Raw genomic sequence first — 54,932 nt, 5'->3', positions numbered from 1 at the left:
GTTGTGGTTTCAATGGTCAGAATGGCATCACAACCTTCTTTGTGATTGGGAAGGTAAACTTGTATGAATAGAAAATCTGATGAATTTATCCATTACAGGTGAAGTGATAAAATGAAAATATAAATAATTTAACAATCAGATAAATATTTTGAAGAAGTTTGTATTAGAGTATCAGTTAGAGCCCTGTAACCATCATTTTCATAGACCAATACAAAAAAACCATAACCCTGCAAAACTGAAGAGCCTAGATTTCTTTAGAAATTACATATCCATTAAACTGTATTCTCATTACATCTGCAGTGATGTAGAAAAATAAATCTAAGTAAATGCCTTCATAATCATAACCATGTATTGAGTATTGCCAACATATGGCAGCACAACTATGTATGTAGTTATGAGAAATTATTTTTATTTTTTTACTTTTACTTTACTTAAACATTAAACTATTTCACCTCATTACCAATTGAATTTCTTGACATGTTCATCATAATCTTTATCAAGGATACTCATATGATAAATACAGAAAATAGACTAAGTAATGTAGAAATCTACTTTCACACAGTTTGCTGAATCCACTTATTTTGATGCTCAAATAATTTTTTTGTTCTATGAACTATTTTATTTTATTATTATATATTTTGTTAATACATGCTTTATTAGTGCACTAGAATTTCCCAGGTAAATCCTGTATTGCAAAAGAAAAGAATTTATTTATCTAGATCTAAATTGGTCTCCAGAGGCACCAAAAGTGAGGCTATAACTTCTATGCTTGCAAGGGTGGCATTGAGAGGCACGCCAGAGCTTAGAAGCTGTGTGATTTCATTTTTAACTTGTAAGAATATACAACCCCATGATAGGATTATTGATCTTATTTTCATGTTTATCTCTGGACATTTTAGATGAAATAACTGGAAAACTTCTAAATTACTGCATACAGACCATAGGAGGCATTGTTTTTAGAAAACCAATTTTCTTGCTATCAAGCATTATAGACAAGGTATATTTAAAAGCTTACTCAACTTTTTTTGTGTGTGCAAATTTCAAAAGTTTAAAGAAAAAGTTGAACTCAAAAAAAGCAGCTTCAGGTATTTTAAGTGGTTTCTTGAGCATATTAAATAGACATTTGTGTTTATCTGCATCTCCCAAATGACCAGTGATGTGGAACATTTTTTCACATATTTACTTGCTGCTTTTTTACTTGCTTGTCTGAGAAATGTCTGTTCATTTCAGATGCCCATTATTTAATCAAGTCTTTATATTTGGGGGCTGATTGTTGTGAGTTCTTTATATATTCTAGAAAATTGGAACAGCTGGTATTTTTTTTCCCACATTGTAGGTTATCTCTTAGTTCTGTTGATGGTTTCTTTTGAAGTGCAGAATATTTTTAATAAGATGAGATCCCAGTTGTCGATTCTTTCTGCTACTCATTGGTCATTTGAGAGATGCAGATGAAAACAATACTGAGATTCCACCTCACCCCACAAAGAATGGCTGCTATCAAGAAATCAACCAATAACAAATGTTGGCAGGGTTGTGGGGAGAAAGGGATCTTTCTCCATTATTGGTGGGAGTACAGACTGGTGCAACTACTACGGAAATCAATATGGAGATACCTCAAAGAGCTGGGACTAGAGATTCCATTTGACCCAGCCATCCCTCTGCTGGGCATCTTTCCAAAAGAATTAAAAGAATCATATCACAGATATATATGTGCAACTGTGTTTATAGCAGCACAGTTTATAGTAGCTAAAACTTGGAGACAGCCCATTTGCCCATCAGCTGGAGACTAGATAAAGAAGATGTGGTTTTTCTATAAAATGGAATACTACTAAGCCATAAATAAAGAGAAATTAGATTCATTCATAGGAAAATGGATACATTTTGAGGATATACTCCTAAATGCAATACATAAGTCACACATGTGTAAATATCGAATAGTTTCTCTGGTGTGAATAAACTATGATAGTACAGAAGAAAAAAATAAATTAGAGAAATAGACATTTGTGTATTTTGTCCAGATTTAGAGCTCCTCCACTTTGGCCATTTCTCTTGTTTCCCTAGGGCATCAGAACTGGAAGGGGCTCTCAGAGGATTGAAAGGAGGTGAAAAACTTTTATAAAGGAAATTGCTTTGTTTGGATAGAAAGAATAATGACCTCTTGAAGATGTCACATAGCAGGGTAAGTACCCATACTGAACAAAGAGATTATTTTAATTTCTAATCAATCATTTCCAGTTTTTGTGTGTGTGTGTGTGTGTGTGTCAAGTTACCCTTGAATGGCAACCAAGGACATTGTTGTTGAATGACAATTAGCAATTAAGTAAGATAAGAGTCTGAACTCAGCATCTAGGTGTTTTTAAAAGGGACAGTAGTCACAGCTTAAAGTGCTTAAATTTCTTTAGATAACATTTGATCCACAACAGTAACACAAATGAGAGGACAGAAACAAAAGATGAAAGTATGTCTAAAGAAACACTGCTCCCAGTTGCCCAGCAATGAGACAGACAAGAGACCTCTGGCTGGAAAAGTCCTAGTTTGTAACCTTGCTGCAGACACACCAGGCTATTTCATGGCTGCCTAAGTCCTCTTATTGGGATGAAGATTTGAATATCTCTTTGTTCCTTTTCTGGCTTTGGATGTTGATCCTCCACACTGACTTGTAGCTGTAGAATACATCACTTCTCTCCTAGTTTATCACCTCTCATTTTTTATCTTCAACCCTCACATGTTGAGTTTCAAGGAAGCCTCCCATGCTGATCAGCAGCAGAATGTTTTCACCTTCCCTGGTGAATTTTCCCTTTACAGAAGGGGCCACCCCATGTCACAGTGTGCAAGCTTGGTAGCATAGAAAATGCAAGATTACTCAGAGAAGAGACTTGGTCCAATCATTGAGAAGTACAGGGTTGCTACCTCTTCACCATAACAGAGCCTCAGGGAAACAGACATAAATAAAAACTCCCACATCTTATTTATAACTCAAGGGCATGAGAATAAAGATGAAGAATACTTACAAGATTTCTGTAGAAGTTTTGGTCATGGGACAGGGACAGAAAGGGGTGGCCAGCTACATTATGTATGTAATCGATCATAGCAAAATTATTGGACAGGGCTTATCAGAGGGCAGGGGGGTCAAAAAGTTAACAGCAAATAACTCTGAGAATAACCTATAATTGATTCTGCCCCTGCAGATCTGATCTAATCTTTAACCATGCATCCCAAGCTTCCTTAACCTTACATTCATATCAAGCACACCTCTGACCAGAGTTTTCCATAGAATTATATTCAGTTAGAATATTTACCAATAATAATTACAGATTTTACAAGGAAAATGCATATAAAAGCTATAAAACAAATTCAATTTGCATAACATTTGAACTTAATAAAACACTTTTTGTACTATAAATTTTTAGGCAAGATAATAAAAGAAAACACTTGTGTCAGAAATTAGCATTTAACAGTACTTCTTAGAGTTCTTTTCTAATAATATAAACCAAAATGATTTACATTTAGCCAGCAATTTCATCATTTTATGTTTATAATGGATATGATTTTTGTTAACACATTGTAAAAGCAAATAGCATTCTATTAGAGATCAATGAAATATCCAAAATTAACCTGTTCCTGAGATTTATGACTTTGGATTCTAATTATATAAAATATTATAAAGTACATTTTAATATTTAAGTTGCATTTGTCTTTGTTTTGTTTACAATACTTAGATGCTATCATCTTTCAAGTTCACAACATTGAAATGCAAAAGATTTAAATTTAGTCAAAAATTAATCTCTATTTTTCAATTAAGAACATATATTATCAAATGATAAATTTACTTTATTTTTTAATGTGTGAGTCAGCTTTCCATCACCATAACAAAATATCTGAGACTACATAGTGTTGTATAATGAGAAAAGGTTTATATAGTGGACCATGGTTTAGGGAGGTTCCTGTCTACAATGGGTTGGCTTCTTTGGTTAAGGCCTGTCCCAAGGCAGTGTGTGACCTATCAGGAGGCAAAAAAAAAAAAAAACAAAAACCCACTCAATTTCTGGCCAGGAAAGGAGAGACTGGAGAAGGGGCTGGGGTTCCACAGTCCCCTCCAAGTTCACCCTCCCTAAGACCCCTGACCTCCCAGTAGGCCACACATCTTAAAGGCTCCTCCACCCCAGGGACCAAGCCTCTGCCACCTGATTCTTTTCCAAATTGTACCAGTCAATATAGCTCTTTTGGTAATGAAAGAAAAAAAACATACATTTCAATTATTACTTTATGAAGGAATTCCATGAACACACTACTATAAAATAACAGCTTTTCTTTTAACTCAAATAAGATGTAAGTCCTGCCATATGGATCAAAATTTATTTATATAGGGCAATATTTTTCTGCTTAAATACTGAAAACAATTACAACACTACTAGAGGCCTCCATAGGCAAATGTGAATACTAAAGTCATAGACTTTTTATTCTTTTGGAACACTTGTAATCAACAACATTTGATGATTAATTGATGAAAGTACCTGTAAAAATAATATACCATATGAAATACAAAGACTTGCCAACAAGAATTATTGATTGCAGCAAAATAAGATATTTAACATGCATTTTTAAATGTTCAGGCATGAAAAAGTATTAATGTAAGACTACTGAGAAATTATTAATGAAAACTACTGAGAAATTATAAATACAGCCCAAACAAAAGGACTAGAAGTAGTAACTTCTGCTTAACTCTGTTCTTACATGTCTTCTCCCTCACTGAAAGGTGTTTCTTAACAGAAAAACTTGCTTGGGTGCTGCAGAAGTTTGGATTTTGTGCCCTTTTTCTTCATCTTCTTTTTTAAACTTTTCTTTAAGCAATGGCAGACTAGTCTCATAAAGGTAATCAATGATATCTGTAAAAGTCTTTTTCTGCCAAAAGGGAACACAGGCAGCTTTCAGCTTATAAAATTTAGTTTGCACATAAAATGGAGGTACATCACCCATGGTGCTAGCAAGAGCTTCCCAATCTATTTCATTAGTATCTTCCACATTTATTTCATACAGCCTGTCAAGGAGGTTGATTTTGGCCTGCGGAGCATTGATTCTACAGTACACAAAGCCACCGTCAGTCAACCTCTTGGTTAGACTTTCTGTCCACTTACTTTTGCAGTGCGTCCAACTTCTGGTCTCCACCTTCTCTACCACCTCGACCCACCATATGCCCTTGTAGAGAATTTGCTGAAAGATCGACAGGCTATTGTCAGGGTTTTCTTGGAGTTCAGAATCCGTTTCGTTTAACTCCTGCGAGGACATTTTCCTTAGAATCATTTCTTCGACAGCCTTGGAGAGTTTCTGGGTTTCTGCCTTACTCCAAACATTGATTTCTTCTGTTACGGATCTGGGAGAACATGAGGGCGACGGGGAGGCTGCTCCAGTCTGCCGTCACCCTGACTTTATCCAGTCATTCCCCTGGAGGGACTGGCATGCCTTCAGCTTCTCAGTATCCCCTTTGCTGTACCTCCCTTTGTAATTGCTGATGTCGAATATCTTTTTGGCACTTACAGTACAAGAGTTTCCAGGACCCTGCGATGCCTTTCCCACTGTGCAGCCTGAACGGGTGCTCCTAATTCCCACCCGTGATGTCAGTCTTCTCCTCGGGATATCTCTCTGTGTACAGCAGCCTGTACGCGTTCTCAGTTCCAGGGTCACGAATTCTTGCACATTTTCCTCTATCTTCTTAGTTTCCTTGGGAGAAACCTTCCCAAATCTAATAGCAACACCTTGCTCTTCGAATTCTTTAAACTGCTCCAGGTCATCGCAAGACATTCGCTTGATTGTCATGGCCTTTTCCTTGATGTCAGGAATGAACTCCTGGAGCTGCCTCTCCGGGGAAGGCAGATTCACATCTGAATGGTCTCACTCTCTCCAGTCTTCGGACGGACGCCAGTCTCACAGTTGGGCTAGCTTTCTTCTTCATGGGTAGGTTCTGACCTTTGCGCCTCTTCTGTGCACTTTGTTCCTGAAGAGGCCCGGGTTTGCTCCTCCTGGGCTGTCTCCTTCGCATTTTCTTCAATCAAGACACGACTGCCTGCTTCCGAGTCACAGAGTGCGTCCTCAGAGTTCTCACTGCGCTCTGAAAAGTCATCACCACACACCGAGGAGCTTTGGACAGACAAAGGCTTCCACTTAGAACTGTCCTTAATCGTTACCCTTTTGAGTACCTTGCTGCTTTCTTTAGCCCTGACTTTGCTGGCCACCTGCGATCCTTCAGGGAACGGGTTATGAGGACTCTCAGGCCTGGCCAAGGCCCCTGATTCCCGGGGACTGGACAGTTTTCGTCTCCTCCGCCTCCGCCGCCGCCACCTCCTCCTCCTCCTCCTCTTCGCTTTGTGTTTATGAGCAGATTGTGGTAGCTCTGTGATTTCACCTTCTTGGTCCACAGTCAGCAAGAATGGCTGCTGCTGTGAGTCTGCCTGGGGCTAGGGGACTCACATGTCGGTGTTCGTTCATAGCATCGGGGATGTGGCTTTCCTAGGACAGTTTTCATTCTTTCCCCCCCAACTTTGTTGTGCAGTTCTTCTGGCTCATTTCTATTCCAGGGGGCAATGGCACGCAGCTTGTCTGCTTTATGCTCATTCGTTGCCTTTCTTGCCTTGCTCACATCAACACAAACGATATCCACATCCTTCCGACAACTCTGCAGCATGTTCTCAATATTTTCTTTGTCCACAAAGACATACATAACACCTCCTTGTCTACCCTCAAAGCACCATTTCTTCTCTTTTAATGAGTAGAAGTGGCCTTTTCACTCTTATCTCAGTTTTCTGAGGCTGGAAAGCCTTCCTCTTCTTAGTTATTTGAGGGTGGTCGCTTGCCAGACAGGCTTCTCTGAATCTTTCATGGGCACGTTTCCGGGGCCTTTCCTTATATACAATGTACTTCTCCTTCTTGAAAACGGGAATGTGGATTTCAAATCAGCTTGACTCTCCTTCCATTTTATGTCTTCCATCAGTTTCTTTCTTTTGTGGTAAACACTCCTGCAAAGTATCCTTCTGGTTTTTCCATTCAGTACAACTCTGCAGTTGAGATGGGGTGGGCCTCTGAAGGCAGCTATCTTGCCTGGCTAGTCCCAAAGAGTCCCTCAGAATGCAGCCTCCTCCCAGGAGGGGACATGCGCATCTCTCCACTTGTTGGTAACATACTTCCACTCTGTTGTTTTCTGTTGCTTTTGTACATTGGGGGGGGGGGTCGAACAGAAGTATTTGGAAAGGGTTCAGCCATTTGTTTTCACCTCAGTTAATAGCACTGAACTGAACTCCAATAAGTATTTGAGAGTCTGATTTGAATTCATTTTTTCAGTGCGTTATTTTTATGGTACTTATATTTACCCAGTATAAATGCTTTAGAATTTGTTGCGATTTCATCTGTGATTTAGGCTGAGGCTAATTTTATAAAAAGTTTCATATGCTCTTTATTCCATGTAGATTTAGGAGACAATTTAAAGTGTTTGAATTCAATATATATCCAGCCTCACCATCATATTTTTTATTTCTTTAAGACAAAGTAAGTCTTTTGTCTTTTCTAATTTAACTTGTTTCACAATAATGCACATGGGATTAGAATATAGTCCAGTCTCTTTTGCTTCCAGTAACATCAAGCTCTCTGGGGAAGACATCAGTTTCACTGATATTTTGCTTGTTTGTTTGTTTTTGTTGTTGTTGTTGTTTATCATGGCCTACAAGTCTTTTTGGGCATAATAATTTTTATTATTCTATATGGTCATAATGTAAGTGTGAGCTCTTTCTTTTATCAGCCCCCATTTTTTGATGAATTTTAAGTAGACATATAAAGAAAAATCAATACCAATTCATCAAGAAATATGCACACAGTAGAACAGGAGGAAATATTTACCAACGTAGTCAATATGACACCAATATTAAAACCACAAAGAGGGAACACAAGATTCAAATACAGACTAAATATTAACAATTGTTTTCAGTATAGATTTAAAGACTCTTGAAAAATACTTGGGGAAGTATATCTAAGATTATACAAAAGTACTTAAGTATCATTTTCAGGTTGACCTTGTCCTTCAACTACCAGGTTGCTTTGATATCTGAATACTCAGTGAAAAATACACCACATCAATATAGCAAAATAAGTAAAATACCTGCATTATTACCTAAATATGTTTAGAAACAATTTGACAAAAGTCAACAGGCTTTTTGCTAAAAATAACCATATATTCTTCAAACAAATTCAAAATCATTAATAGGTATATAAACATCATAGTTTATTGAAAAATATTTTTTCAAAGTGACAAGCAGGGACAATGGGACAAGTAGATGCATTATTATTATTTTATTTGAAATGGTAGAAGAGTTTCTTGTCAAGGAAATTAGGCAAGAAACAAAATATTTGGAATAACACAGGACAAGAAGAAGCAAACTATTGACCAGTGATATATTTTATAAACAAAAATTTTTTAAATCAATGGAAATCTATTACAATGATACAGTAATTTTCAAAGCACATAACCATATAAAAATTAATGTATTTATATGAAGTTCAAAGAATAATATAAACTGAAATGTAGAAAATGTCACAGATTAATGCAAAATCATTTTCTATATTAAAGAAAATAATATACAAAGCAATTATGAAAATATCCATCATATTCCTGTACTGAGAACCAATATTATAGTCACCAATGGTCTTATTTTCAAATTTATGAACACATTAAACACTATATCAACATCTTGAATTTCTTGCCTAAATTGAAGAAATCATCCTAAAATTTCAGATATTTACAAGAAAAATGTAAACATCCAAGATTGTCTTAAAAAGAAACTCAAAGCTGGATGATTTATACTACTTGATTCAAATCCAACAAAAGACAACATTATTCTAGAAACCATGAAGTGGGCATATATATCTATGGAAAAGAGTTTAAAATCCAAAATACACACACACACACACACACACACACACACACACACACACAGAGAGATATATATATTTTTCTATAAAATGGAATACTACTCAGCCATAAATAATGAGAAATTAGATTCATTCATAGGAAAATGGATACATTTTGAGGATATACTCCTAAGTGAAATAAATAAGTCACACATGTGTAAATACCAAATGTAGTGCTTCATTTTATTTTCAAAAGGATGACAAACTTTAAAGGAAAAATCAATAACATATACACAAATGCTGCTTATAAAAGTAAATATTGACATCTAAAGGAATGAAATTAGATTCCTTATATCAAACTACATAATTTTTAAAATAAAAGAACAATGAATGTTAAGCTTTCAATAAAAATATGGTTTATTATCTATGATTTTGAATTTAGTAAAGGATGTGACACTAGAAACAAAACAACCAAATTTGACAAAATTAGACTTCATTAATATTAAATTTTTTCACATCAAAGATATTATAAAAACAGTGAAAATAATTTCAATAGGAAAATATATCTGCACACCATATATGTGAAGGATGCCATACTCACACACCAAATATCTGTAGGATGTCATATTTAAGAGGCAATCTTGGAAGCAGATAACAAATCTTCAGTAGAAAATAACCCTGCTGTTGCCATCCTCCTGAACTCCTTGATATCCACAACTCTGACAAATAAATTTCATCTTTAAAAATTAATGTTTATTTTCTTATAGTAACATAAGTTGACTAAGAGGTTGTCCTCCTTGTATGTGAAATTTGTAACTATGTTGAACTGCTAACTAAAATACTTGAAGTACAGCTTTCATACATGCATTTTTGGTTTTCTTCTCTCCTGATTATGCTTTGGAATAGCATTGTTGGGGACTTCTCTTCCCTTCTTCCTGTATTCCTATGGTTATGTCAAAATTAAGTGGACAAATTCTATTTACAGAGAAGGAAAAATAAGATATTTTGCATTTTGCACCAGGTATTTAAGGAAGGTTCAAATATTTTTTCACAGTGAAATTCTAGGGAAGTTATGATTTCAGTGGTTAAAATAAAGGTGTAACTTTCCTCTTTCATGAGAAGAGGAAAATTCATGAATATAAAAACAGATGAACTTATATTTTCCAAGTGAATTACTAAAATGAAAATATAAAATAAGTCACTAATCTTACAAATATTTTTGAAAAGCTTATACTACAGGATAGATAAGAACCCTGTGGTCATTGTTTTCACAAAGCAATAGAGGAAACCACAAACTTGCAAAACTGAAAAGCCTAAAAATATTTTTTAGAAATTGTATATCTATTTAACTATACTCGGTATACCTCGCTAATGAAAAAAATCAAGCATAATGTCTTGATAATTATAGCTTTGTACATTAAAGATTGTCAACATATTGTAGCACAATTATACATACAGTAATAAGCAATATTTTCTGATAATGTATTTTCCCTCATGTATAAATTACAACATTTAACAGTGTTTCCCAATTAATTTCCTTGCATTTTCCTCATAAATGTTATAATGAATACCCACTTGCTAAATTATAGAAAATAGACTGCATAGATATGAAAAGCCATAACTGTGGTTTTGGTAGGATCAACTTATTTTGAAACTCAACTCATTTTTCATGGGTTTTTGTTTTCTTAGTACATATTTGCAGTACATGAAGTTATATTCATCTGCATGAAGTTTCCATTCATCTTGGGAAACAGGTGCATGTACTTAAAACAGCTTCTTTCTTTCTTTTGTTTTAACCCTGAATGTGCCTGATCTCATATGTTAACATTTGTATTTGTTACCTTTGGGTTACTAGGGGAAAATAGATACAAGTGAGCACACATAATTTTAATTTTATGCTGATTTTAATTTGTGAGCATGTCAATATGGAATTAGCAATATAGTCAGTCTCTCAAGCTATTTCAATTTGCCTACATAAAATTTATATATCATACATGTAAATCACATCATGGGTACATATTTTTATACATATGTTATACACTGATATATCAAATCAATGGCTTTTTAGAGTTCTGTGGTTACATAAATTCTTCCCAAAAGTTATCTGGTATATTCATCCAAAACTGTTCCTTTATCGTGTATTTCTTTATTTTGTTTTCACTTAAAAGGAAGATTTATTGCATTATCTGAGACATGGGGAAATCAATGGTGTACCTCACTGAAATTTATTGGGAGTTGCTATTTCCGTGACTCATTTTTAACAAAATTTTGATATTGTTGGAGACTCCAGTGTATTCCTGAAAAACACTTTCCTAAGGTAACAGCATTCCTCTGTTTTCTTCTGTTTCCTTTGCATTTTCACTGGGAATGATTTTTCTTGTTTCTTCTAGAATTCTGATTTCAAGTGGGAAAGATGTAGAAAGTGAGGCAAAGGACATGCCAATTTGAAAGTCACATATTTTGATACCATCACACATCTGCCCTTATCACCATTAAATAATAAGGTAAAATATCTGAAATATTTTAAGAACAGTACCAATTAAGTTAAGTATTTCACTATTCAACACATAAGAAACTGTCAGCCAAAGACATTTAAAAGTGATTTGCATGAATCAAAATTATATTCTAAATATGCAAAGAAAGCATGTAAATTTTCTACACAAAATAATACTTTGCAGAATTCTTGGAAAGTGTAAACAAGTAATATTAGAATGTCAAAATATTCTAATAAAGAAGTTCACATTAGGATCTTATTTACAATTACACACCATAGTTTTTCACACCATAGAAACTATCCAGTATTTACACAGGTGACTTATTTATTTCACTTAAGATTATATCCTCAATATGCATCCATTTTCCTATGAATGAGTCTAATTTCTCATTCTTTATGGATGAGTAGTATTCCATTTTATAGAAAAACCACATCTTTATCCAGTTTCCAACTGATGGGCAAATGGGCTGTTTCCAAATTTTAGCTATTACAAACTGTGCAGCTATAAACATGGGTGAGCATATATCACTGTGATATGATTCTTTTAATTCTTTTGGAAAGATACCCAGAAAGATTCCTGTGTCAAATGGACCCTCTAATCCTAGGAAGAAAAGGGCTAAAATTGTGGGGGAAGTGGGAAGTGCAGGGGAAAGGAGATAAAGGAAAAGAAAAAATATGAGAAAATTAAAAAATGGAAATAAAGTTTTTGTAAATAGTCAAGGGAGGAGTCAGGGAAGGGAAGCAGGGGAATGGGGAAGAAATAAGAACCAAGACCTGTCATGTAAAGGTATAAAATCCCAATGATGAATGTAACTGTAATGTATACTTTAAAAGTACCAATAAACTAGATGAGAGAGAGAGAGAGAGAGAGAGAGAGAGAGAGAGAGAGAGAGAGAGTTCACAGTCCTTAAAGAAATTCTTGTGAGGGTCATAGAAGATGTATCAACCTGATTAATTATTCAGTGGTGTAAAAGCATCCTGCCAGACTACAGCAATTGTGATATTAAAGGCCAAAGCTCCCCAGCAGGCTCCTGGAGAGGGGTATGACTAGTCGATACAGTCTCTTGAAAGTGAGTTAATTAATTCCCCAATAAGAACAACACTCAGAGAGGCAGTCATCAGCATCAAGACAGCATCATAGAACAGCAGAGCTTGAGCTGCAGCTTCAGAGCTCTACAGATGCATGTCTTTATTCCTGCAACAAAACAGCTACCAGAAGCTTATAGTGTTCTCTAATTCGCAATAGTATAGTCTTATCTGCCTATTGAGACACAGTGAGTCTAAACTCCTGTTGCATGACCTTGTCTGTGTTGCACATGCATGGTTAAGAATGTCACATAGTTCTTAGATAACTGTGGTCCATTATGTGCATTTCCCTGAGAGTGGAGTCATGTTCTTAATTGTCCTCAGACATCCTCAGGTGCCCAGGCTTTGAGTATAGGCAGAAGTGTATCCAATGAGTGTCACTTAAAAATAAATAAGATGGGTGAAAATAATTCAAAAGAAAAATTCACAAAGACAGAAATAAATTTTGTAGTGAGTACCATTTCCCAATGCTGGATTTAGTTTTGAAGGAAGAAGTTGAGTAAACAACTAGATTACCCTCCAGAAGTGAAAAGGAGTTTGAAACAACTGGGGTGTTGAGGAGGAAAATGACTTAAACATAGGTTCAGTTTTACTTTATTACCAAAATTGTTTATTCAATTAACAGATATTTGATGAGTATAAGATTGAGAAAAGAGTGAGTTCTTGACAGGTTATAACAGTTTAGGCAACAAATGATTATAAACTAGAATATGTATAAAGATTACTATCTTGGTTACTTTTCTCATTGCTGAGACAAAATACACAATACTTAAAGGGAAAAGTTTTATCTCACACTTTGAAGATGTTTCAGTGCAAAACTGGCTGGCTCTAAGTCAGGGGAGCATGACAGATGTTCATGGAAGACGAGAAACTGTCTCTGGCAGACAGGCAGAAAGTAGCAGAAGGAACCTCAGAGTAACCCAGCCTGAGACACAGTGAGGAAATCCGCATCTAGGTGACACTGATGGGAGCTATTCAGAAAAGCATATATATTTATATGAACCCTGAGCAATAGAGTTGGAGCACTTCTAATTTCCTCTTTGATTTCTCTCTCTCTCTCTCTCTGTCTCTCTCTCTCTCTCTTTCAAAGAAACTTTAGGAAACAATGGTTCAGATTCTTTGATTATTGGTTTGATTATTTGCTTCGTGATGTGATAGGCATCAATCATAAGGGAAGGGTAAAGGGGTGATGGGAAGACAGGGGTATGGGGAAAAATAAGAATCAAAACCTATCATGTAAAGGTTCAAAATCCCAATGATAAACGTAACTGCATTGCTTGGTTTAAATGTACCAATAAACTTAACAGGAGGAAAATAAAATAAAGTTACTAACATTTAAAAAAATCATAACTTGGCTCTTTGGAGGAATGTTTTGCTAAGGACTGGAGACCCATCCTAGGAAAGCTTCTGGTCTTGGTTGTTTTTCTGGCCTTCACATAGTTAGGATTTAGTTCTTGCTCTGAGCCTAGGAACACTTTATTGTCATTATTCCACTGTTCTGCTCCTGAGAAATAATGTGATTTACCACAGCCATGTTTTAAAAAAGAAATTTCTCTTCTCTGTGGATGCTTGATTGCAGAATGGTGAAGATTCCTCTCCTTTCATGAAAAGGACTGAATTACTTTTTGCACAGATGAGTTCACTGATAAAAAAAAATCCTAGCAACTTTAAAAGCAGAGCTAAACAGAAACATGTGTTAAGGTGTAGCTATATCCTCAGTAGCCAGAGGACTGCCACTTTCTTGCAATGCTTTCTCTCTGAAACATCGTGTCAGTACAGCCACCATTCTTGGAGATATGATAACTGAGGTCCTGAAAAAGGAAAACCTACAGATAAGCATTGTCCAAGGGTCAGAGGATCATGAGGAAGGAAGCATCGTGTGCTAGGAGAGAATAACCTCATTTTATCCACTTGATTGCCCCAATGTCCACTGCCATTGGTAATGGGCAGGTTTGGAGACTGAATGAAGAAGATGTGTTTCATTTTTTTAATGGAGTACTACTCAGCCATAAAGAACTAGAAACTAGAGACATTTATAGCTAAATGGATACACATTGAGGCCATACACTGAAGTGAAATTAATAGGACACACATGTGTAATGACAAAGTAGTTTCTCTAGTATGAAAATCTAAAAGTGTAAATAAGGATCAAAATGTATAATTGATACTGGGTAATAGGAAGAAAAGTTCTAAAGGAGTAGGGGAAGTGGGAGAGGTAGAGGAAAGGTAAGAAGGGAAAAGAAAAAATATGAGAAAAGCAAAGAAAAAATGGAGACAAAGTCTTTGTAAATAGGGAAGGGTGGAGGGGGGAACAGGAGGCCAGGGGAATGGGGAAAAAATAGAATCAAGGTACATCATGTAAATGTATAAGATACCACTGATAAATATAACTGTATTTTATACCTAAAATGTACCAATAAACTTAAGAAAAAAAAACAAGACTTATAAACACCTCAGATTGGGCACAGAGAAAGAGGAATAAACAGGGACACTTTCTCTTTGTTTCTTTTCAAAATTAAAAGACACTGTCACACAGCAGAGTAATCTGTAGTTTTGGCAGGCTTTCTATCCTTACCATTTGGAATACATACTTAGCTCCAAAGCGTATCTTCCCAAAAGCTGGCCCAAGCAGCCCCCTGGAAATGGTTGAAATTACCTTTTACAATCTGTTCCCTTAAGGGGAACAGATCCATGTTTGTAACAAAACAATAATTTTGGCTATTGAGTGTGTCTATCACAACAACAAGGAGAAGCCTATATAACTGGCTATTCCAACCAGATAAATCATTAGTCTTAGATCCTTCTTAAAAACAGCCTTTGTTTTCACACATATAAAAAGGATTTTTTCCTTCTGACTCTTATTACAAGAGGTATGTGTTATCTGATGCTCTAAAGGAAAAGATCTGGTCAGTGTATTTACAGTTACAACCCTAAAAATTGTAAAAGGCTTGCTCTAATTCAATCATGTCAGTACATCTGAGAGTATACTCCAATTTAAAGTAATTGTTTTGTGTTTACATGTTTGTCCATTTGTCTGTTTAATGTGTATTAATAACTGGTTAAAGTATCTACACCTACTTTATTTAAGAGAGATATTTTTTGAGCTGAACATTTTTAGGTTATTTTTTATATTTCCATAGATATGCATTTGAATGGGTTTCCATGATAGACAACAAACTCATATAAAACATTACCAGATAAGTTGTATCTGGCTTGAGGCTTATATAAGAATAAACACCTTAACATTTGATTGCAAAAAGTTGCATGAGATTCAGGTTAATATGTATGTTTCTCTGTGTTAAATGTACATTATCCTCCAAAACTTGTACTATGCAATCTTACAGATAAATCCACACTCAAGACATTTTCTCTAATACTTGTGGTTCATATATCTTAATGGTCTAATGTAAATTATTTAATAAGAGTCAAGATGTCTTTAAAGTTGATAACAGATCTTCATCCAGGTACTCAAATAACCAAGATAATATCAACAATTGGTTTTCTTCCAGGATTTACCTCAGTGGTTCTGCTGCCTGCCTGGCAAGTGCAAGGTCCTGAATGCAGTGCCTATCATTGTCTCGGTATCATAACTTGAGAGGTTTTCTTGTTCAAAGATAATATATATAGCATTAAAAAATGTTAACTGCTATGGTGAGCCCTCTAGAGTAAATTTTGGCTATAATTAAAAGGTTAAAACTTCTAAGTCTATAACAGTGTGGTTGTCTAAAAATATTGAGATGCTCTTGGTTAAACTTACAAAACTAGATTTAAAAACAAAGATTCTATATTTCACTTAAATAGTATCATGTGTTCTTATTGTTAGGTTCTGGTTATTGAAAAGTGAGTTTTTATTATTAAAGAGTATTTAAATGTTAACCTGTGAAATGTTTTTAATAATCATTTTGTCATTCGTTAAATAAACAATTATCACGTTAGTTTATGATATAATCTATTTTGAACTTACACCTGTGCATATAAAAAAATTAAGTTATGCTATAGTAGTTAAATAAACAACTGTTACCTTAGTTTGTGATAAATTTATATTTTTGAAATTATATATGTATATGTATATATAAACAGGTATACTCTGGGTCTAAGTTTAAACAAGTTTATTGATTTAAGATTACATAAATTTAATACAAAGAAAGTGACTAATAGGCACTCTCATATACAACATAAGTTTGGAACATAAATGTATTAAATTATCAAAATCTGACATCTCTTTAAATTTTGTCTTGGCATTTAAACTTGATATGCTTTGATTGGCTTTGATTGAATAAGGATTTTTATTATTCAGTGCATGCAGTGCACTTCTACACTAGATAACAAGACTAATTGTGCTTGTCAACAAGATGTCCAAAACTTACAGAGAGGTAAAGGTGTACTTAATTTTTGTCAATATGTATATATCTTATAAAACCTATTAAAGGAGTGTAAAGATTGGGTAAGAGTAAAAAAGTACAGATTTCTATATAATTATGATACCAATTATTGCTAAAATTATAGAATATGAAATGATACATTGGCACTTTTCAAGTGTACAGAGGGTCACAGATACAAACCTGAAAAATGTCTTATCACACTGGTGTCAATCAAAGTTATTATTGCTTAAAAGCAGGCTCTGCATGAGGCTGATTTCCCCAATTCACCTTCCTATTCTAGTGCTCAGGAATTAATTGTATGTTGTTTAATCTTTTGGACAAAATTTCTTCATTTTTCTCTAGAGGCTGCCACAGTCCAAATGATCATGCAGGTAGAACCAACAATAAATGTGCCAGACTCCTTTCACCAGGATCCACTAGATTGAAATTACAAAGGAAGTGCTAAACCCAAAATTACTCTTATGCAAGGCCCATCAGATTAGCTTTCTGGAGAAAGCCCTTGACTGTAATATGCTCAACCCTTCTCTGTTAAAAGCAGCCAGAATGAAACTTGCCCATTCTAACTGCAGTTAGGAATATCACAATCAGGGGGCCATGTTATAGGTACCAAAATTATGAAAAACTCAGGGAAATGAAAGATAATAACAGCATAACTGTAGCTAGAGGCACATCTGAAGAAGACCAGGCCTTAATGCAGTGGCCAGGCCAAATGCCTCCTTCAAGGATAAGCAGTAACTTGGAATTCTACTCTGATTAGCACCATTGGACCAGGAGTCCAGACAAGCATTAGTTCCACAGGTGGGTGAACATTTGGACCCATCACTCCCCAAAACGTCTTTGTTCTTTCCATGTACCCTTGCTATATGACATGCTTTCCTACTGGATCAATAATAGATAAGCAGCTATATGTACTTTTAGTCCCATAGGTTGATTATAGTTTGCAGCATGTTGGACCCAAATTGTGATTTTGCTTTATAAATTACCCCTGACAAAGGTCTATAATCTTTCCTACACTGAACTTCCATTATTCCTTGGCATTTGTTCTTTGATTTCAAGGCAAATAAACTCAGTGGATCTGACATCTAGCAGGTTAGGAGTTATATCACATAGTCTTTAACGTCCTCAGGTTAATATCAAGAGCTGCAAAATATGGGGTATAAAATAAATCCCAATTTTCAGTTAAGAATATATTATTAAAAATAAAATGTACTTTGCTTTTGATTTGGGTGATTTTATACGTTAGAATTTAAATAACTCTCACCACACAGAGTCCAAGGAAGTCTGAGAAGTGGAGATGAGGAACCTGACTCATCTCATCCATGAGACAGGCTGTGGGTTCACTGATTTCAATCACAGAAAGATGAATTGTCAGTAAAATATGCATAGATATTTATTATGCAGAATTATAATAGTACACATTCAAGAAACAGAATGTCAGCCTTCAATAGACAGAGAAGTGTAGTATGGCCTAGACATAGGTGCACATGTAGGGTCATTGGGTGGAAATCTGTGGAACTTGCAGATCTGCGGGAAAAGGTGATTAAATTATAGAGGAAATGGACAACTCTTTGCAGGAAAAGGAAATGAACCATTGCTATCTGTAGCCATCACAGGTGATAGAGCTGTGTCCTATTCATAAAGGAGAGAGTTGGAACAGTGAATTATGCTGCCTATCTACTTCCAGAAGCCTCTGTGAGCCAAGCAACTGAGGGTAGACTATCCACCTGTATTACATGGTCAAGTGTGAATGCATGAAAAGCACCAGGATCATTAAAGGCAGCAAAAATATGGACAAAGAACTTAACTTTTTCCTGGGGGGTTCCATGTGCTGAGCCATGTGGGCTGGAGTTTTCTGATATTTTCCCAGAACTATAGGAGGAGAGTCAGCAGCGACAGTTGATGCTTGTCTTTCAGGGATAGGTGAGCTGAGATAGTGAGAAAGCTGGCCAGATACTTCACAAAATCACCCAGGTGGGCAGAGTTACCTGTAAAGGAAGAGTGTAGGTAGTAAAAGTTGGGGCATGGTTAAGGTTCATTTTTCTACTGCAGTGCAACATTGTGGTAACCATGGCAGATCACCAAAGGAGCTTCAAAGTCACAAGGTTACACATTTTCCATCAGCAAACATTTCACATCTTTGTGACCTAAAAGGGAACTGCTAGGGATTCTACGTATATTCCTCTTCGAAAGCCAACTCCCTATTTGATCTCAACTGATCTAAAAATGAGGAAAATAGATGCCATGTGCTTATTCTCATTTTTATATGGCCATTGTGAATATTTCTGCTCTTCAACATCCTGACACATCCTCACTTTACCTTAGCACTCTACCTCAAACATTTTAGGGAAATCACTGTTGATTTTCCTTGCTTTGATCCTGCTGATTTAAAGAAAAAGGCCAAAATACCGTGTTATAGTAATAAATTGCTTTAAATTTATGAGTTAGAATGCTATATATCTGAAAAAATATTACAAAACAATGAATAACACTTTAAATTACTAAATTTTACGTCATGAGTTTCAAGATTCCCTTTAAGCTGTGTAGCTACTATATCCTTAGATATGTGTCACGAGACAGTCACCTGACATTTGCCACTGTTCTTGCATTTTTTTTATGTTGCTTACATAATGCAGCTGCCTGAAACATACTGGTCATGGAGTCCAAGCCAGCTGAAATCACTTAACCTTAACAGAGAAATTAAATGCTCTTATAAAATCATATCATTATTTACATTTGCCTTTTCTATCTGCTATCAGTCCTCATGCTTTATCCATTTGACATATGTACTTTGGTCAGTCCAAGTTATCTTTTAACTTTTGGTTAACTTCCCACTGAATATAAGCATGAGCAATGAAAGAAGGTAGCACAATTTGAAAGGAAGTACTTCAGCTTACCAAGATGTCTATGAAATGGATCTCAGCTCTGCTGCTGCTGCAGTTGGATTGTTATTTCAGTTTTGGAAGCTGTGGAAAGGTGCTGGTGTGGCCGATGGAATACAGCCACTGGATGAATATGAAGAACATAGTAGAGGAACTTATCCAGAGGGCACATGAGGTGACAGTCCTGAGACCTTCAAGTTTCATTTTTGTTGATGTGAATTCATCATCTGGAATTAAATTTGAAACATTTATTACATCCACCAATGATGATCAACTGGAAGACATTTACATTGAAAGTGTCAATAAGTGGATGAGTGTTGGATCAATAGATACATGTTTGGCATATTTTCCAGTGTTGGAAGACACTATTAGGGACTATTCTGCTATTTGGGAGAATATTTGTAAAGATGTAGCTTCAAACAAGAAGCTTATGACAAAACTCCAAGAATCAAGATTTGATGTCCTTCTTGCGGATCCCATTGCTCCCTGTGGTGAGCTGGTGGCTGAGCTTCTAAAAATACCTTTTGTGTACAGTCTCCGCTTCTCTCCCGGCTTCCAAATGGAAAAACATGGAGGAGGGCTTATAGTTCCTCCTTCTTACGTACCTCTTACTCTATCAAGACTAAGTGGTCAAATGAATTTCATAGAAAGGGTAAAAAACATGATATGCCTGCTGTATTTTGACCTTTGGTTTGGAACATTTAATGAGAAAAACTGGAATGAACTTTACAGTGAAATTTTAGGTTAGTCATGATTTTATGTAGTGGAGTGAGGTCTTTATTATCTTGTGTCTTTGCAAGTGAGCTTGGATGAATATAAAATAAGAGAACTTTATTATATGTACATGATAAAATAAAAAGTAAAATTATTTTTCAATCTGACAAATATAGTAGAAATATTTACATTATATGATCACATTGCAGCCTTTTCCTGTAACTGTATAGATCACTCTAAGGAGGTCAGACAATTGCACAGTGAAACATTCAGGCTCTAACTTTGCAATTTCATATAAATTTGACCCTCTTTTCATTTTACAATAAAAGTCATTAGGCACCTACCTAATGTCTTTGTGAGTGAAGACAAGTAGATTGAAGAGTTATGTTTCTATTTTATTTTATTTGTTTTATTGAGTTTATTGGTACATTCTAGGTATACAATACAGAAGAGTTATGTTTCTAGCAAAAAAAAAAACTGATAGCATTGAGGAAATAGTTTTCTCATCATTAGATCAACTTCTTTATGTAAAGTGCTGTTTTCTTCTCTACTGCCTAAATAATACTTTCACTTTTGTGAAATACAGTTTTTTATCCCAGACTCAAAAATTGTAATTTGAATATTCTAATAATTCAGTATCCTGTGATTGGTCTTTACCAATCATCTATTTTAAACATTTAAAATATGTAGAAATATGAACATAGAGGTACTGATTTTTAATCATGTTTTTTATTTGCAAAAATAATGACCCACAGTCAAGTATAAGCACTAATATCTGTTCCTGTAATTTTTGCAAGTTTTATGAGATGTTTGCAAGTGCTTGTAAATAATGAATTCTTACTATTACACTCTTAATATGAACTCAAAATAATGGCAGGTAAAAGAGGTACAGCCATACGCTTACGGAAATCCAGTTGACTTGGATCAGTTATTAATTTGGTAAGTGCTAGAAACTATGGACTTCCTAAAAAATTTCTTCTATGATTACAGTGCAATTCACTGCTCCAGTGGTGCAGTCATTTAGTGTGTGGTACTTACAAGTCTATGGTATGATTATTTGACTAAGAAGCTAGAATATTTGTTTATATTTGTGCCTATTATTTTGGCAGCTTTGGAGAAAAAGTAATTCATGCTTAATTTTATAATATGTATTTTAATGACTATGATTGGGGATAAACTGAGGTAATATTATAGACAAAGTTTCTTTTCATTCTGTCTTCTGAGACATAATTGAACCATACATAAAATATAAAAAAATTATCATTCATCTATAAATATATTTTTGTCAATGAAATTTATACATTATTCCCACATTTAAAAAAATACACTGTAGATGCACTCAACAATTCTGTAATTCTCCGAACTTTTCTAATTTTTTCTCCTTCTCTACATAGGAAGACCCACAACATTACATGAAATAATGGGAAAGGCAGAAATGTGGCTCATTCGAAGCTACTGGGATTTGGAATTTCCTCGGCCCAGCTTACCAAATTTTGATTTTGTGGGAGGACTCCACTGCAAACCTGCCAAACCCCTGCCTAAGGTAAATACATTACTGTCTTTAGTTTTTCTTTTATTTTCTGTGAGGATGCTCTGCACTAGTCATTGAGAGTCTTAACTCACCATGCAAAAAGGTGTGGGGAAAAGGCAGAAGTGCTTTGGCAAGTAAAAACTCTTATTTCAGGTGTGCATGGTAGCATTCACCTGTAATCCTAGAGCTCCAGAGGCTAAGGCAAGGAACCAATACTTCAAGTAAGCCTGGGAAACATGGCAAACTGAAGGTCAACCTTGATTGCATAAGAAGACCCTGTTAAAAAAATTATTGTGGGACCAAGGACTCAGCTCAGTGGTGCCTCTGCCTGCCTTGAAAGTGCAAGGAGCTGAGTTTGATCCCTGATACCAACCAAACAAGCAAACAAACACAAATTATTGTACTTCTATTTCATTACAAGTATTTGCATTTTGTTACCATTACAAGAAGAACCTGAGATGCCTAGGAGGTAGAATCCATTAAATCATGGTCTTCATTATTTTATGTTATCATTTTTTCATTCATTTAAAATCTATGAAGTAACTAATGTCTATCATTAGTAAATGTTAGATAAGCATAGAAACAACATAGACATTATATTGCATTGCCCAGACACCATGTGTATTATTTGGAAAATCACAGTGTAATTAAATAATAAAAATGATCAGAAATATATTTTAAAAGTTAAGCATTATAATCCTAGAAAACTTTTAGTTGGGATTATAAACTATCCTATTTTAGTTGATAATATTACAAAATGAACAGGTGCAGGAATAGGCCCACTGATGAGGATTGGGAAAGATACAAAACAGAGAAGGTGCTAAAATAGCAAAAAACAATTTCCAAGAACTGCAAGCTTATTTTATCAGGATGTTAATTTTGCTAAATGGGGAATTTAGAACTGGATAACAAAGGCCAAAATATCTGTCAAGCCTGTAGGGTATCTCAAGAAAGTTCCCTCTTGTGATATAATCTTGGCATCAATGTTATCTGGTAGGAAAGCAGAGAAAAGTCCATGGAATATGAACTAAGTGACTCATACTTCCAATGACTTCTCTGAAATTCAATTAGATGTGAAATACGAAAGAATTCTGGAGTGTAGAGAGCAACATACCTTATGAAGGGACACAAAAATCTGATGTTTTTAAGTTCACATTATACTTCTCAGATATATGTAGAAGCTTAATTTTTCCAGAATATATACATGATATTTTAAGAAATCCTTTTACTCTCTCATTAGCAGCAATATGAAACTAAAACCTGATTATGTGGTAAAAACCCAACATCCTCTCTGAATGTAATTTTTCTAGACTGTGCAAGAATTCCACAAGTCAAATATTTGAAGCATTGTTTATGTATATACTAATCTATATACCCACACACTTTAAAGATTGTTTTTTTTAAAAGGCAAGTTTTAGTATGGGCAGAAAATAAAAGAAGCAGAGTAAGAAGATAAAAAGAATAAAAATGTTGTAATGGCCAAAATTGCTAATAAGAGTTGTTATTACATTGCACAAAACAGAAATATAGAAATCAAGTCTTAACAGCATTTATATCCTTTAGCTATGTAGCATACTCATTTGAATGTATGCAAAGAAAAATAATCAAGATGCACAAATTTAATCAATCTAGTAATCATTTATAAAAATAATACCTGGAAGTAACCTAAACATCTGAAATTAGAAAATGATTAAATTAGAAAATATACATCTAACATACCTTTATAATTGCTTTACCTAAGAATTATTGATAACACTGTCAGCCATAATAGAAACTTCAGATTAAATAATATATATGTGTATATATAAGACCCAGTAGTTGTTCCAGGAAAAAAAAATTCAATAACAATAAATCAGCCATAGTAATATTGTGAGATGAAAACAAAGGAAAATATAATTCATATAGTCACTCTCTTTTTCTAGGATAAAATGGAAACATAAATGAGAACTACAATTTTCTGAAGTTTGTCATGTAAAATACATTAAATATAAAGCTTTAATTGTATAAGATAGAAGTGACATACTGACTGCACAAAAATATCGCCAGCATTACTCCTTGGATAACTTCAACTGAAATGCTGAAGATGGTGAACTTTGTCTTCCCTGTATTTTACCAGAGCCGCTCCACTAATTTCTATTAATTGTTGATTTATCATTTTTTCAAATTACAAAGTTTTGAATAGAGTTAGCTGTGGTGCTTTGTTGTTGTTGTTGTCGTTTTGTTTGTTTTGTTTTTTAAGGAGCCAATTCTGTCTTCACAGGAAGTGGAAGACTTTGTGCAGAGCTCTGGGGAACATGGTGTCGTGGTGTTTTCTCTGGGGTCCATGATCAGCAGCATGACAGAAGAAAGGGCCAATGCGATTGCTTCAGCCCTTGCACAGATTCCACAAAAGGTTGGCAAAGTGTCTCATTGGCAAACATCCACTAAAGGAGTCACTAAACTCTGAAAATGCTTGATTTAAGAAACTTGCTCTACTTACTTGTGGGATTGGTGAAGTCACTGTATACATTAGCAATGTTTTCATAAAGAGTTAAATTTTACTTATTAATGTACTATTATAATAACATTAGGCAGGTATTGAAAAGGGTTTGGAATAAAGCATGCATGTTAGGATTTCCATGACCTCTTAGCCTCTTTTTGGAGTTTTTTAGTGTACATTTGAGGGGGATATTCAGAACAGAGAAAAGCAAAGGAGTCAATTCAGGACCCATGTACTCACCCAGGCATGTTAATTTTAAAAATGAGAAAAACTAGTATGAGTGGGCCCTACTCATGTCTGAAGCAGGAAGATGTAAGAAAATAAAGTAGAGTTGGCTTCACACCTTGCGGTGGAACCTGCGTATTGCAAAATATGCTTCCCAAGAACTCTTCTTTTATCCAATAAGTTTCATGTCCTCCCAATCAAGAAAGTAAAAGGGAAATAAGAGTCAAAGAGAAAAATGCCTGTTTTGGGAAGATGTTCAGTTGCCTTTTCTATTATAAAAATAGGGATTAATATTCTACTGTACCAATTTCATCTTCAGTCTTTGAATAGTTGTGAACTACAATATATTTTAGTTACTGTCATAAAGCAATTTTGAAATTTCATTTCCTAATTTTTAGCTGAGAATCTTCAGTTACTTTCAACACTCCCACAGTAAATATAGCTCAAATATTTGTAAGTGATGCTCCTGTTTAGAAGAGCATGGAATTTTAAACCCAGTTCTCATTTGAGAACAGGGTAATGAAGTTGTAGGGCAATGGAAGACCATGATAATCTCTGCTGTCAATACTTTGTACTGAATTGTGAAAGAATAAAGAATTACTGGAAGCAAATATAATTATTTAAAAAGATGAATTTCTATTTAAAAGCTACATTACTTATGAACTGCCAATAAAATCTATTCCCCAAGTGTTATGTCCAATCCTAACAGTAGTGATAATACTATGGATTCTTCTTGAGAATGCCAGTTGAAACTTTTCCTATAATTAGAGATTCATAGTTTCTAATACAAGATAAATTAAATTTACTTTACAAAACCAATTAAATTATTTCTGACAAAAGCTGATTTTGTGGATTAGGTAGTTTACACATCAAAAATTATATTCTATGAATAAAACTCTAATAAAATAGCTTCTGAAACAAGACATTATGAACAAATTATAATGATAATTTTAAAAATTGCTTTGTATTAACATTAGAGTATCATAAACATGTATATAAATGAAGATGCAAACCATTAGACATTTTTATTCTTTATGAAAATTTATGATTGCATAGCAATTTCTGATATATTTTAATAACACATAGCATCTTAGTTTTGTAAGGCACTGTGTGTAAAATATGATTACATTCAAAATAATTAAACATGAAATAAGTATAGAAAATATTTGTATTCTCTTTGTCTCAGTCCTTTTGCAGTTCTTAATATTTAGTCTCCTTGTCCTCATTTAAAAAACATATTCAATGAAAGATACTTAACTTGGTGATCTCCAAATTTTAAAATTCAACATATATAATAAAGCAGTCTTTACCTAACAGGTTCTTTGGAGATTTGAAGGCAAGAAACCAGATACCTTAGGATCCAACACTCGGTTGTACAAGTGGCTTCCTCAGAATGACCTACTTGGTAAGATGCTGAAGAATGAATACTGAAAACCTAAAACCATAGGGATGGTGGTAGCTCAAGATGGAACACACCAGGGGACATCTGTTGTTAGAAAATCAAAACTAAAACCAAACTTCATTGTATATTTGCAGTCTTAGGGGAAGCAAAATGAATTGCAGTACTTGATTTTTGTTATCCAAGGAAACAAATACTAAGTCTTCAGTTCAAATCTATTTGCTTCCCAGAGAAGATGTTAAACTAATTTCTAGGGTTGTCATGCACCTGTCCTTCCACAGAAATAGGGCATTACAAATATTACTCAAATTATTACTTGATTTGTTTTCACTGATGCTGTACTTTTATTGTGAAAAATCCACATTTTTATCATGACTTAATATCACACTTTGTTTTACACCAATATCATATCTTGCTGACTTGCACAACTTTTATATCAAATGTAGGGAATGAACCTACTCTTTAAGAAAACGAGTTCTAATACAAACATCATCCTTCTATGGCAATTTTATCACATTATATAAACTTTTCTTGGCAATCAGGTATTTATTGCTGCAATCAGATGCCATATCTGGCAAGTAGCACATACTTTCTTTTCCCCTGGATTAGGTGCATCTTTCTCTGAGATATGAAAGCAATATCACTGCAATTTCATTGATACACAATCTTCATCGATAAAACAACATCACTTTCAGTGACTCATATTGTTCATTTCTTATCGTGTTTCTAAAATTTATAATTATTCTGCTGACACTCACCTAATTTTAGGTCATCCCAAAACGAGAGCTTTTGTCACTCATGGTGGAGCCAACGGTGTTTATGAGGCGATCTACCATGGGATCCCTATGGTGGGCATTCCTTTGTTTGCGGAACAGCATGATAACGTTGCTCACATGAAGGCTAAAGGAGTAGCTGTTAAAGTGGAATTCATGACAATATCAAGTACAGAACTGCTAAACGCACTGAAGAAGGTCCTTAACAGCCCTTCGTGAGTACAAACTTCTTTTTAAAAAAAACTTCATAGTACTTATTGATTAAGATTTTATTTTTTTTGTTTTTGTGTTTGTTTTTGTACCGGTGATCGAACTCCGGTCCTCGTGCTTGCCAGGCAGGCGCCAGAACCACTGAGCTAAATCCCTGGCTCAGATTAAGTTTTTAAATGAAAGCCACAGAAGCAGTGATGAGTCTGAAATAAAAATATTGAAATACAAATGTGCTTAATGCTGAAGACATCATGAGTAACAAAGTGAGAATGTAGCAATACATTTTTTGAGTGTTGCTACTTGAAAAATTTATTAAAGGTTAAGCAAAGTGCAAGCTTTTGATATAGCCTGTAAATGGAATGAGAAAAGTCAGTGAGGAAGGTTCAAAGGAATTTCAAAAAATACGAGGTAAGCAGTAAACAGGAATTTGGATGTTATAAGGGTTCTATCCATTCCATTTATCTATTAATTCACAACAGAGAAATTTATGAAAAGACAACAAATAACAGTTAGTAGAGTATTCAAAACAACTAATCTTTTTTATATTTCTGATTATTAATTCATTCATAAACTTACAATACTGGTTTCTGTTCAATATTGTAAGCCTTAATAAGGTTACTCACACATGTATTATGAACTATAGCAAGTATTTGCCTTTGTCTCTGAAGTTTGGTACTGATTTTGACTTTGGACCATAGGTCTATTAACATTCCATTTGTTTGTTTATTTGTTTTTTGCATTTGATGCATTCAGTTTTATGACCTCTAAAAATTTGCATATTAACATTTCTAAATATTCTAAATGTATTCATTTCCTTCAGCTATAAGGAGAATGCTATGTGGTTGTCAACCATTCACCACGATCAGCCCATGAAGCCCCTGGACAGAGCAGCCTTCTGGATCGAGTTTGTCATGCGCCACAAAGGGGCCAAGCACCTGAGGCCACTTGCCCATAACCTCACCTGGTACCAGTACCACTCACTGGATGTGATTGGGTTCCTACTGGCTGGTGTGGTGACCATTACTCTACTTGTTGTAAAATGTTGCTTCTTTATTTCTCGGAAATTTTTGAAGATGAAAAAGAAGAAAAAGAGGGAGTAGAGCTCCTTCTGATGAAATGCATTGTAAATGAGACCACCTCGTTTTACTCAACCACCATGGACGAAAACATCACAAACTGAACCTCCATGTTTACAACACCATTGCCTTCTTGGTTTACCAATATATTGTAATCCTTGGTAAGGAATGTGCAATTCTAATTTCAGACTTACTATAATAATTCTACTTTAGTGCTGACATATATTTTATCATAAATCTTAAAATAATGAGAGCCCCTGAAATCTGTTGGTTTGAGAAAAGCAGGAAGCTGAAAACTTTGATACATTTTCAGAAACATTTTCTATTTCAATAAAATGTGACCCACTGGACCTTTTGTGTATGTCAATGAGCATAAGAGGCAGATATTAGTTAATGACAACAAAACAGATCTGATTCAGATGACTAAAGTAGAGAGAAAGACTTCAATATAAACTGAGCTCAACTCTTACTAAGACATATATGACTACTACCTTCATGGAAATAATAAGAGACTGGGGAAATGAAGAAAGGAAGCCAAGGGGACCTAGTGAGCTGCATGAAAGTGGAAAAACTGTAGAGGAAGAAAATAGAAATTTTCTGAAAATGGCCTGTCAAATGGCATTGAGCAAAACACTGCTAGAAGTTTGGGAGAATCATGTTTTCATAAGCAAAGATGCAATAGAAAGGGTAGGATGGTCTGTAGGTACATAATCCATAATGTAGGGCAGATACAAGGCATGGTAAATTTAGTGAATTTCAAAGCACATTGTTAAGGCACATATTTTATCCTGTAATAAAGTTAACAGTGAACATCACTTAAATACCAAATATCACCTGTGCAATTTCTACCTATTCCCCAAATTTCTGTTTGTCCTAACCAGCTTTCCTGTGGAAAACTTGTAATGATGATGTATTTGCTTCAAAGGATGAAGGAACTTTTCTACATCTGGCCTTGAGTATTCTCTAGTCGATATTTTTGTTTTATTGTGATATCCTATATATCTAGAGAGTAAGACAAAAAATGGAGGAAATATGTTCCTTTAGGTAGAAGTATTAGCTGAGGCTCTGAGTGTTAGTTCTGCACCACTAGATTATAATATTACATTGCCTTCCTCCTCCAATCAGATGTCTAATCTCTCACCTTGTGTTTTAGTCAGATGCTTCTACTACTTCAAGTCATAAGACACTTTGGACATAAAACCAGGAATTCATATTCCTTTTGCATTTACTCTCCTCTCAAACACATAGGAAAAAAATGAAGATGGAACAAAGGGCCAAATATTGTGTATGGCAAGTTTTAAGTTCTAAACTCTAAAATGCAACCTAAATTGCAAAGGTTTCCACATCTTGTCTTTAAATATCTACAGTCATCCTCTATGAATACACAATATACTATACAAATGGATAGGTAATACACAACCCATAGAAAGGAAAGAAACTAAGAGCAGTTCTTCTGCTCAAAAAGAGTTATGTTTAAATAGCTGGTTCAGATAGAGAGTAACTATCATTTTTGACATAGGAGGAAATTTTAAAAACACATGTACAATTAAATTACAAATAATTGTCAGCGAAGCATATCATGGTAATGTCAACAAGTGACAATGATTTTTCTTTACTAAACTTTGTATGTATATAACCTCTAAAAAGAGAAGAACATTATCCATAAACATTATTCTAAGCAGTGATGAGACTGGATGTGTACTAGCTGAGCCAAATTGCAATCTCTTCTTTTTATTTCTTAGTAAAATACTTTTTGAATATTAATTGAATTTGTTGAACTATATCTTCTTCACAATTATTAGATCATGGAGCTTGTGCTCACTTTGGCAGCACATATACTAAAATCGGCATAATCTAGGTCATGGAGCTAGCTGCAGAACGTTAACCCCTCATATGTGGTCAAATAATTATTTAATTTATCTTTATTTTAATTTTGTTAAAACTACAGCTTCATTAAATTAAAATTGGCATACCTCACCATTTATAGCCTTAAAGCTGAAAATGCAGTTAATTTAAGCTCATCGACAAATTGTACAACCATTGCCCCAAATGAAGTCAGATCATTTTTTGTTATCCAAAAAGAAAGAAAGAAAAAATAAAGACTCTCTACCTATGAGCTACCTTCTCCCAGACCCCGCTACCTAAAACGAGGCAATCACAGATTCTGACGTTATCTTAATAGATTTTTCCTATTCTAGAAATTTTCTTTTTTAAAAATTTAAAATAGACCATGATTATAACAACAATAAAGACTTTCACATATTCACAGAAAAAGAAATCCTGAAAAGTGATCTCTCAAACATATCAAAGTGAAACTAGAAACTGACAACAAAAACATACTTAGTACAAGATAACATTTTTTGGCCTCTCTCTTTTTTCTAATTAATGTTTCTTCATATAAGGAAACTGCATATTGTTCAACAATGTGCATATGATTTACTTCACTTAAAATATGGTCTCAAGATTCATCCATTTTCTTAGAATTTCCTCAATTTTTTATCTTTTTTAAAAAATTCATTAATTTTATTGGTATATAATTTTAGGTATATGGTTCAGTTACATTCATCATTTGGATCTTGTACCTTCACATAATATATCTTGGTTCTTACTTTTTCCCCATTCCCCTGCCCTCCTTTCAACTGCTCCACCCCTCCCTATTTATAAAGACTTTCCTCCCATTTGGTGCTTTTCTCATATTTATTCCTTTCCCTTCTTTCCTTTCCCCAATCCCTCCCACTTGCCCTTCCCCTTTGGACCTTATCTTTCTTTTTCACATTATTTGTTATACATTTTGATCCTTTTTACCCTTTCAATTTCTCACACTAGAAAAACTATTCAACATTTTGACATGTGTCCTATTTAATTCACTTAAGAGTATGACTTGTTTACTTCTACTTAGCTATAAATGTCCCTAGTTTCACATTCTTTGTGGTAAGGCAGAATGTTTCTCTATTGTGTGTAAATACCACATTTTCTTAAACTATTCATCTTCTGATGGGCATATATGCTGTTTCTAAGATTTTGCTGTTATGATTTTGTTGCTATAAACATGAATATGCATACATCATGTGGTATGAACCTTTTAAATCTTGTAGAACCATATCTACATAGGGATAGCTGTGTAAAATGTAATTTCTAGTTTTAGCATTTGAAGACAGTGATTTGCATAGTGATTATATCAGTTTATTCTCCGATCAACAATGAAGAAGGTGCCGTTCTCCCTATGGCTTCATCAGCATTTGTTGATTGATTTCTTGATGATAGCCATTCTTCCTGGACTGAGAAGGAATGCTGATGTTGTTTTAATTTGCATATCTTAAATGGCCACTTAGAAAAACTGGAAAAGAAACAGAGGTAAGAGATCTACAGACAGCTTTTTGTTTTAATCTTGTTGAGTTTATTGGTACTTTTAAAGTATACCATACAGTTACCTTCATCATTGGGATCTTGTACATGACAGATTTTGGTTCTCATTTTTTTCCGCATACCACTTCCTTCCCTTACCGCTCTGTCCTTAGAGACCAGATAGATCAGCTGACTCTTGCACAGGCTAGAAGGTCTTTTATAGTAGTAGGAAGCATAAAAAAGAGGCTGTTTTAAAAAGTCACAATGATACTTATGAGAGGAAGAGTTCAATAGAAAGCTGTTGTGGCTATTTGCCTGACACGGGGCTTGAAAACAAACAAGGATTTGCATTTTGTTAAGAGAATGGCTGAGTAATGATTGAGAAATATAAAAAGTAGCTGTGCTTACTGGGCTTTATCAATCCGTGTCTATTCATATGTACCAGATAAAAAGCATATAAAAACATCTCTTCTCGGACCAAGATAGGGGTAGTCAGATTCTTTCCTTCACCACTGTTGTTGAACATTCTTTCATGTGTATACACACACACACACACACACACACACACATATATTTTTTTGGTACATGGGATCAAACTCTGGACCTTGTGCTTATGAGGCAGGGACCACTGAGCTAAATCTCTAGCCCATTCTTTCATGTATTTATTGGTAATTTGTCTTTAGCTGAGAAATGTCTATTCATTTTAAATGCCCATTTTTTGACTGGATCTTTAAGTTTGGGGGTGTCTAATTTCTTCTGAGTTCTAGATGTTAGTCCTTTGTCTAAGGAGTATTGGGCCAAAATATTTCTTGTTCTACAGGTTGTCTCTTCACTTTGTTGGTTGTTCCCTTTGCTGTGCAAAAACTTTTAATTTAATGTGATCTCATTTGCTGATTTTCCATATTATTTCTTGCACCAATAGAATGCTATTCAGAAAGGCTTTGCAATCACCTGTCTTTGAGAGTTTTACCTACTTTTTTTCTGCCAGCCAATTGTTTCTGTTCTAATGTTGAGATTTTTGGCCCATTTTGCTTTTATTTTGTTCTATAGTGCGAAGTATGGGTCTAAATTCAATCTTCAGGATGTTGATAGCCAGTTTCCCCTGGCCTATTTGCTGAAGAGTTTATCTTTCCTCCAGAGAAGATACTTGGTCTTTTTGCCAAAGATCATATAACTGAGTGTGTTTGAAGTTGTACCTGTATCCTCTACTCTGTTCCACAAGTTGGTTTTTTGTGAATACCATTCTGTATCAATCAATATAGTTTTGAGGCATAACTGAAATTGTGATGCACCTAACCATGCCTTTGTTTCCCAGAATTACTTTTGTTATCCTTGGTGTCTTATGGTTCTGCATGAATTTTAGGATTACTTTCTCCAGTTTTGTAAGAAATGTTATTGATATTTTTATTGTGATTGCATTAAAACTATATAAGAGTGTTGGTAGTATGGTCATTTTAACTATATTGACACTGCCTATCCAAAAACGAGGAGTATCTTTCCATTTTCTGATACCCCCTTTAATCTTTTTCTCAATACCATAGAGATTTCTACACTGTAGTGAACTTTCATTTTCTTCATTGTTTACTCTCAAGTATTTCATTTTTCTTAATGTTATTGTGACAGGTATTTTTCTCTAATTTTTCTCTCAGTAAGATTATTGTTGTTGTACAGGAACACTATTGATTTCTGAGTGGTGACTTTACATCCTGGCACACTACTGAGTTTGGTTATTAATTATCATTGTCTTTTGTTAAAGTTTGTAGAGTCTTCTATGTAGAGGATCATGTCACCTGCAAAATATGATAATTTCACTGCTTTATTCCCTATCCATATACCTTTCTTTTTCTTTATTATTGCTTCAGTTAACATTTTCAGAACTACATTGAACAAAAGTGGTGATAGTGGACATTTGTATTTTGTTCCTGAATTTTTAGAGAAAACTTCCAATTTTGCACCGTTATATATGAAGTTTGCCATTGGTTTGTCATAGGTAGCCTTTATGAGATTAAGATAAGGATATTCTATTCCTATTTTCTTTGGTATTTTTACTTGAATGGGATTCTGAATTTTGTCAGATATTTTTTTCTGCATCTATTAAATGATCATAATGTTTTTGTCCTTGCTTTGATTATGTGGTGAAATACATATTTTAAAACATTTCTAGATCTCTAAATTGAATTATATATATATATATAAATTTGCTGCATTCTGTTTGGTGTTATCTTATTGAAGTGTTTTACATCTATGTTCATTGAAAATATTGGTGTGTAGTACTTTTTTTTGTTTGGGTCTTTTTCTGGTTTTGGAAACAGAGTATTTCTTCTTCCCTTTTCAATTTTTTAAAAGTGTTTTGGGGGTATTGGTGGTAGATCTAAGAAATTCAGCAATGAAAAAAAATTCAGCAGTGACTCTGTTGGGCACTGGGAGTTTCTTTGTTAGTTTTTAAATTATTTCTTATATTTCACTGACTGATATTGGAATATTTAGGATTTTCATATCTTCTTAGTTTAGCTTTGGTAGTTCATATGTGTCTAAAATTTATTCAGATTTTCAGTTTTCCATTGTAGTACTGTATTAGTTCTCAAACTACTTATCAATAATCTTCCAGATTTTTGCAGAATCTTTTGTGATTTCACCTTTTTAATTTTAATTGCATGGGTATTGTTCTTTCCTTTTTAAATAAGATTGGATGAGTGTCTACATTGTTTGGAATTTCAAAAAATCAACAATTCATTTCATCAATTTCATTGATTTTTAGTCTCAATTTCATTAATTTCTATGGATGTTTAAAATTTTTCTTCTTCCTACTAGATAGTTCTTGATTTTGTAGAATCTTGAGGTGCATCATTAGGTTATTTATTTGAGTCCATTCTACTTTTCTAAAGTGAGAATTTACTGCTACAAACTTAATTTTTCAGACTGCTTTCATTGTTTCTCATATTTTCTGGTTTGTCATTCTGTCATTATCTTTTGATTATAGAAACTACTACCTTCTATGTGAAATAGGAAGAAAAGAGATAAAGGTGTAGGGAAAGTGGGAAGGGTAGAGGAAAGGTAATAACAGAAAGAAAAAATAGGATAAAATGAAAAAATGGAAATAAAATGTTTGTAAATGGGGAGGGAAGGAGGGTGAAGGGAGGGCAGGGACAAGGGGAAAAAATGAGAACCAAGGCCTGTCATGTAAAGGTACAAGATCCCAATGATGAATGTAACTGTACTGTATCCCTAAAATGCACCAATAAACTCAATGTGAAAAAAAGAAAAAAGAAACTAATACCTTCTTTAATGTCATCTGTAATACATTAATTATTCAAGATAATATTTAATTTACACATTTTTGCATAATTTCTTTGTTGTCCTTTGTCTTTGGATTTGTAATATCACTGCAGTATGGTTTGATAATATGCATGGGATTATTTCAGTTCTTCTGCACGTAGGTATGCTCTATGGACTAGGATGTGGTCTATTTTGGAAAAAGCTCTATGTGCTGCAGAGAAGAATGCATACTCTGTTTTTGTGGGGTGAGAAAATCTTGAATATCTATTAAATCCATTTGTTTGATGCCTTGGTTCAACACAGATACATGTTTGTTTTTTATTTTGTTTTTCCCTAGTTGATCTGTTCCTTTGTGACAGTGGGGTATTGAGTTATCCCAATACAGTTGCATTAATTTTAATTCACCTGAGTTTTCATATCCATTAGTGTATTTTTAAGAAGTTCAGTTTGCTGATATTTGGTGCATATGTATTTATGATAGTTAAGATTTCCTATTGAACTATTCCTTTAACCAATATATAGTGACCTCTTTATCTTTACTGATCAAATTTGGCCTGAAATAAGACAGCAGTCAGAGCCCAGGTCTGTACCAGAGATCAGGCAGTAGGATTAATATGGGAGTGCCAGTTCTAGAACTTTCACATTAATGGAGATTCAGGCTGAACTTGGCCTCTGTCCTTAGGAGGGAGGGCTGAGTTCCTTATCATTTCTGTGCATCTCTTACTTACCTCACTGTCTCCTTGTCCAACTGTTGACTCTCAATCAATTCCCATGGGTGTATAGAGCTGGGAGTCTTGACGTAAAGCCAATGCACAGCTGTTTTGAGTCCTGGGGACAGTTACATCCTTCCCTGCTATGCCACCTGAGCAGTAACTTCAGAATTATGGAAGCTACTTGGGCTGGAGTCACTCACCAAATGTTGAAACTTACAGCATTTGCTGGTCCATTGTAAGGGATTACTTATTAAGAATAGGAAATTGTTAAAGTATCACTGGTAGAAAAACATGTTGTCAAAGGCTCTCTGGTAACCATTGTTCCAACTCAGGGTCCTGTGACCTGATGACTCTGTAAATGGCGAGAAGGATATAGTTCACTATGTACATCTGAAATGTTTGTGGTGAACTAGTGGATTGGCCTTTGACCAAGGCCATCCTGCTTTCTTGGTACTATCTGATAAGAAGAGGGCTGTGGTGGACCATTTGATGGTGACATGGTAAATGGAAGCCTGAGACGTGCAAGAATGCCAGTGGTACTTCTGTTATGATTAACTTGTAAAATGTTTATGAAAACAATGTGATGACAAAGGTTGTTTTTCTAAGAGTATAAAATCTGAATGCAAAACTCAATCTTGGTCAATCAGCAATAAGAAGAATAAACTGCTACTTGATCCCCAGGCTATCTACTTTTCTTTCTTTAAAAGTTGGTGTTCTCCAGGGTCTCTGGTCTCCCTTTAAAGAGACCACTGACAGTCCATTCCAATGCTACATTTTTTTTTCTTTTGGGAAGCCCAGCTTTCACTGTGTCTCTGGTAAAATAAGATGTCTGTGTTTATGAGCTATAAGCCAGCATCTAAGGAGAAAGTGCAGATTTCCCTTTCTTTTTTCTGCATTATTTTCTTTCTCTTCAAGTTCTTTTTCAGACTGCAGCTTTCTCTTCAGATTCATCCCTGTTCCAGAGACTCCACATTCATGCTTCTTTTATTCTCCAGGTTACTATTTTTCAGGGTCTGGGTTCTAAATTTCAGAGTGGCTAATTTGTTGCTTCTTAGTGATCCGCCATATTCCTGAAAGTCATCTGATTTGGGGTTTTTTGTTGTTGTTCTTTGTTTGTTTGTTCTTTGGGTTTTCTGTTGTTTGTTTGTTTGTTTATTTTGATACCAGGGATTGAACTTGGGTCCTTGCGCTTGCAAGGCAGGCCACCGAACCGCTGAGCTAAATCCCTGGCGCCTGTGATTTGTTTTTGTTTTGTTTTGTTTTTTGGCACTAGGGATTGAATTTGGGACCTTGCGCTTGTGCTGCAGGTGGCAGCACCACTGAGCTAAATCTATGGTCCTGTTTTTGTTTTGAAAATCTCCTCACATAAATTATATACACACAGAAAAATATACAAATATTCAGATACACTTGACAGAGTCATAAAACCACAATTTTATAAAAACTATTAAAAATTGAAATAATATCCATGTCTTTGTTTCATCATGATTGAGTTTTTCAGCTTTCAAAGTCTCAGCAATAAAAAATATTTACATCAAGAAACTCTTCAGTTTCTAAAATTCATACAACTTTTATCTTTAGAATTTCTAGAGCAGTCTTACTCATTTTCAATATAAAGCTTAAAGACAAGAATATACAAACACCGCAGAAGGAAGATAAAAGTTAAAATACCATGAATTTTAATGAAGTTCAGGAATCCATAACAGTGGCTACTAGCACAAATCATGTCTTAGGTAATTGCCTATAGACTACAATATTTACCAAAGCAAAAGTAATAGAGATATGATGACTAGAAATTTTCTCCTAATATTTTAAAAAATAGTACATGATATTCATATGCATAGCCTATAACATACATAATCTTAAAACTCAAAAATACCTGTAAACATTGCTGAACTATAAGGAAGAAGATACAGCCATGCAAGGGAGGTTTCTCCTATTCCAAGGTCATTCCTGTGTCCTCTATTCATGAAACTCTACATTCAGCCAATTGGCAAGACTTAAGTTATTGCAGAGGCTAGATTCCATATGAAAAACTATGTATGGATCCAAAAGACAATAAAGAGAAAATTAGTAAAGCAAGTAATAATATTTTCAATTTTCAGCACTGAGGAAATGGACTGTACTCTTTTAAAAGTAAAATTATTGAACAAAGGAGCATCTTAAAATTCAGAAAGTGTGAGCAAAGGGTGCCCATGGTCAGCAGCTCCACTGATTTCAGTTTCTTGATGTTCAAATACATAAGAAGAGCTTAGATTGTAGGGGCTCAGGCTTTTGGCTTCAGTAATACCTAGCTCAACTTTGGTTACAGGGGATCTATTCTGTTTGGCCCTTTTTATCCCTTAAAAATAGACTCTGTGTGTGTGTACTCTCAGCAAAACAACAATGGTGTAATGTTATTTGGTGGTTCATCTGTGATCAGTCGTTATCAGTCCCAACATAAAGTATATGAAAACATCTTTGATTGAAATAGTGAATTCTTCTTGGTTGTTGATTTGATTGACCAAGTGAAGAACTAAAAGTGCAAATAACATCCAAATGGTATAATTGAAAATGTGACATGGGAAGAAAAGGGCTAAAGGTGTAGAGGAAGTGGGAAGGGCAGGGGAAAGGAAATAAGGGAAAAGAAAAAATATTAGAAAAGAAAAAAATGGAAACAAAGTCTTTGTAAATAGGGAAGAGTGTAAAGGATGAAGGGAGGGCAGTGGTGTGGGGGAAAATGAGAATCAAGACCTGTCATCTAAAGGTTCAAGATCCTAATGATGAATGTAACTGTACTGTATACCTAAAATGTACCAATAAACTCAATGAGGAAAAAAAAGATTTAAATATTGAAACAGAAACACTAAACTTGCTGTAAGTGATGTTAGGTAGAACCCTCAAAGACATTAGCATAGGAAAAGCCTTTACAAACAAATCCACAGGAGCATGGGAACTAGCACCAAGAATCAAAGACTGGGATCTCATCTTTTAAACAGCTTCTGCATTGCAAGAGAAAACACCAACAGAACTTAGAGAAATGTGCAGTGTAGGAAAAAACTTTTACCATATGTTTCTCCAACAAAGGAACTACTATCTAGAATATATAAAGAACTAAAAAAACCAAATCCACAAATATAAAGACCCAATTTAAAAATGGACATCTAAAGTGAACAAATATTTCTAAGACAAGAAGTAAAGCATCAAATAAATATATGATAAAATGTTCAACACCACTGATTATTTAAGAGGTGCAGATGAAAAGAACACTGAGATTCAACTTCACTCCTGAAAGAATGGCTACTATAAAAATATCAACTAATAACAAATGCTGGCAGTGTTGTGGGATAAGGAACACTTCTCCATTGTTGGTGAGAGTGCAGACTGGTGTAACCACTGGGGAAATCAGTATGGAGATACCTCAAAGAGCTGGGATTAGAAGTTCCATTTGACCCAGCTATTGCTGTGCTGGGTATCTTCTCAAAAGAATTAAAATAATCATACCACACTGATATATGCTCACCCATGTCTATAATGGCACAATTTTTAATAGCTAAAACTTGGCAATTGCACAATTGACCATCAAGTGGAGACTGGATATAGAAAATGTTTTTTAATAAAATGGAGTACTACTCAGCCATAAAGAATGAAAAACTAGAGACATTTATTGCTAAGTGTACACATTGAGGCCATACTCTTAATTGAAATAAATAGGACACACCACTGAAAATACTGAATAATTTCTCTTGTGTGCAAGACTAAAAACATAAATAAGAATCAAAATGTATAATTGATATTGTGAAACAGGAAGAAAATATCTAAAGAAAATGTCTAGGGGAAGTGAGAGGAATAGGGGAAAGGAAAGAAGGTAGAAGAAAAAAATATATAAGAAAAGTAAACACATAGCAACAAAATCTTTGTAAATAGTCAAGGGTGGAGGGTTTGAAGGGTGGGCATGGGAGTGGGGAAAAATAAGAACCAAGGTATATCATATAAAGATACAAGATCCTAATAATGAATGTAACTGTATTGTATGCCTAAATGTACCAATAAACTTAATGGAAAAAATAATAACCAAGATATATCATGTAAAATGCCCAATAATGAATGTCAACATATTGTATACCTAAAATGTACCCTTAAACTTAATGAATTTAAAAAGAGAGGAGTGCTTCCAATTTAATCTCTAGTTCATTCTAGGCTACCCTCCCTCTTTTCTCATATAAGGGATGCAGTTGTTTCAATAACAGAAAATATCTTCTTGGATGGAAACATACTCAGGACATTCATTCTGCATTCCTTCTCTTTCTCTTTGAAACTCTGTTCAGGAAACCTTCAAGACTTCCCCTCACACCACCCAGACTAGCCAGTCAGGATAGATTGTGACACTTCAACCCAGTCAATGGTGAAAAAGGTCAGATGCTTCTCACTTCTTAGGATATAAAAGTAGCCTGTTGCCTCCCTATTATGCTTGCTACCTTTCCTTAGGGATGTAGTACTCACTTATGCAGAGGTAAGATTGCCTTTTGAGATTCTTGGTGTCTAAGTGCTTTATTTCTGCATTGAAAAATTGAGTCTGGGGCTTATTGCTTACAATTTTGGCACTCAATATAGAGTGCCAATCCATTAGTGTATTAGTACTTCTCCCAGGAGAAGACAGGTTCCATGACATTTTCTCGATTGTCTCTGAACTAAGAATCTGCAGCCTTGGAATGAGGACCAAATTAAGACTTCTCAACAATATAAAAATGAGGAAAATTGCCTATAGGAAGTCAGTGAGGACTGTGGTGACTAGGCAAATTCATTCACAAACCAAGGTAAGAATGGCCACAGGTATTTCTGAATACTGTTTTGATTGTCAAATTATGGTCTCAGGTGAGAGCAGTGAACTTGAGTAAGGTAGGAATGATCTTGGGTGAGATTAAAGCATTCTCAAGTAAGATCAGGGCAGTCTTGGAAAAGGCTGGAGAACTTGGGTAAGGTTGGGGCCATCTTGGGTGAGATTTGGGCATTTTAGGTCAGGTGAGTGATATGGGTGAGGTTGGGATGACCTTGGATGAGCTCAGGATGGTCTCAGATGAGACCGGGGATTTCACATGTAACTGGAGAAACTGATGGCAAGACATCTTGATGTACACCAGAGACTGACCCTCAGGATTTGGAACAAACAAGTGGGAAATAAATGTGCTTTCCTGTTTGGACATTTTAGAGCATCAAGGGGCTGAGGGAACAAAAAACCACCCAATAGTCTACTTAGACTGATATTAAGGGTTTGGGGCAACCACCCACAGAAAAAAAAAAAGAAAAAAAAACCACAAATGATGATATATTGTTATTTCATTTGGCCACAAATTGCCATCCTTGCCCCATCCATCTTCTGGCTGAAATTTGGATCAGATGAGAACTGGGTATGTCAATTGTTGATTGAACTTTTTAGTAATAAAAAACTGAGATCTCAAATGGAGAAAAATTATGTCCTGTGTTGGTGTACTATTTCCTCTAAAATCTCAATGCCTTGACTAATGTAAAAGAGAGGATTTACCTCTGGTTTCCTCCTCCACATGGGATTCTCTGGAATCCCTACCCAGCCTACATCTCCCAATAACCCGGGAAGATGTTTCTTTCTTCACAGGAGCCAGCATCAGATTTAGACTCCAAATTTAAATTGCTATTTTTATTTAATTAATTTTCCTAAAATATTTATAATTGATTGAAAATTATAAAACTTTATTTACAATGTTACTTGCTCTTTTCTTTAGTTTATGTTGTTCTGAACAGTACTTATTCAAGGTTACTTGAACATCTATTGTCAGATAGTCAAATTTAACAATGTAACACTCTGAGATCAAAGGAGAAAGAAAGAAAGAAAAAAGAAGAATCCTTTAAAATCCAAGAAACCATAGCCATGTTGCTTATGAAAACTTTATAGTTAGTAGCATAGAGAAAAATGTGTAAAGAAAGCTACAAGAATAAGAGATATACTTTTGATATGAGAGGATTTTGTATGATAAAAGTTTTGCCCTGCTAGAAAAATAAAGAGAGAAATAATGACGGAAATGAAAAATTCAAGTTTGTTGTACAAAAGCTCATATAGGATATAGTTTATAGAAAGAAATATGTATGTTTGCTTGTTCATTTGGTGGAGTCCAGCTGCTCTTCTAAAGGCTTCTTTTTGCTTAGAAAGATCAGGGGGCTATGGCCCTGGCTTTATCAGTGACTCCTTCCCAAGTCTCAGCTCACCTTTCCATTGACCTGGTCCTTATCATCCAAAGGAAAATATGACTATTATAAAAATAATTTTAAATCAAAATATAGTTTATATATAAAATGGGGACAACTCAGACCTTAACTTTTTTCTGTTGGTTAAAAAAGATAGGTAGTTGGAAGGTAGAAGACTCTAGTATCTCTTGCTTCCCTTCATACATTATCTATAGTTAAAAGTTGTGCTTTTTCCCCAAAAAGCAAATTAGAAAATAAACAGACAAAACCTCAAAGATGTTTTCTCACCCTTCTGACTCTTTCTGGTTATAAATCTATAGTGAAATTTTTTCCTCTGTCACCATCCTATCAGTATTAGTCTATTAGCAGCAATAACTATGCTAATTGATCGCCACAAAAAGTTCAGGCTAGTCAATTTATAATGAACCTACAAAAGATTATTATAGCTGTAGCTCATGTTGGCTAATATTTATATTTTAAAAGTACACCATGATCTAACAATAATTATTGATGTGTGCAATTTCATTCACATGTTTAAATTGATTAAAGTGCCTAAAGCTGCTTTGTTAAAACTTTTTGAGCTCATGTCAATCTTATTTTTCCTTTTTTTTTTTTTTTTATTCTCTGGCTCTTTGGCTTCTCACAGGAATAAATCAATAAATCAGCTATCTAGGATTCTAGAAACATCTGAGTCCATTAAAAAAGTTACAGGGTAAGGGTTAAGAGACTTCAGAGTCACATGGGACTTACAAATAAAAGCATTAGGGTTTCAGAACATAAAGGTTATACATGATTTAAACTGTGCATATTTCTATATTTAAATATTAAAATATACATTCTCTTTAGGTTAGCTTGTAAACAAACACACACGATATTAGCCTAAGCCCCTTTCGGCTTACATACCCTAAGAGTGAGTTAATTTGATTCAGTTAGTAAAAAAGATAAAGATTTCCTTCAGATTAATGAGAATCACTACAATGTCTACTATTGTATATAATTTCATGACTTGTAACTAAAGATGACTTACTACACATCTGTTTTTACTAGGATAAAAATTATATATGTTTCAGAAATAACAAATCCTAATGTAGTGGTTCTAATATAATAGTGGCAGCATCACTGTTATGATAATTTGTTATATTGTCTTTCTTCTCAGGATGTCTCTATAAAGCTTTACAAATATTCTGTTAATATTCTGCAGGGATTCAACTTCTAAGACAACCGTGATTGGTAGGAAATAACAGTTCTCTGGCCAGACTATATATTTCAAGGTGCTTCATATCTAGATAGGCTCATAAGATTACTACATTCATTGCAGTACTGATCTCCTGAGTGACAGCAAGTGAGGTTTAGAAACAAAAGCTAAAAGGGTAAATGGCCTAAGAGGACAGCAAATGTTTGGCCTTGGCCTTCCAAGGTCAACAAGGGCCCAGTATAGGAGGAGAACTATCTAATGAGATCCTACATCTTTTAAAAATTACTCAACCACCTGAGCAAGGCGATGCTTTGACACTCAAAATTAGGAATTAAGGTACAGTGTGCTAAAAGAAGAGTGATCAAAGAGAGAAATGTCATCTGTCCTTCCACAGGAAGTTATATGGTCATGCAAGACCATGTTCCATGTTGGTGACTAACCCTGACAGAAGAGCTGAGGGCATCTACACATGGTCCTGTAAATAACTCCTAATTCCTGGAAAGCCTTATTGATCTTAATCTTTTTCAAAGAAAGAAAAGAAGTTAGTTTTGATTAATAATCATCTCAGTTTAACATGGTCTTAAAACCCAACAGAAAATATAACCAAAGATGGAAAAGTTATAGTAATTTAGACGAGACATAAGTACGGGGCTCCAATTGCTGGCAGTTTCTTGCCACACTGAGAGGCAGGTGAAAGAGCCAGCTAGTTACAATTGTCTGTTCCATTCTAGTACTCAAGCTTTGTTCACATGTACTTTAAACTTTATTTGTTTTTGCTTAGAGACTAGCATCACCAAACAGTCTCTCTAACTTATCTGGCTAACAGGCTTCTGATGAGGGAACATGACAAAGAAAGTGAACTTCTTCTCACAGAATTTGAAGAAAAGCAAACAAAGACATGAGAGGGGGATTGTGAGAAACTATGGTTCTGTCTTTTCAACCAGTGAATATAAACAGGAGTGCCTCCATCTTAAGCTCTAATTCATCCTAGCCTGCCCTCCTCTAATCCTCACACCAGGGTTATAGTTGCTACAGCTACAAAAAAAGCTGTTTGGCTATAAATACACCCCACAATATTCAGTTTCATGCACTCTGAATCCCTCTTGGCAATTCTGCTCGGCAACCCTTCATGCCCTCCTCTCATGTCACTGAGGCTAGCCAGTCAGGATAGATTGTGAAGCTTCAACCAAATCAATGGAGAAAGAAGTCAGTTGCTTCTCATGCCTTAGCATATAAAAGGAAACTGTTGCCTCTCTGTGCACTTGCTACCTTGCCTTAGGTGTGTACTACACTTATGCAGAGGTAAGGTTGCCTTGTTGATATTTCTTGGTGTCTCAGTGCCTTAATTTTGCATTGACAAGTTGAGTCTGGAGCTTATTGCCAACAATGGGAAATATAGGTGAATGTTATTTGTACTATATAATTTTTTACATTTTTTTGTGTTTTCCCATATTGAGATTGTCTCAGTTTTATAAGAATGTCACAAGAAACATATTCAAAGTGCAAGAAACATATTCAAATGCAAGAAATATATTCAAATTATTGATTGGTCTATAAGTGGATGTTTTATTTTTCTGTCTCAATAAAGACCAATCATTCACAGCATAAAGACTGGTTTGGACAATGAGCAAATGAAATGAAATGAAGTATTGAACATAAATTTATTTAAATGGTGATGCAGTTTATTCCATCTTTTCATTTTCCCACACTGTTTTCTTTTCCCTTACTACCCTTCCCCTACCCATCCCACCTTGCCACACCTTTAGCCCTTTACTTCCCATTTCACAATGTCAGTTATTTCATTAGGATTTTATGTACTATTACAATTTATTTACATGAGCAAAACTATTTGGTATTTACACATGTGTGACTTACTTATTTCACTTAGGAGTATATCCTCAATATGTATCCATTTTCCTATTAATGAGTTTAATTTCTCATTCTTTATGGCTGAGTAGTACTCCATCTTATAGAAAAACCACAACTTCTTTATCCAGTTTATAACTGATGGGCAAATGGGCTGTTTCCAACTTTTAGCTATTAAAAACTGTGCTGCTGTAAACATGGGGGTGCATACATCACTGAGATATGATTCTTTTAATTCTTTTGGAAAGATACCCAGCACAGGGATGGCTGGGTCAAATGGAACCTCTAGTCCCAGCTCTTTGAGGTATCTCCACATTGATTTCCATAGTTGTTGTACCAGTCTACACTCCCACTAACAATGGAGAAGGGTTCCTTTCTCCCAACAACCCTGCCAACATTTATTATTGTTTGATTTCTTGATAGCAACCAATCTTTGTGGAGTGAGGTGGAATCTCAGTGTTGCTTTCATCTGCATCTCTCGAATGACCAGTGATGTGGAACATTTTTTCATGTATTTACTTGATGCTTTTACTTCTTTGTCTGAGAAATGTCTGTTCATGTCAGATGCCCATTTTTGAATTGGGTCTTTATATTTGGGGAGGCTGATTCTTTTGAGTTCTTTATATATTCTAGGTAATAGTCCTTTGTCTGAAAAAATGTGAGAAAATGAAAAGATGGAATTAAAGTGTTTGCAAATGGGGAGGGGAGCAGGGGGTGAAGGGAGGGCTGGTACAAGGGGAAAAAATGAGAACCAAAACCTGTGATGTAGAGGTACAAGATCCCAACAATGAATGTAGCTGTACTGTATCCCTAAAATGTACCAATAAACTCAATTTTAAAAAAAGAAAAAAATAATGGTTAACAGATATATGAAAGGACATTCAACATCTATTATTATGGAAATAAAAATTAAAACTAGAATGAAATATCATCTCATGTTTGTTAGAATAGCTATGATGAAAAGGACAAAACATGGTAAATATTAATAAGGATGTGGGAAAAATGAAAGTGTATAGCATTAGTGGGAATTTAAATTAGTGCAGCCATTATAGAGAAGCATAAAATTAAAAATAGAATTGCTGTATTGCAAAAAAAATACTTTTACTATATACTCAAAAGATGTAAAGTCAATGTGTTGAAAAGATATTTGCACTCCCAAGTTCACTGCAATATTATTTATCATAGACAAGATTTGGATCAAACTAAGTGTACATTAATTAATGATTGGACAAATAATATTTATCTATCTATCTATCTATCATTTATCTGCCTATTCAGCCTCAGAAAAGAAGATAACCCAGCCATTTCTGAAACAAGGGTGATCCTGGTAAACATTAAGTTAAATGAAATAAACCTGACATGGAAAGATTAAAAATAAATAAATAAATAAATGGTGATGCAGGTTACTAGAGTAACACGGAATACTTTGAAGACTTAGCTAAGTCATAAGAGTAGTATAGTAATCTCATATAAACTAATGTCATTAGGCTAAAATCAGAGCTTTTAAGAATTCTCTGAGCAATACTTTGTGTAATCAATGTTTGGAAAGTTTTAATCACTTCATTTTTTAAAAAATTCTTAAATGATCAGTAAAGGGGAATATGAATTTTATGTTCAATTTTTTGTGGTTATTATGCGGTGTTAAGCAATGAATATTAAAAATGATGAGCCCCACCCATCCTTTGGATCAGATCTGTGCAATAGAGGCACCTGGGTCTAGAGCTATTGCTATGAGCTTGAGAAGATGGCACAGTGGTGAGCGTCAAAAAGATGGCCTTCCCAAGGTCTGCTGTTCTTGAAAATTGAAGCCAATTAGGAAAGTGAAGACTGAGCTGACTACAGCAATTGGTGAGTTGCTGGGATCAACAGCTCATACAGAACCTGGACCTGCTACAGAGGAAGGGAGACTCAAACATGTAGTAGAACTGCATAGAGTTCTAACCTGCAGGAAGTCAGGGAGCTCAGTTCTGGTCTAGAAGCCAGAAAATGCCCTGCATCTCACTGGACTACAGCTGGCTCACTAAGAGTTATGGACTTGACTCTGTGCACTGCTGCCAAAATTGCATACCAGCAACAGCAGAGTCATGCCTCAAAGAGAGGACATTTCCTTGTGAGATAATGAAAAGATGAAAATAAAGTGTTTGTAGATGGAGAGGGGAGGAGGGGGTAAAGGGAGGGCAGGGGTAAGGGGAAAAAGTGAGAATCAAGACTTGTCATGTAGAGGTACAAGATCCCAACAATGAATGTAAGTGTACTGTATCCCTAAAATGTACCAATAAACTCAATTAAAGCTGGAAAAAAAAGAGGACATTTTCTTTTCTTTCTTTCTTTCTTTCTTTTTTCTTCCTTTTTTGTTTCTCTCATTTCTTCTTCCATTCTTTTCAATTCTCTCCTTCTTACTCCAGTTTTTGTCCTATTTTGTTGTGTTCAGTTTTTTTATTGTGAAAAAAGTGTGAATATAGTTTTCTTATTGCCATCAGTTTGTTCCATTCTTATTTCTATTATTCTTTTCATCCTGTACACCAATTTCCTAAAGTTTATGTGATCCTTCTATGTCCTCGAATCTGACTTCTAACCTCTTCTTTTATCTTTCTAACACCCCCAACTCCTTCTAAGTCTTCTTCCTGGAGGGTAAAGTGTTATACTGAAGGGGTTACTAACTGTAAATATATTTCTCGATGGTCCTTCTTTTGGATATATAACTACAAGTTTAGTTTATGCAGGAAAATTTGTCAGAATAATAGCTACCATAATTTATTACAGTCTATGTTTGACATTGTTGCTTACTGTATTACTTTGGCCAAGGTGATGTGATTGCTTCAGTCAGTTGTCTTTAGTAGAATACCAAGACTGAGATCACTTACTGGCCATTACAGACTCAAAACCAAAAGGCCGACTATACCAGGAAGACAATCCAAGGAGTAGCAATTCCTCAGGGCTCTAAATACTAGCAATAAAGATCCTTACAATAGGAAATGTACAAGTAGCAAATTGCACCACAAACTTCAAACTAAGCAAAAAATAAAAATGAGAAGACACTTAAACGAGATGAAAACCCAGACTTCCAGATCACCACAGGGAAATCCAGGGGACAAAATGTAATGATCTGAAACTCAACCATCTGGACACACTGAACTGGCAAGGAGGATCTCAAAAAGATGAAATAAAAAAAAATTTCCCACATAAAAGCAGAGTCAGCAATTATACTAAAAGGCATGATTAATAACTCTAGAGAATATACACATAAAAATACAGGAGCTCAGAAACATGATGGAATATCAGCATAGGAAAGAAATGGAATCCATACAACAGATTTAAATAAATATTCAGGAGATTAAAAACTTCATTAAAATTTTACTCAGCAAAATGAGCAAACGTGATAAGGAAGACAGGCTGCATTTAGTGACTAGAAAAAGAAAAAAAAAACATTTTATTTTGGTACCGGGGATTGAACTTGGATCCTTGAGCTTGCAAGGCAGGCCACTGAACCGCTGAGCTAAATCTCTGGCACGTTATTCTTAGAAAAATATTTTAAAAATAGTAAAGGATCATGAGACATCAGTCTAGCAGCTGCTAGACGATGCAAAGAAGAATAACATAAGACTGACTAGAGTCAATAAAGAAAAAGGAGGGTGTGCAAATACCATAAAAAAATCTCTTCACAGAAGCAATGGTGGAAAATTTCACAAGCAAGTTAAAAGAACTTGGCATACAGATAAGTGAGGCGTATAGGATTGAACATAGACATGATAAAAAAATCTACACCTAAGCATATAATATTTAAGATTCTAGAAACAAAATAGAGCAAAATTCTACAAGCCATTAGAGAAAAGAAACAAATCCCATCTGAAGGAAACCCATCAGAATTACAGCAAACTCTTCAACACAAATCATGAAGGCAAAGAGCCTGGAGTAAAGCACCTCAAGCTACAAAAGAAAACAACTTCCAATAAAGATTGATGTACACTAAAAGTCCATCTTTCCAAATTGATGGAGAAATAAGATACTTCATGAAAAATAAAACTTGAGGAAATTCATGAATACCAAAATAATACTTCAAAAAATATTAAACAATATCTTAGGAGAAGACAATGAGAGTCCCAACACCATGAAGCCCAATAAAATGAATCCATCAGGAGAGAAAGTAAACTAAATGCAATTTAAATTAAATTAATTGAGGGGAGAGGATTCAACAACAGGAAAAGATCATGACAAGAATAAGTCAATGCATATCAGCAGTAACCATCAATGTTAATTGTCTCAATTCAGTGATAAAATGAAATACACTGGCAAAATGAATCAAGAAGCAAGATCCAACAACATGCTGCATATAAGAAATGCACTCAATTAAAAAATAAATTTATAGACTGAAAGTTGAAGTGTGGAAAATAAACTCCATGTGACAGGAACCTGAAGAAAAAGCATCAGTAGTTATTTAATTTGCAGATAAAATGGATTTCAAACCAGGACTAATTAAAAGAGACAAAAAGTCACCACTTCCTTGTAAATGGAACAATCCAAGAATAAGTGACAAGTATAACTATATAGACACCAATTACTAGGGTACCCAACTATATAAAACAAATATTTGTCATGAAAAATCAAGTAAGTCCCCAAACAACAGTAGTGGGAAATCTCAGTATTCCACTGTCACAAACACAGATCAACTAGATAAAAAATTAACAAAAGATACTAGAACTCAACCAAATCCATGAACAAAAGGACTTATGAGATGTTTACATAGGTTTCCATCACACAAAATCAGAATACACATTCTTTACAGCTGCAGGTGGTCTTTCTCCAAAATAGACTAAATACTTGCTCATAGAATATGCTTATGTAGTGCAAAGGAATTGCAGTTATCCCCTGTATATTATCAGAATATAGTTTGATGAAATTGGGATCAATAGCAAAAGAAACCACAGGAATTTCATAAGCACATCAAAATTGAACAACACCTTCCTGGACAATCAATGGGTCGCCGTGGAAATAAAAGAAGAAAAAAGACAGTTTCTAAAATTAAACAATAATGCCAATAAAACATATAGGAATTTATGGGAAACAATAAATTTACTCTTATGAGGAAAATTCATAGCTGTGCATACCTATATTAGGAAAATAGAGAGAGTTCAAATAAACAACCTGATGCTGAACCTCAACCTCCTAGAAAAAGAAGAGTAAGAAAAACCCAAAGCTCAAACAAGAAATTATAGAGATCAGAGCACAAATTAATGCATTGGAGACTAAGAGAATGATTAAAATATATAATAAAGTTAGTTCTTTGAAAGAATAAAGAAATATTGCAAATCCATAGACAACTTTATCAAAAAATGGAAAGAAAAGGTTCAACTCTATACAATTGGTAATGAAAAGGGTGAATTTACAACAGAGCTGGCAGAAATCCAGATGGTCATCAGTTACTATTTTGAGAACCTATATGACAATAATCAAAGGAAAGGGATCATTTTGTAGACACATATGCAATACCAAAGATGAAGGAAGAAGACCTGAAAATTGTAAGCAACATTTTATCAATTAATGACATTGAAAAAATAACTTTAAAAGGCTTCTCATTTAAGATAAGAACTCCAGCTGTTTCTAACCCTGTCTGTCCTTTTGATCTTTCTAGTGTTGCTTCATTGCTTGTCATTAGGATAAGGTAATGATTAACTTGGCTATGATGTTAGCGTCCTAAGATGATGCCTTTGTTGAAATAATTGTGAATAGCATGATTCCTTTCCACCAGAGGCTGAGTTTAGGACACCAGCTTCCATTGAAAAGTCTCTCTGTGTTGTGACATACATTTTAATTACCTCTTGGTTCACATAAACAACATAGGGACATATCTGTTATGAAAATCCATGAATTTTTCAGATAGTGCCCTAAAAATTTTATATGTGCCTCATTGGTTGTTATTGTTGTTGTCATTCTTAGGTTTTTCCCTTCCTTGACTTTATCATTGTTTACTAGTAAAATGCAGCATTGCCAAATAATTGTTAATTTTCCACTAAATGAAATGAAAGCTTTTTGATAAGATTTGGGTTAAACCTTCTGTGGTTAGATTAATCTATTTGTTCCTTCCCTTTATCTAGAATGTGGTAGTGCCTCTTTTTTTTTTAACTTTTAGCCCTCTTTGAATCATTATTCATTTCAGCGACTTAAGGTTTGAGAGCTAAACACTGGGGTTTTTGGGTAACAGACTGACAGTTTTGTTGTTTGCATAATTATAATTGGCATTGTATATAGAAAGGATATAGCTACCTTTTGTTAAATCCCCACTTTCTAAATATCAAAAAAGGTAAATGGAGTATAAATCGATGTTTGTATAATCTGTTTAAAACATGAATTTTAATTTGCTTAATATTAGGCTTTGCCAATTTCTGTAAGTCACTTGGGACCCCATGTAGAAGCTGTTCTCATTAAATTCTGAACAGCTGAGTTCATTCTCTGGTACTGGCTACAAATTCAGTTTCATATCCTACTTAACAATTTAAATAAACTGAATTATTTCTAGATGGTCTACTTCTGTTCATGTAAAAACAAAACTTGATTTCAAAAATAATAATAATAATTAAAAACTTACCAACAAAGATAAGCCAGGGTTCTGATGGCTTCAGTGCTGAATTCTACAAGACATTTAGAGGAGAAATGTTGCTACTACTGTTGAATCTCATCGATGAAGTTTAAAGGGAAGCAATACATGCAAATTCATTCCTGGAAACAAGCATTACATTGATCTCAAAAGCAGAGAATGACCAAAGAAAGAAAGACAACAATAAGCCAATCCCCTAATGAACAAAGACAGAACAATCCTCAATAGGATACAAGTAAACAATGAAGGAGATCATCAAGATTATACACCCTGGTCAAGTGGGATTCACTTAGTGGATGAAGAGATGGTTAACATATACAAAGGTGTAATTGTATTACTGAATATTAACAGAGCCAAGAAAAAAACATATGATCATCTCGATATATTCAGAAGAATCATTTGACAAAATCCAACATATCTTTATGATAAAAACCCAGAATATTGGAATATATGGTCTTTATCTCATCTTAATAAAAGCCATCTATATAAAACCAACAGGCAACATCATATTAAATGGTTAAAAACTGAAATCCTTCACACTGAAATCAGAAGCAAGACAAGGATTCTACTATCACTGATCCTGTTCAATATAGTGTTGGAAACACTAGCCACAGCAATTAGGCAAGAGAATTAAATAAAAAGCACATAGATAGGAAATGAAGATGTTAAATTGTAATGTTTTGCAGATGACATGATTCTCTTTATAGAAGACCTTAAGTGCTCCACCAAAACTCTCCTGGACTTAATAACCAAATTCAGTAGAGTAGCTGGAGAAAAGGTCAACACTCAAAAATCAAAAGCCTTTTTATATATGAAGAACAGACTAATTTCCAGAGGAACTGGAGAAACATAGGAAATGAAGATGTTAAATTGTAATGTTTTGCAGATGACATGATTCTCTTTATAGAAGACCTTAAGTGCTCCACCAAAACTCTCCTGGACTTAATAACCAAATTCAGTAGAGTAGCTGGAGAAAAGGTCAACACTCAAAAATCAAAAGCCTTTTTATATATGAAGAACAGACTAATTTCCAGAGGAACTGGAGAAACAACTCCTTTCAAAATAGAACCCAAAAAAATAAAACCCTAGGATTCATTTAAGGAGAGAAATAAAACCTCCATTCTGAAAACTATAGCACTCTGAAAAAAGAAATAGATTGAGAGAATATCAGAAAATGAAAGGACATTTCTTGCTCCTGGGTGAGAACAAATAATATAGTGTAAATGGCCATACTTCTGAAACTGATCTACAGATTCAATGCAATCTCAGTTTAAATTCTAACAGCATATTTCACAGAACTAGAGAAAATAATGCAAAAATTCATTTGGAACCAGAAGAGACCTAGAATAGCAAATGCAGTTCTAGGCAACACAGACATGACAAGTGGGGTGTCAAATCCTCAACTTGAAACTATACTACAAAACTATTTTGATAAAAACTGCATGATACTGGCAAAGAGCTGGACCCAAGGATGAATGGAACAGATTAGAAGATGCAGAAACAATTCCAGGCATATTGAGCCACTTCCTTTTTTACAAAGGAGACAAACACCCTCACTGGAGAAAAGATAGCCTGTTTAATAAATAGTGCTGGAAAATTGGGTTTAAACTTACCAAAGATTAAAATTAGACCTATGTCTCTTACCAAGTACTAAACTAAAATCAAAAGGTATCAAAGATGTAAATATTTAAAGAGAAACACTTAATTGGATGGAAGAGAGGTTAGCTTGAACTCTTGAAAATATTGGCATATTAAAAGACTTTATGAACAGAACTTCAGTTGCACAGGAACTAGCACAAAGCATCAACAACTAGTTTATCATCTCATACAAAAGCTTCTGCACAGAAAGAGAAACCACGAACAGAGTGAACAGAGGATCCACAATGTAGGAAAACAAAATCTTTTTTTTCTCAGACAAAAGTGTACTACCTAGATCATAGAAATAATTTTTGAGAGACTAAATTTCCCATATTTAAAGACCCAATCCAAAAATGGACATCTGAAATGAACAGACATTTCTCAGAAAAACAAGGAGAAAGAGCAAATAGACTCATAAAAAATGTTCAATACCACCCGTCGCTCTAGGGAATCAATGTAAGGAAGGCTGTGATTCCATCACTCTGTAAAGAATGGCTGCTACCAAGAAATCAAATGGTAATTGCTTGTGTGGAAAAAGAACATTTCACCCTTGTTTCTAGCCCTGCAGACTGGTGTAACCACTGTGCAAAGAAGTATGGAGATTCCTGAAAAAATAGGATTAGAGGTTCCATTTGACCCAGCTATTCCCCTGCTGGACATCTTGACAAAAGAAATAAAAGAATCATACAACAGCAATATATGCTCACACATGTTTAGAATGGCCCAGTTTGAAATAGCTAAATCACAGAAACAGCCCAAATCCCCATCAAATGGTGACTGAATAAAAGAGATATAGCTTTATCTTTTTTATGAAATACAGTACAACTCAGCAATAAAGAATGAGAAATCAGAAGCATGTATAGCTAAGTGGATGCACATTGAGGGCATACTTAAGTGGAATAAATAGGACACACCTGTGTAAATATTGAATAATTTCTCTAGTGTGAGAGACTTAAAATGTAAATGAAGACCAAAATGTATAAATGACAATGCCAAATAGGATAAAAACTTCCAAGCAGAGATAGAAGGGAAATGACAGTGGGGATGGGAGGAGAGTAAAAATTGAATGAGTGAAAGGAAAAAAATATTAGAAAAGTAAAACATAGAAACAAAGACTTTGTAAAATAGGGAGGGGAAGAGGTACTGAAGGGAGGTCTATGGAATGGGGAAAAATAAAATCCAAGATATATCATGTAGAGGCACAAAGAAGCAAGAAAACCCCTAAGACATTGTAAATGGAGACTGATAGGTGACTCCTGTGGAAATTCAAAAGACCAGGATGCTGATAGGAATTTGGACAGTAACAATCACTGTCTTAGTAACTTTCCACATCACTGAAATAAAATAGCTGCAAAGCAAAGTTTAATAGAGGAGAGGTATATTTTGGCTCATGCTTTCAATCCATGGCTGATTGTCTCTGAGGCAGAGAGCAGAGTGGAATAGTGGAAGAAAGTTGCTCCACCCATGCCAGCAAGAAAGCACTGAAAGGAAACAAGGTGCTAGCAAAAGACCCGTGCTTTCCTTCCACCTGCAGAGGAAGGACCTAGTAGGAAAGTCCAATGAGGCAGGAAGGTATAAGCAGACCTGGTGAGAGTGAAACATGAACCCTCCTCACAGGTGTGGTTAGGCTCAGGTTCCATTTTAGGAGGTTGCACTGCAATTTTCCTAACCTAACAAGAGGTACCCAAGTTTTATCTAAGCAGTCTCTGCAAAACATGATATGCATTACAAAGAGCAAGGTCCTGAGGAAAGGTGAGATGATTTCTCAGAGTAGGATGTGGGGAAGGGATTAGGGAAAAGGTTTGGGCAAAAAGTGCTCCATGGACAGGAGCAGGAGCCAGAGGAAAACCCAAGCTGAAGACCAAGTTGGGAAGATTCAGTGAAGGACATGTTGGCCAAGAGTGGGGCACAAGAATTAAAGATGTCATCAGATTGGCAGGATCTCCTTGCCCAAGTACAAGATATTCAT

The 54,932-nt window shown here is 34.7% G+C and overlaps 1 protein-coding gene and 1 pseudogene across 2 annotated transcripts; one reads left to right on the top strand and one right to left on the bottom strand.

Moving 5' to 3' along the window:
* Nucleotides 1–4,746: 4,746 nt before the first annotated feature.
* Nucleotides 4,747–5,919, bottom strand: LOC104847993 (annotated as a pseudogene).
* Nucleotides 5,920–19,705: 13,786 nt separating this feature from the next.
* LOC104847989 (UDP-glucuronosyltransferase 2B17) lies at nucleotides 19,706–28,563 on the top strand. Of its 2 annotated transcripts, none has more exons than XM_010603656.2 (6): nucleotides 19,706–20,224; nucleotides 21,842–21,990; nucleotides 24,239–24,370; nucleotides 26,000–26,087; nucleotides 26,850–27,069; nucleotides 27,885–28,563. In XM_010603656.2, exons 1-6 carry the CDS (start codon nucleotides 19,753–19,755, stop codon nucleotides 28,162–28,164), a joined length of 1,341 nt encoding a protein of 446 aa, XP_010601958.1. In that variant the 5' UTR covers nucleotides 19,706–19,752; the 3' UTR covers nucleotides 28,165–28,563. The 2 variants fall into 2 exon arrangements, with proteins under 2 accessions (XP_010601958.1, XP_010601957.1); XM_010603655.2 differs by having other exon boundaries at nucleotides 19,706–20,476.
* The last annotated feature ends 26,369 nt before the right edge of the window (nucleotides 28,564–54,932 follow it).

The sequence above is a fragment of the Fukomys damarensis genome, unplaced genomic scaffold (assembly GCF_012274545.1).
Source record: "Fukomys damarensis isolate Sample0158 unplaced genomic scaffold, DMR_v1.0_HiC HiC_scaffold_35, whole genome shotgun sequence".
Lineage (NCBI taxonomy): Eukaryota > Metazoa > Chordata > Mammalia > Rodentia > Bathyergidae > Fukomys > Fukomys damarensis.
Note: the sequence above shows the minus strand (reverse complement) of the source record. Positions and strands in the feature narration are given on the sequence as shown.

Bases quoted from the DNA above. Each gene is read 5' to 3' on its own strand.
- LOC104847989 (XM_010603655.2), top strand. From the start codon at position 19,753: ATGTCTATGAAATGGATCTCAGCTCTGCTGCTGCTGCAGTTGGATTGT. The intron at 21,991-24,238 runs GTAAATACATTA...CTGTCTTCACAG, and splicing joins CTGCCAAACCCCTGCCTAAG to GAAGTGGAAGACTTTGTGCA. The intron at 27,070-27,884 runs GTGAGTACAAAC...CATTTCCTTCAG, and splicing joins AAGGTCCTTAACAGCCCTTC to CTATAAGGAGAATGCTATGT.